At 38.6% G+C, this 59,408-nt stretch overlaps 1 protein-coding gene across 1 annotated transcript; it reads left to right on the top strand.

Moving 5' to 3' along the window:
• The first annotated feature begins 2,591 nt into the window (after nucleotides 1–2,591).
• On the top strand, nucleotides 2,592–59,090 carry LOC139731465 (uncharacterized). The gene is made up of 25 exons (XM_071642349.1): nucleotides 2,592–2,943; nucleotides 4,590–4,755; nucleotides 10,402–10,584; nucleotides 11,672–11,790; nucleotides 12,715–12,880; nucleotides 17,879–17,974; nucleotides 18,760–18,908; nucleotides 20,029–20,197; nucleotides 21,095–21,202; nucleotides 22,402–22,553; nucleotides 30,688–30,829; nucleotides 33,006–33,116; nucleotides 35,203–35,315; nucleotides 43,305–43,725; nucleotides 44,220–44,402; nucleotides 45,221–45,339; nucleotides 45,923–46,088; nucleotides 46,961–47,056; nucleotides 49,179–49,327; nucleotides 50,957–51,125; nucleotides 51,926–52,033; nucleotides 52,926–53,077; nucleotides 54,775–54,916; nucleotides 56,088–56,198; nucleotides 57,207–59,090. Exons 1-25 carry the CDS (start codon nucleotides 2,813–2,815, stop codon nucleotides 57,327–57,329), a joined length of 3,744 nt encoding a protein of 1,247 aa, XP_071498450.1. The 5' UTR covers nucleotides 2,592–2,812; the 3' UTR covers nucleotides 57,330–59,090.
• The last annotated feature ends 318 nt before the right edge of the window (nucleotides 59,091–59,408 follow it).

Here is a 59,408-nt window from a genome sequence, read left to right as displayed (position 1 = left end):
GTATATTACCTTGTTTTATAAGCGCTGTTCGCTGCATGAGTAACGTCATGCCATAGTATCTTTTTATCACTGAATTCATTCAACAGATAGGTCGAAGCAACATGTGGTATATTTCCTCATTCGTTAACATTCATTTTACTATTGGAATAAATAAGTATAGTACGTTAAGACATTCATAACTGTTCTCCGTAAAAATTCCACATTTATGAAATTTGAGACCTGCACAGTCGTATACGGCTTATACAAGCTGGCGTTCATTATAGGCCCTACCATGATATTTCTGTTACTTTCTCAGAGACATCTTACCTATGAGGATTTGTGCCACAATGTGACCATTAATATATGTGTTGAGAGTGTTCTTTATTTGCTGCAATCAAAAAACTTGTATACATTTTTAATTCTTACCTGTTGTATCAATGTCAATGAATTTGTTATTTCTTTGAGAAAAATGGAAATATGAAAATATGTTGAATTAAACTGACCTGAACTGATAGAAACATGTCCTGCAGAACTGTCATACTCAGTGACAAACCACGAATGCAAGTCTTCATGTAATGCTTAATGCAATATGACACTTTCATAAAAACTACTCTGCTGTTTTCCTTTATGCTTATTCATTTGTCTTAATAAATGCCACGTATGATTATATTTTTTTTGAAAGCTAAAGAGTAAGGTAGAAAAAAATCATCCAGTGGTAGAAACGTCACATGCCCCCTCCCAAATACAATCCGACTTTCCGCAGCGATAACTTAAAAATAGTGAATCAAGCCAAATGCATTATTTCAGGTTATGAAACTGAAACGTATTACCAACATTTTACAGAAAACTCCATTCAATTTGCCAAGAGGTTAAAGAGAAATGAGGATTTTTTTAGAGCATGTCAGGAATCCCTTCCCTCCAAGTTTGTCCATTGTGTCAGTTCACAGTTCCAAGAGCATCCGAGTGCTGAACTTGGAAGAAACGGACCCATAACATGTTTTAATTACAACAACCACATTTTTCTGTGGCTACTTAACCAAATTGAATAGGGTTTTCTGCAAAATGCAGGTAAGAATTTATAGTTTCATTCTTGAAGTAGCATTCACATTGTTCAATCATTTTGAAAGTTATTAATGCAAAAGTCCGATTGTTTTTTTGACATTTGATTATTATATATGTATACCGATTTCACTTTCATCCTTCCAGCGGAGAAAGACTGAAAAAATGCTAGCGTTTCATTTGTCTCAAGCCCTCAGGTATTTTTAAGTTCATTTGATTGATTTTTACAATTCATCATTGAATTGTCAATCATACAGTCATTTCGTAACACTGGAAGGTCTTGTGGTCAAATATTTGGGAAAACATATCCATGGCTTCTATCTATTGTACCCTATAAATAGATATTCATTCTTTTTCTTCTTTTTTTTTGCAGGGGCCTCGGAATCTAATAAAAACCAAACCAAAACCAATCCAAAACAAAACTGATAAAAAAAAAAAATCACAATAAAACCCACGACTTTTCGAAGGTTCGGTCAGGAGGGGGTGGGGGTAAACAATTAACCCCCGCCCATCCCCCACCCCGTCCCGCAGTCCCTGTTTTGTACAGATTTCTTCAAAAAGGCGCGTGCACACACACACACACACACACACACACACACGCAAAGACAAACTATGATAATGCACATCTTCATGTTTTAGTATCATTCGATTGAACAAAATTCAAATTGGCATGTAAAGCGTTATTATCTATAGCAAATGGTTAAAAAATAATAATGAAATGCCAGAATTGTTTACACAGTTAATATGAATAATAGTAATACCGTACTATCCTAAGTGTAGGAAATCCTAGTTCACAGGATTTCGCCCGAAATGCGATCGCGGTAAAGAAAGACATAAAAAAAAAACAACCAACGGTCCCAAATCAACAATCATCAAAATCAACAATCCTTTTAATATTACGTACTCATGTAAGTGTTAAGTGTATTATTTTGTATTACTTTATATGGAAATAAAATCATTTTGAATTGAATTGAATTGAATTGAATTGAACAATCTAGCGATCAATTAATACAAATCGCGCCATCATTTAACAAAATGATCACATGTGATCAATGACAATGATTCGTCAGTCGTAATATCAATTCGTATTTTCCGTCTTTAATCTTATTGATATCAAGCAAACATTTGGATTCGATATGTTTACTCGTTCACTATATTGATAATTAAAACCAAATATGCCTAGGCCTATTTTAGCTTTGTGTTAGTGGGGAGGCGCACAGAGATCCACTTCTACGAACTATTAACGTTTCACTGGACACGCCCCTTTTAATTAACCCCGGCCCCAGGTGCGTCTGGAGCCTAGATCTCTTCGCATGCCTGTGGTATAATACCGGGTCCGCTACCGGGTAAGCCCCATCCCTGGTTTTAAAGAGGATATAGAATCTCTTTGGGTATACTCATTGTACTGAAGAGCACTACGCCACTATATAAACGTAGCGGTATTAAATCGCAGGGAAGAAACTCGGTCGAGAACTCTTTGTATTTGTACAGCACGTTGGGCCGGCTGCGCAGAATTGAAGCAGGTAGCCATATCGTCTTACCGTGTGGTACTGTACACGACTACTAATGCAAAGGCCAGGGTATCGACTTTGTAAACGGACGTAGGATGTGATCATAACTTTCAAAGTTTGGAATGTAATGTTGTAATGCTGTCTGTTCTAGCCACTTAAACACTGTATGGTGACATGTGTTTGTGAAGCGTTTCATTCTTGGCCCTATTCGAGTGTTCTTTAAGGATTAGCAAGCAACTGGCATTGAAAAACCAGCAAAAGAAATGATCAGATTTCGAACAATCGCACAAGAAGGACGGTGCCTTGCAGCGGCACGCTCCACGTATCCAGCGGTTCGCTCCTCGCTCCGAGCTAGTGGGATCACCGCTGCAAACCGCTACCTCGCTACCACCAGGTAAACTTTATTTGTAACGTGTAACTTGAGAAATGTTGTTGTCTCGGTGACTTGCTGACTGGTAGGCCGCTGTACATAATCAGCTTCAAAAAATTTGGCAGATTTTTGGCCGATTGTTTTTTCATTGTTGCAGTGCAAAACACGGGAATTGCTGCAAAGTAGCACCAGGGTCCATATGGCCATTATGGGCATGGTAGCACTAAGCTAGACTCTGTTGTCCACGCCCACCAAAAAAGAGTTGAGGTAGGCCTAAATGGGGGGGGGGGGGGGGGGGGGGGGGGAAGGAGGCTACCAACTCCTGTTTATAATGTTAAATATTATGCCCCTGAGTAGCTCCTACTAAAACTTTTTTAATAACAAAAGGTGTCGGATCAAATTAAGTCACACAAGATTTCGAAATGAGCATTTTCTTAAGGTTTGTTAGACCCTAATAATCCTTATTACTACTTGTAAAGGCATCTGCAGAACAGTTCTTAGGTAACTGAATGTTACAAAATATGCACTTGTGTATGACTTTACAATTGTATAGGTGAAACAATTTACTTATAGTGCATGATGCATGTAGGCCCTATTCTTTGAGTGATCTGGAATATAAATTTGGATTTTTTGATAACAAACATTGTGTCCCACTCCGAAAGTCATTAACTAATAGCAACTCCTTCAGTCAACATTGTATAGGCCTGTGTATTTTATTCTGTTTTTCTAGCACTTTAGCTGAAATTCAAACTTCCATAAAGCTTACAAATACAGATTAGGCCTAGACAGACAGTCTCAACATCTAAGCAGCTATTGCTGTAATAGGCTACAGAGTGAATATTTCAAGTTTTATTAGACAGAGATTGCATAGGTCCGACAGTGTTATTTTTGGCATTGGTTTGGTTATTTGAATTTTGCCTTTTATCTTATGCTTCCCGTGTGTAGATATTTCGCTGTACAACCAAACAGCAGGATTGTTGTAAAAAGCCATCGTTCCAAAACACTGTCACCCTAGGTCAAGGAGTCATTTATATCCTGCAATATTGTTGTCAGATGTAGATCACCTTAAAAAACCGACATTGATGTAATGGTTTGTGATGTGTGTGATCTAGTTTCATTCATATGCTCAATGCAAAAATTATATATTCACCAGTGAATATTGTAATTCTTTGCACCAGTCCCATCCCTCGTGCACTGAAGGTTAACTCTGTAGGCCCACTGCAAGGCCTGTGGCTCTAAGTGACCACCATTGTTGATATAATGAAAAGCTTGAATAGCTTATGCTTGTTGTAAGCTAGGGTACAATGGGGGGGGGGGGGGAGGGGGGGGGGGGCTAGCTTCTGATGGGTTCGAGCCTTCCCCTCATGGAGGAATCAATGAGCAGAGCCTCAAGAAAATAATTCATTTGGACATTTCCACAGCAGTTTGTAAGGTGTTTGTATATTAGGGCTTACAATGTATGTGTTCATCTGTTCAGAATTTGTTGTTTTTTTTTTTTTTCACATGCATGCAATACAAACCATGTTCTCATATGATGTTGGTGCAGATGAAGGTACTTCAGAAAATTGCTAGAAGGTTGTGTTAATCAATTATGAAAGAAATATGTTTGAAAAGACTACCATTTGGATATCTTATTCTGACATGGGTCATTTTCTGTGCTCGTTTGCTAGTTCCTTGCAGAGTTTGAGCTACCGCCAGGCTGACCCGACTGTCCCACTCCTGGGGAAGACAATCGGACAATTGGTGGAGGAGACTGCAGAGAAGTTTCCGGAACGAGAATATCTGGTCTTCTGCAAAGATGGCGTTAGGAAAACCTTTGCTCAATTCAAGGAGGAGGTGGGGCAAAATTTAAAAGTGTAATAACTCACAGAGACTTCTACCACAAGCTCCTCTTTTTAAGACCTGGGGTACATGTAAAAAACCATGAATAGTTTACAAATATAAACGTGTCGGAGCGTACGCTCATTTGTAATGGTCAATTCCAGTCTAGATTCTTTGGATGCGTGTGTACTTACACAGAGGTCAGTGATAATAAAGCTGTACGGTACACAGTTTATCATATGGTGATTCTTGGAGTTATCCAAGCCTGGCTAGCCATACCAGTTCATGATTTCCCATGCTGCTTGGTCCTTAAACTGGAGATTATCCTGAGGTATCAGGTGATAGTTTTATTTGAAAAAAAAATGCACGTGTACAAAAAATACCAATGTTGTAACTAGTAGAATTTGGGAGTTTGATATCAGGTTGTTTCAAGGATAAAGGTACACTGTGTAGTACCGGTATTTGCAGTATCAGAACATCACTGTATATTGTTGTAAACATCCAGTGGCTAACTTCAAATGCTGAAATTTTAGATTGAAGAATTTGATGGCAGTGATATTGTGATAATCAGAGTGGATGACAGCAACAGTTTAGCTCGGCTCTGTAATTGTATTGTACATGTTATACCTGATAATGATGTCGAGGCGGATATGTTCTTTCATTCCAACAGTTGAGTTTTGTTATTTGCTTCCTTTTCTTTCTTTATTTTCAGCCCAACTTTTTCTATATATATGTCTTTTGCTTTCAGTTTGGATGCCCACCCAGACACCCGTTGTACATGCATCTTCGTTTACTTGTTCTATTTGTTCTGTGTTTGTCTCCCTCGCCATTATTGGTCTCTCTCGTTCAACCCATTCTGCTTTTTCTTACTCCCACTCCACCTTCCTCGAAGCGATCATCCCTACATCAAGACTCCTACGCCAGCATTGCACATTGCTACGTGTATCGAATTGTTCACGTGCTTTGTCACACGTTGCCTGTTGGCCGCTTTCCTTTTCTATCGCACGCTTCCTCTTCACACTTTTGCTGGTAACTCGGAACTCTATTTCAGACCATATCATTATTTACTATGGCTGATTTCGTAAATGCACCCTTTCATTCTATGTCGAATGATGATTTTTTTGAATTATTTAGACGCACAACATCCGAATCTGATTTAGTTGATGGAGTACCAGTTACACATGCAACTCCCTATGATAATTTCGCAGCCGATAATTTGAATTCATCAGCTCCTGAATTTACTTATGATTTTGATGATTCAATTCAGAACCCGCTATGTAATTATATAACTGTTAATGAATGTAAAGATATGTATCATAGTTTTTCTAAAGACACATTTTCTTTGCTGCATCTAAACATAAGGAGTTTAAATAAGCATTTTGATGAGTTACAGTTTTTATTAGAATCTGATCACACTCAATCATGCTCTGTCATTGGTCTGAGTGAAACTTGGCTAACCGCGTCGTCTGAAAACTCTTTTGCTATCGACGGATATAATATGTATGTTAATAACAGATCTGACAGGAGTGGAGGTGGCGTTGCATTTTATGTCTCAAGTTCTTTTAAATGTGTTATTCACAGCGATATCTGCAGAATGGATAGTACCGTTGAATCTCTTTTCATTGAACTTAGTATTCCAGGATGTAAGAATGTGGTAGTTGGAATTATATATAGACCTCCCAATTCAAATATTGTAGATTTTTTTACTTATATTGCAGATTTGGCAAAAAATCCAATAATTCGAAACAAGGACTGTTTTTTACTTGGCGATTATAACATTGATTTGTTGAAATCAGGAAATGATCATTCTTCAAGTGAGTTTCTCGAAACGCTTTTGTCTTCTTCCTTTCTGCCCCTCATTTCCAAACCAACTCGGGTTACAGATCATTCGGCTACTCTCATTGATAATATGTTTTGTAATGTTTTACCCCTCCCTGACTCTTTTATAATTCTTTCAGATATAACGGATCATTTTCCAATAATGACTTCCTTTACTTTGAGAACGCTTGTTAATGACTCCAAATCTTCATTTCCTTTATTTAAACGTAGAGTGTCCCCTGAAAAGTTGGCCAGTCTTGATGCCGCTCTTGATAATGCAGATTGGTCACGAGTATATGACAGTGACGATGTTAATTTGTCTTTTGACAATTTTATGAATATTTGGAATTGTTTTTTGGATGATATAATTCCTAAACAAAAGAAAAGAATGGATTATAAGAAGACTCCTAGGTTACCGTGGATAACTAAATCAATTCTTCGCTCAATTAACAGAAAAAATCGTTTATATTATAAATACAAAATGGAAAATACTGATCAATCGAAAAGGAAATACACATCTTATAAAAATACACTAATCAGAATTTTACGTTTTGAGAAGAAAAATTATTATTCACGACAGTTGTCAAAATTTCAGTTTGATATTAAAAATACCTGGAAAGTTTTAAACCGGGCGATGAATATACAGAGTAAAAAAGTAGAGATTGATCAGATTAAATCGGATGATAATTTGATTAACAATTCTGTTGATATTGCCAATGTTTTTAACTCTTATTTTTCTCAGATAGGTGAATCGCTTGCTCAAGATATCCCGGCCACAAAACAAAATTTTACTGAATTTTTAGGTCAATGTAACCCAAATTCTGTTTTTTTTTATTCCAACGAATAGGTATGAAATTATTGATATTGTTTCTTCTGTCAAAAATAAGCGCAGTTCCGGTTATGATGGTATTGATAATTGTATTCTTAAAGGAGTCATATCTGCAATTGCAGACCCTTTGACTCATATCTTTAATTTATCAATTTCTCATGGTATATTTCCTGATAAAATGAAATTGGCGAAAGTAATACCAATATATAAGAAGGGTGACAAACTGGATATCAGTAATTATCGCCCAATTTCTTTATTATCTTCATTGTCTAAAGTATTAGAAAAAATAATTTATACTAGAATTATTAATTTTTTTAATTTGCATAAAATTTTTACAAAGTCTCAGTTTGGATTTCGAGAAAAACATAGCACTATTCATGCAATTCTTCATTTCGTTGATAACGTGGTTAACGCAATTGACAACCACGCTCATTTAATTAGTATTTTTTTGGACTTCTCCAAGGCCTTCGATACAATCAATCATAACATTTTACTTTATAAGCAGAGACTCCAATCCCAAGCACCTTCTGATCTGGAGATTCTCCCGCCCGAAACCCCTAGCAAACGGGAGACTCCAAGTTGATGTGTGCGAAGCATGAAGTTCCAAGGGTTCTAGATGTTCTCTGGTGCTATATAAGGCTTATTTTTTCAACATACGATAGCAATATGTAAGAAATCCTTTCCACCGGGAGACACAGAGCCAGGGCGGGAGAAATCAAATCTCAAACGGGAGAACGGGAGATTTTGCAAAAATGGGCTTTCGGCGGGAGATCTCCCGTCGAAAACGGGAGAGTTGGAGTCTCTGTATAAGTTATCGCATTATGGAATACGTGGGAAGGCCTTGGAGTGGTTTAAGAGTTACTTAGGTAATAGGAAACAGTTTGTTACTATTAAAGATAATAATTCAGTTATAAGAGATGTCAAGTGTGGTGTTCCTCAGGGAAGTCTTTTAGGACCGTTGTTATTCATAGTATATATCAATGACTTTTCTTCTGTTTCTGAAATACTTTCTTTTATTCATTTTGCAGATGATACCACTGTTATTTTTGCTCACAACGATGTTGATATTTTAGTCCAAAAAGTTAACACAGAACTGTTAAAAGTTACTAATTGGGTCAGGGCTAATAAATTATCATTGAATCTTCAAAAAACAAAATATATGCTTTTCAGTAATACTGCCGAAGTATTAAATTCTAACATAGTTTTAGATGATATTAATTTAGAAAGTGTATTAGATTTTAAATTTCTTGGTATAATTGTTGACAATAAACTGTCTTGGAAAACACATATTGATCATATCTCTAAAATTATTTCACGTAATATAGGTGTTTTGAACAGATTGAAATTTTATATTCCTCAAAAGTCATTACTCATGTTATACTCCACTTTGATACTGCCTTATTTGAATTATGGAATTTTGGCTTGGGGTAATACTCATCAGACCCTCTTGAATAGAGTGTTGTTACTGCAGAAAAAAGCCCTCCGTATTATTTGTCATTCTCCTACACGTTCACATACAAATTTACTGTTTGCTTCTATAAGTTACTAAAAATAAATGAGTTGTTTTTATTCAACTTAGGTCAATTTATGTACATGTTTAATAACAGTTCACTTCCATCTATTTTTGATTCAATGTTCCTTAAAAACCAATCATTTCACTCCTATCCCACCCGACGTTCAAATGAATTTCATTTACCTTTTTTCCGAACAATTTTAGGGAAAAATTCATTTATCTACACTGGTCCAAACTATTGGAATTCTCTGAACCACGATATAAAAACAGCTCCCTCTTTGTATTCATTTAAACGGAAATTAAAAGCCTATCTTTTGCGATTTTACAATAACATTTGTCATGAATCGGATTAGTTTTACACGTTATTCATTTTGATACCCCTTTCATAAAATCCGCATAGTTGTTTACACATTGTCGCTCGTACTAGCTGACCACCGCCAAGTTCATGAATAAAGTTTTGGGTTAAGTTAGTCATGCAGTTGATGGACTTTTCTTCGGGATCTGCACTCTATACGCTTATATAATGAGGGATTTTTTTTTATTTTTTATTTTTTTTTTTCCGTCCGGTCTTGTCTCTGTCTTGTTTTGTTTTCCGTCCGGTCTTGTCTCTGTCTTGTTTTTGTTTTCCATCGTCCAGCCCTCGTGTATCGTTATCTCCGTTGTGCTAGTCTTACTTCCTGTCGTAGTCTGTCTTTTGCGTTTAACTATAGCCTCGTCGATGTCCCAGTGTCGTTTTATGTCCGTTTATATGTTAATTTTGTCATTTTGTATTTTTCTTCCTTTTCTGTCTGACTCTTTATGGGCTTCCATTTCTAATTCTATTTTGTCAATGTTTTTAAACATTTTTTCCTCTCTACTTTTTTTTTTCTCTGCTGTTACAACTATTTTCGCTGTTGTTGCTTCAGACATTTTCGTTGCTGTCCTGATGCCGATAATTATTACCAATATTTTCACTGATTCTTTCTCTCCTGAGGGGCCCACACTCTACAAGCTTCGTCTTTTCAGTGGGTCCCTCCGTTTTTCGCCTTGTGTACGTTGATATTCAACTTTACTTTAATTTACTTCAGGCATTGTAATGTATCTTTACTGCAAGTATACAAGTACTGTTTTACTCTGTTAAACTCACTTTGATTGTTTGTTTGGTTTTTTTTTTTTTTTGGTACGATTCTTATCACTGAAGAAAGAGTGATGTATGTTATGTTATTTTTTACTGTCGAAAAACGGAATAAACTTGAATTTGAATTTGAATTTGAATATCATGAAGTAATAGAAAATGTGGCCAATATGTGGCCCTGGGTCATAATGTACTCATATTTACATGTTATACCATGCTATAAAGTACTGATGTAATACTATTAAAAATGAATATCATAAATCCAGTTATGTTCATGCATAAAACATTTCAAATGGTACACGTTCAGAAGGGTGTATGCTAAGAGTGTTTGAACATTACATAATATATGCTCCAGTAATGACTGCTTCCCGTTAAACCCACCCACAGGCTGACCGGTTAGCTGCGGGCCTGCTGGCCATTGGTATCGAAAAGGATGACCGGGTGGGCATCTGGGGCCCTAGCACTGTAGAATGGGTGCTCACCCAGTTTGCTACGGCCAGAATCGGCGCCATCTTGGTCAACATCAACCCAGCCTACCGACCCGGGGAACTGGAGTACGCCATGAAGAAGGTGAGATCTCTATTGGCCATTAAAGTTGAGTGACGAGCTGGCTTGATCAAATAGCTTGACTACATGTACCTTCTGAAATTTTGCAGTACTTTATACAAGAGCTAATGACGCGATATTATGGAACACACAAATCATACATGACTGCCCAGTTCTAAATCCACAAAAAGTTGCAGATTAGGATTCTCTGTAATGGGCGAAACTGCTGTATAACGAGGAATGTTTGCATGCATTTTAATTTTGCACATTTTGCGAGAGCCAAGATTCGCAAAATTAGAATGCACGCAAAAGTTCTTGTCTACACTACTGTAAAAGTGGAAATTTTCATGGTGTTGGAAATTTTTGGCGCATTTCGCGCAACCAGAAACTTGCGCGAAAATAAAAGCACACAAATATTGTTGCTTGCCATATGCTTTAGTAGTCGATATTTTGATTCTGCGGAATTAAAAACACGCCAAACTCTTCTAAGCGCGCCGAGCGCGAAAAATTAGTCACACGAAAATATCCACTTTTACAGTACCGGTATATGCATTGAATGTTAGAGGCAACTTGCAAAAAATTTCATGCCGCGAAAAAGGCTGTCAGCTTTGATTTGCGAAAATTTTATGCCGCGAAAATATTGTGTTTTACAGAATGTCATTTGGGTTGACCCGACTCAAATTTACCTCACCTTACCTTGGAGGATAAGCTTGTTTCTACCTACAGTCAACATTTTGTGGCTTAAAGACAATATCAGTATGGAGATATTATCATTTTTTTTTCTGGACCATTTTTTTTTGTTGCACAGTTGCTCAGATGACTTTCAATGGGAAAAAAGAATATATTTTCTCTGATATTTCTGCACAGTACACATAAGTGACAATAATGTTCAAATTCTCTTTTCTCCCTTTTCTATTAAACTGTTCCACCTAACTCTTACTTATTTCAATCACTTTTTGAATGAGTTAGTTTAACAAGGTTATATCATATGAAAGCTTAGAGCTTACTTTTTTAAACTATGTAGAAAATTTTTCAGATATAGGCTGGGCTGTCCCATACATTGTATATCTTTTCCATAATTTCTTTCTTTTGCTTTGTGTAATATGTAAAGGTTGGAGTGAAGAGCATTGTATCGGCTCAGACCTTCAAGACACAAAGGTACTACGACATGCTGGTCGAAATTTGTCCCGAGCTTTCTACCTCAACACCTGGGAACATTAAAAGTGAAAAGTAAGTAATGACCAGATCATAGTCGTGCGTAAAAGAAATGGCAAAATAGATGTTTGACATTTGACTATTGTGTATTGGCACAGCATTATCATAACATTTTGTCAATGTTTTTGTTAATGTAGTTTAGCAGTAAAGACTAGTACTGTTATTTGAATGAATTCACAGATAATGCAAATTATACAGGCTTGTGTAGCTCTTTGGAGTTTTGGTGAATGAAATGCAGGGCACTGAGTGTTAGGAAAATTCAAGGAACACTAATGAAAACAGGACACTTGACTATAGATATTTAAGATATTCATTCATTCAATCGTATGGCACAATGTGCCTGGTTGATACCGTTTGCTGACTATTACTAGTCACCTTGGATGAACCGCAAGGGGTCGGCATCATTCGCCCATTTTCTGTGGGTAGGGGGACCACTCAAGTGGGTTGGCACCCTGCTCTTTGCGATGAATGAGTGAAGTGCTTCATCTTTGCCAAGTTCCATGCTGTACCATCTATCCCTTGGATAGGGCATTAACTGGAGGTCCCATGTGTGAGATAGCCATGACTCACTGATCACATGTAGAAGATCCTACTTCATTCATTCATCACGAAGAGGATGATGTTAACCTGGTGAAGTGGTCCCCCTACCAACTCACACGAGTAAAACGGGCAAATGACGCTGACCCTTGTGGTTTGTCCCCAGACTACTAGCAATAATCAGCCAATGGTATCGAAGAGGCACAGTGATTGTGCCATATGCTAGTCGAGAGTGAATGAACTCACATCATCATTATCATCATCAGCTTTTTATTTCTAAACATCACTATCGTCTCCATCATTATCATCATCATTATATTCACTACCGATATTTTCATTTCATATCTTAATAGACTCTGTCATCATCTAATCCATTACCATTTTCCCCTGTATGGTGTCCAGTCTGCCGATGCTGAGATCTGTGGTCATGATGGGGCATGGAGACTTTCCCGGCACGTTCAGCTTTGACTCTGTCATGGACTACGGCAAGGAGGAGCACTTTGCACAAATCGACAAATTCAGATCCCTCCTCCAGTTCGATGACCCCGTCAACATCCAGTTCACTTCGGTAAGCATGATTGGTCCTTCCACAGTAGGTGTAACAACAACTTACTGGAAGCTGTAGAAACTTCTTTTCTTATGCTATTGTAGCATCATTTTTTAACATCATGCGTGACTAAACCAGGGGCGGATCCAGGAATTCCGTAAAGGGGAGGCACCTCTACAAAATTAGAGGGGGGGGGGGGCACACACATCCCCTTATTTTTTCTTTTCATTTCTTTTGTTTTAACAAAAAAGAAAGAGGGAGCGCACGCCCGGTGCGCCCCCCTGTAGATCCGCCGCTGTAAACTAAAGTTGGGCAGGGGAAAGCTAAATCTTGTGTGAGAGAAAATGCATTGTAAGCAGAAGACACTTAGCTAGAGCTGGAGAAATTCGAACTCGAGTGGAAGAACTGATGATTTTGAGCAAGTGGCCACAGAGTTGGAGATCTCTCATAGAAAGCGGAATAGTTGGAGTCTCTGCTGCCACCTGTGGCAACTACGTATACAGACTTCCTATAGACCAGAAATATTCACATATTTTGTGAGGAGCCAATATTTGCAAAAGTCAAATGTACACGAAAGTGTTTGTCTACACAATAATGTACTGAATGCCAGTACAATTGTGTACAACATCATGGTCGGCAATCTGCAAAAGTTTTATGCCGCAAAAGTGGCCATCAACTCCAAATTGTGGTTAAAAGTTTTCTGCTGCTGGTGTTTCTGGCTTTGCATTCAATATCATAAGTCTGAATGCATATGTATTAATGTTTTTCAATGAAATTAAGCAATCTCATAAGATAGAAAAGACATACATTCAGAAAAAAAAAGCCAAGCACCTGAAGAGATGTGTAATATGATTTATCAGCTTTGTGCATTTACAAAGGCACACACTTTTGGGATGCCTTGGCACTCGTATACAATAGCCATAATTGTTCCTCCGTTCCCTGACCTTGGAAGAACCATTCATACATATTGTGTTGAAAGTGCAGTTTGGATTTGGCCGACCTTTGGTCAATGAACTACAGGTTAGTCTTAATTACAGAGATATTGGAGACTGCTAAGTTGATTAATTAAGGCTTTCAGTTGCAGTATTATGACATGATGGAATGAAGGCCAGTCTTGCTATTTCATTCAAAAGTGCATGCAAGTGCTCAGAAACAATCATAATGGGCTAGTCTTGTGTCAGAGACCTTTAATAGTTGATGCAGTTCTTTGTTCAGCCTGAACAGGTAGACTAGGAGTAGCAAGGTGCCTAGTAAACCCAGTTGTTCTTTTTGTCAAACAACTTCTGTATAGAGAGTACAGTATTTCTCAAGGAACAGCTTACAGATGTATGAACAGTTTGAGACAGAATTAGATGAGGTTCTTTTCAGAGCATTTTCTGTTTTGCAAGGCTTACTTACAATGTTTTTCACATCGATTAATCTTATGCCTAAAGAGAAACTCATATTGTAACCTCATGCTGTCAATCACAACATTCTAGAATGGGTCTCATTATGTTGTATGCAGCAGCTCTTGTTCATCATAAATATGATTTTAAGTGCTCACACAAGTTTGTGTTCACATTTAAAGAGAACGGAAGTCAATGACAGACTCTTACAGCACACCATATGTTTATTATAGTATTATGCCATGATCTTTATTGTATTTTATTGTAACATCCCAAAGGTGGTAAAGATGTTTTGTGGAATGCATTTATAATAGTGCATCCACTGTATATTTGTTGACTCTGCTGTCTTGGTGTGTACTGGATTTATGTCACATTTATTTTGTTACAGTTATCAATACTATCATCTTGATTTTTAATACCGGATGCACAGGTCAAATTTTATAGCTATATGCACATTGAAGTGTTTGTTTGATATTGCTCTTCAATAAATATTTGTATGTTTCGGTGATAAGGACATTAAGATTGACTGAATATGGCTCCAAAGTTGTATAGTGAAGAGAAACTGGAGCAGTTGGTGCCACCACGATCCAGCCTTTGAACACATCGTTAACATTTGATGACACTATCTCTGTATATTTCTAAGGCCTTCACAGGCATGATTATGTATTCTAGTTGATCCGAATCTTATGTGTTTATATGTTACAATAAGTTAGTAATCCCTTAAAACACCAGCTGAGTTCTGTAAAAATTCTTTGTTCAGTGTGCATTACTGTGCATCTCCTAAAATTGTTATTCCCTCCCCCTCCATCTCTAATCTCTTTATTTCCAAAGCATGCTTCCACAGAATGTTCGAGTTCACCTTTTTAAGTCTCAAAATCAGCTGTAAAGAATGTGAGGTTGCCACTAATTATTACATTTGGTGAAAACATATGTGAGATATCAAAGGTCCATATATATTTTCTTATTTGAGGCCAGATTTTGAATGATCCTTCACCACTTCATTTTGTATGATTTTATTCTCTGTATCAAAGCCAATTTAAAGTTATAGTTCTCAGAAGTGCTCAAAATTTATCTTCCACCATTTAGAATTTCTTGCAATACATTGAAAGTGTCTGCAAGAAACTTGTCTGGCTGACACGATTTAAAAGGATATTGAGTTGTTTTGCAGGATTTTGATATCAAGCCTATGTATAGTCATTTTTATCATAGTACACTACATGACTTACATGTTTTTCCCTGAAGTGCCCTTCCCATTCAGTAGTAAGTAGGTAGAAGGTTATGTGATGATCAATTGTGCCCTAGCAATTGTATTTAGTATTTTCCAACAAGCTGCATTCCAGTCACTTTAGCGTAGAAAATTGTTACAGTAATACAAACTGCTGTGGCCCTATTTGTTGATTATTGAATTGTTGGTAATGGATTATACAGATGAACATGGCTACCTGGACCATGATCAGGTGTGTTCTGAAATTGTAGTACCGTAAAAGTGGAAATTTTTGTGCATTTTGCGCAACCAGAAACTAGCGTGAAAACAAAAGCACGCTAATATTTTTGCTTGCCATTGTTCCAGTGGTTGATGCCTTGATTCCGTGTAATTCAAAACTATTAGTGGAAAAGTGAGCAAAGAAAATGGGATTCCATCGGGATTCGAACCCGAGACCTCCGGATTGCTAGACCGGTGCTCTACCGACTGAGCTATAGAAAGCCCTAGTGCAGTGTTCGTCCCAGAAACTATTCTTTCTGGTCAGTTTATTCTGTCTTTATTTGTTACAAACTCAAAAAGCTGCATCACTTCGGTGATCCCTCGCATTTATCCCCAAGTTGAATTATCCTTCGGGTTTATGCCAGGTTCAAGTGTGTGCGTGTGTGTCACACACAAACACACTGCTATAGCTTCTGACCACCCGAGCATTGAGAATTAAGGGTTTCTGGGACGAACACTGCACTAGGGCTTTCTATAGCTCAGTCGGTAGAGCACCGGTCTAGCAATCCGGAGGTCTCGGGTTCGAATCCCGATGGAATCCCATTTTCTTTGCTCACTTTTCCACTAATAATTTATATTCTTTCTGGTCAGTTTATTCTGTCTTTATTTGTTTAATTCAAAACTCACGAAACTTTTCTTATGCTTCCGAGCGCGAAAAATTAGTTGCGCGAAAATATCTCTTTTTATGTCAGTCCTTTCAGCAATTTTTTGTTGGCAGTGCATTTTCATTGTTCCCCAACTGAAATTGTATTGTTACAGTGTTATTTCACCCAAAAAAAAAAGTTCTTATGCATATGTGTCTATTTTAGAGCAAAAATTAACAGTTGTGGAGGCATTTGAGAACAATGATTTCACTTTAACCATGACATAGAATTGCATTTCTTAAGAATGTGGAATTGTGCATGAATGGCATAATTGTGTGCCCTGAAACAAAAAACAAAGAAAAGAAGAAAAAGTGCTGATTCACAATGCTGGTGGAATTTAATATGCACACTATCAGGCTACTAGAAATACCTTTTCTTTTTTTTCTTTTTTTAAGTTCTCTTCGTGAATGCTGACAATGGTAGCTAAAATTATATCCACTGTACCATTTTTAGCTTCCCCCATCCCCCTATCTTGAGTAAACACCTGCATGTGTGGTGGCTATATCACTGTACTCCTGGCCAGAAAAAAAAAAAAAAATTGCAGTCATAGGGCAAAGTCTGATATGGCTGGAGTTTGAATCAGTATTTTTAAAGAGTGTACAGACTGATGACCAAAGTTCACATCAACTTTAGTGATCCTGCTTCTTTTACAGTGATTGTCTCCAAGTTTTACGAAACGTAGATATATCATCATGCCACAGAGGAAGCAAAGTTATTGCAGATCAAGACAAGTGTAATCATTGATTGATCTTCAAAACAAAACAAAAAACATGATAAGGGTTACTCATGCATTTGAAGGGAAGTTAGGTAATCTAATACAGAAAATTGTCAATTTTAGGGATATCTAAAGCAAATATTAAAGGTACAGTTTACCTTTGGGAGCAGTGATTTTAAAGATTTTTGAGTTACGTCATTTGATGCATATATGTGTAGGTCAGTTGTATCACAAAGCATCCTGTCGTGAAAAAAAATTGCAATAAAACCTAAAATATAGGGAGATATCACTGTGTTTCTCACTAAACCATCTGTAGACAGTTTTGTCTAGAAACAATTTTATTATTGTTCACATTTTGTATATCTTACAATACTTAACATTGGCTATCCTGATTAAATTTTTTACAATGGTTGTTTCTATGGCTTACTCACAACATTTTAGAACTATTTTTAAGCACTAAAGCTGGATTTTTGTTTCATCTGCAAAAATAAATGGTAAATAATGTCTTAAGGAAGATAATAACAAAAGACAAAAAAAAGACAATGAATTATTCAACCCATGTAAACTCATGTAGGTTTTGGTGAAGCTTGGGTGCAATGGTTTTAGCATGTCCTGAAATCATAGACTTGGGCTTGGGTCTGTGTGTTGAGATACATTCAAAGGGTATTCAGTGGGTTAACCCGTTGGGGACGGACTGATTTTGCTACAACACGCATTTCCCATAGACCCCTGCCCGAGTATACTCGAGACTCGTCCTTAACGGGTTAATATAATATTCTGTGTTCACCTCAGGGGACAACAGGCAACCCCAAAGGAGCAACTCTGACCCACCACAACATCGTAAACAACAGCTACTTCATCGGGAAGAACCTGAAATATGATGAGAAGGTATGAAGTAGAGAATTCTTAAACTAATACATGAATAGGAGATATTTATTTGATAAGATTGTACGCTTTGTGTAGAATGGCTGTACAGAGTCAGTAATGTTTGATTGTCCCTTAGAAAGGAGATGATCAGCTAATGATGAGAATAGGGAGGAGGACCATGATTGCTGTCGGCATCAGAATTCAAACATACAGAGCACCATGATTGATAGATAGGTAAATAGATAGATAGATTAGATAGGTAGATAGATAGATAGATAGGTAAATGGATGAATAGATAGATAGATATATAAATAGATTGATACATAGATACAAAATGTAGGTAAATAGATCTATAGGTAAATGGATAGATAAATACAATTAGATAAATAGATAGAAAGATAGGTAAATAGATAGATAGATAGGTACATAGATAGATAGATAGGTAAATAGATAGATAGATAGGAAAATAGATAGGTAGATAGAATAGATAGATCGGTAAATAGATAGATAAGATCATAGATAGATAGATAGATAGATAGATAGATATATAGATAGATAATAGGTACACTGTAGGTATATAGACAGACAGACAGATATATAGAATGATTGATTGGTAGACTGATTGGTTGATTGATTGATGAGCATGTGGGGATTCATTAGGTAGATGTTATGCTGTGTTTCAAGTGTTTCAGTTAAACACAAACAATGCAGAGAGAGAGAGAGAGAGAGAGAGAAACTTGCCACATGGAGTAATCATGAGTGGGTCTGTCTGTCTGTCTGTCTGTCTGTTACCCTTCTTTCTCTAGGCTCATCGAATTTCTATACCAGTTCCTCTCTACCACTGTTTCGGCATGGTTGGAGGGTCTCTTGCTGCTATGGTGCATGGGGCCACCTGTGTGTTTCCTACTCCCAGCTTTGAGCCAGAGGCCAGTCTCAAAGCCATTCAGGATGAAAAGTGAGACATGAGCATAACTCCATTAACCCATTTAGGACCGACTGATTTTATCATAACACACGTTTCCCATAGACACCTGCCCGAGAATACTCAGGACTAGTCTTCAGTGGGTTAAAAAAAGAACAAAAACAACCCACCCACACACACCTAGACATCTTTTTTACATTTAGAAATATTCCTTTGGTTGCCTGCTCAAAAGTATTTGTTGCTTCCATATTAGCCCCAGAAAACAAATCAATTAAATTCAATTCATGTTTTATTACCAGAATTCTTCCATTTATTTTTACTTGCATATTGAAGCTCAAGACATGTATCAGCTATAGTCATTCCTAGTATACTGTCTTTAATGACACAAATGTATATACTTTCTACTTTGCCCCCATGTTTTACCCTTCTCTTGTTTTTTTGCCTCACACTAGATTAAAACAAACAAATAATGTGTAATTGCAGTCACTCACCATGTTCTTTTCTTCAAAATAATAATTCAAAGTGGAAGAGTGATATTACATGGAATTTTTATCTCGTGTAAATTATGCATGTACACATATCTCCCAAACTTCACAATTCTTAGGATGTCTCTATATAGGCTAAAACATTGAGACAATAAATTATACATTAAAAGACAAGTACATTGAAAAATTGTCCCCGAATGATACATTTCATAGATTTTTTTTTTGTGTTCTTTCCCATTCTGCCATGGTTTTGATATGACTTTGAAGGATTTAACTCTTTCATGTTTCAAAAATGTATCCATTATAAAATTGTTATAAATCAGGTGATGTATTGATGATCACCATGGTTATTGTTTGTCAGATAGTAATGAAAGTATTTGCAGTCTTAGACATCTCCTGTAAATATTCCAGGGCACTGAACTTTCTGTGGATTTTGCACTTTACTGAACTAGCGTGAAAAGAACCACACACAAATGTTCTTGAAGGTATGAAAATATGCACAGAAATACTCTAGTCTGCAAAGTTATAGTATTTTATAGTTAAGTTTACTGAATATGCCTAGTGCCCCAAAAATTGCAAAAACAAATGAAATTTCCCAATTTGACAGTAGTAATTGTGCATTATTCATGATTGATCATCTCAAAAACAAAAATCTGTGATCTTCTCAGAGTTACATCCCAGTATGGCACACCCACGATGTTCATCGACATGTTGAACCACGCCAACTTCAGTCAGTACGACATGAGCAGTCTTTCTACCGGTATCATGGCGGGTTCACCCTGCCCCATCGAAACCATGAAACAGACCATATCAGAGATGAACATGAAGGACGTTGTCGTAAGTCTGAATTGACTTTAAAGGGAAATGAAACCCAAATCAAACATATTTATGTCTTCATATTTCTAGCGTAAATGAATTTGGCTTACCTGTTTCAGAAGAAAAGGGGAATGGTTTTGACCTAGTCATAAGTGTCAGGAACAAGTGGAACAAATATATTCTTTTTGTCAGAGATGAAATTTTATGGAATTCCATTTATGCATTGTTTGTATTGTTGACCTACTGTGACATCACAAATTGTTGTATTCTTCTCATCCTGTGATGGCAGGTACAGAATTTTTGAAAATTCATAACTTTTGAACGGATTATCCTTTTTTCCCCACACTTCACTGATGCATTCTAGCATAATGAATCTTGACTTAACTACTTTCAGAGAGCAGGGGAGAATAATGTTACCCTTAACATATGTCAGTGACAAGTCAAAGCAATGTACACTTCTCATGAAGAAAGAAATGTGGAGGAATTCTCTTTGTATTTCTTTATAGCGTTTTCCATAAGTGACGTCACAAATTGTAATAGCATTCTCACAGAAATTTTTTAAAATGCATATAACTTTTAGGCGGATTGCCTGATTGTTGTCAAACTTTCACTCATGTGTTCTACAGTATTGCTGCATTCACTCAATGCACATAATTATATATTTGAGGCTTCCTTCCCTTAACCCGGTGAGGATGGGCTGATTTTGCTACAACACACATTTCCCATAGACACTTGACCGAGTAACTGTATACTCGGGACTCGTCCTCAACAGGGTAAAGAATGATGATTAGAAGTACACTTGGTGCAGAAAACGTTCTGAATCATCAGTATATTGATATTGCAGCAAATGCCTCAGAGAAATTATGTTTGTATGTGAATGCCAAAGGTGTGAGGAGTTTGGACTGTCTTCTGTTTCAGATCTGCTATGGCTTGACGGAAGTGAGTCCAGTTATCTGTCAGACAGGGATGACGGACCCCATAGACATCAGAGTGTCAACCGTGGGAAAGCCTGGACCTCACAATGAAGTAAGTGATCTGTCATATAGCTTTAATGGGTACTGCCAGGCAAGGATTTTGTTTTTTGCTATATGACAAGACACACCTTTCATAAATGTACGATATCACTACTACTTTCATCTAAAAAATGGCTACTGCAAAATGTGCCTTCACAAAAGGGCAACATTTTTGGAATCTTTTGCTGGGTTGCTGCTCTTCAATGATACATCAATGGATGCAATCCATGTAACATAGAGCAATATATTGCTGGCCCCTGCATGCACCCAGTTGCAACCACTGTTTGTGCATGTGTAATAATATAGCTAGTCCATATTCATTTATGTGCGCACGGTCAATGTGTAACAATCATCATTACAGTAGACCTGGTAATTTAGCAGCAATAAGCATTGTAAGTCAAATATCATTCAAGTGCAAACACAGGCAAAAGTCACGCACAGAATATGTATGCTCCATAAATTCTGTAGACCATTTCCTGGATTTTACCTCACAGAAATCATAACCTTGCCATGGATTATCATTATTATTTTCTTTTAATTGGCGTGTGTTTTGAAAGCAAAAACAGATATCGTCTGTTGAGAATGAGAAGGGCGTTGAGTTGTCTCTAACACTATGAGTTTAGTGGCAACTTAACGCCCTTATCATTCTCACCCGACGATATACTCAAGTTTTCCTTTCATAGCCTGGTGGTCCCCTGTAATGAAGACTGTAGCAGTCAAATGCTTGTCATTCTCTTTCTCAAAATGTTTGTCTGAAAGGCAAGTTGCTTTTCGAAGCCAGTCCACATGTGTGGAAATTGGGTAGACTAGCATACATCAGTGGCCTTTTTAATTGTTCATTCACAACATTCTTTGAGGGGGAAACTTTAATGTGATTAATTTGCTGCAATGGACTAATTTGTGTTATGTATGATTTCCTGTGTTAGTGATATCCAAGTGTACCTGGTACACTAGTTATCCTTTTATGTATAGGCCAGTATATTTAGCTTGTGGAAGTACATGTATAGGAATGACTCAATGTCTGCCCTCTTTTAATCAGAACAAAGGTCATACCCCCAGTTCATCCCAGTTAAAATGATGTGATCTGTATTTTATGTTAACAGTACAAGTAGCAAAAAAAGAAAATCTTATAATTGTGTGACTCGCTTTGAACCGTTTGCCTTTTTTGAACAATAAGACTTTTTTTTTGCTGAATTCCCGTCTTGTGTGTAGATCAAGCTCATCGATCCCCAGTCCGGTGCCCTAGTTCCGAATGACACACCAGGCGAACTGTGTAGCCGTGGTTACACCACCATGATTGGCTACTGGGAAGATGAAAAGAAAACTGCCGAGGCCATTGATGAGACCAGGTGGTTCCACACCGGGTAAGCTCCTGATAAAAATGTCGTCGTGGGATTCAAAAGCCACTAATTGTGGAGGGAAGCATTTTGGATGGAATGAAGAGAAAACTAGTAGTGGAATGGATTTCTCAACCCATCATGAATATAAATGGGAATGGAGGGTTTTTGTGCACCATCTTCACCTGATCACTATTCTATATTCTGGACTATTTTTTGTTACCTTTTTTTTTAGCTGCTAAACCTGTACATGCATCAAGTCGAGTGATGGCAATCCTGAGTCCCAGAGAAAAAGAGTCCGCACCGAATACTGTCAGCTATGGACTTTCCCTCAGAATTTTGCGGGATAATTACAAGTGCATGAACTTGTTACATCGGGCCATCTCTTGACTTAATGGCCCGAATTCACGAAGGTGGTACAAATGAAACCATGGTTTAAACCATGGACAAAAACCATGGAGCGCCAAGTGTCGCATGGAATATTTCGTTACGAAATCAGTCATTTCGTCGATGAAATGATTATTTTGTAACGAAATGACAACATTTTGTAACTAAATGAACATTTTGTCCACGAAATGATAATTTCGTATCGAAACGGTCATTTTGTCGACAAAATGACCAATTTCATAACGAAATATTCCGTGCGACACTTGGCGCTCCATGGTTTTTGTCCATGGTTTAAACCATGGTTTCATTTGTACCACCTTCGTGAATTCGGGCCAATGTGTAAAGATTTAGCAGCTTGTATATAGATCTCATTAAAAGAGTCTAGAATCCAGACTAGCTGAACTCTTGATATGTGATGACTTTGATAGGGTCACCCATAGTCATGTGAACAAAATGTGTAGGAGACAGATGTTAGAGTCATGACAAAGATGTATTTGAATCACTTTTGCTCTATCCAAAGTGGTTGGAGTCTCAATGCTTGTCTGCACATACATGTTGTATCATACTGTGAAGTTACGGCGCAATTAAGGAGAAACACAACGTTAGTTTGTTGATACTTGGAGGAGCATTTATTCAACGAACCATGGCAGTGGTACAAGTCACAGTTATACTGCTTATTATCATAGATGGCGCTATTGCATATCAATTCAACAACACCTTAACTGGCGTAATCACTTCTTTCCTCCTTGCACTGAGCAATTATACAAAAATTAACAGTTTTACATACCGCAACACTTACCTAACTTCACAGTACAAACTTATAGTGACATGAGAGCAAACACAATATGAAAATCCTATAAAATATATGTTTAAGTCACCTAACAAATAAACAAAACTTTTACACTATACTTTCTCCAATTAACATCATAAATCAACATACATATACATGTACCTATGTCCATAAATGACTTACGTGTAGGGTAACAAAAAACCAATATCACACCTTGTATCTTAAAAAATAACTGCTTACAATCTTCAACATGGGAACAATATGTTTTGCAAGCATCACACTGCACAAATAGCCATTTCTCGGTATCATAAAAACTACATTGTATCAACTTTCATATACAAATATACCTTACTACTGCTGCTCAAACAATTATTATAAACAAAATCTCAAAACAAAGCAAATCATTGTTCTTATTTTTGTTGTCTGTGACATCACCTACTAGTGCAACCAAAAAAAATTCCAAACCTTGAAAATATTGATAAGACATCTGATCGCATCGGGCAAACATGAATATAAAGTGGATTAATCATAATTGAAAGAGAAATAAAGCTGGCACCATAGGAATGGGAGAAACTGAGGTGACAGACTAAAAATATACCGACATACGTGTATCTAATAAAGAAGGCATGTGATTAGAAAAAGGGGGATGCATGAACAATTATAAAAGACATGTGTGAAACATTATATTCTGTATAAGATACAATATAAACTGACTGTTAAAATCGTACTTTACAGCACTTGGGAACAATAGCACAATTCGCCTTGACTAGCATTGTACAATATCGGATAACAAACAAAACAGCTTGGTCCCAAGGACCTTATCATAAAGATTTCCCCTGCATAACAAAAACATGCCAGTAGCTAACACACATAATCTGCATGATGTCAGACAACCTAATAAAACAAATAAAAAGAAGTCTCCTTCCTTGGAGGACCTTGATATAAAGAGTTTCCCCATAGAACAAAAATAAGCCTGTAGCTAGCACATATCATCAGGATGACCTATTAAACAACAAAAGAATGAATGTACATTGTATATAGTACATGTGAAACATAACATCAAATGTTTTATCAAAAATCACAGTCCTTGAAAAAAAATTACTAGCTGGGGGATCGAATGAGCACTAGGCACTAGTTACTACGCAAACTGTACATGGGTTGTCACATGATAGTGTAAAACAACAAAGTTCAGACTACATTGTATGTCATTGACGAACAAAACCGGGGGGGGGGGGGGGGGCCTCGAGGCACTGATCTATTCGAGAACATAATCAGAGAGGTAAGGCGGGGCATGTCGGCTGCGATGGGGATATCGTCGGCTAGGTGAGGGCACACCAGGTGTCTGACAATTGTCTGGAGGAGCTGGTGGGGGTATAGGTTCATCGTGTGGGGTAGACAGTTCATGTGGGATATCAGGGGGCTCCGGTGGCCGGAGGTCAGGTTGCACCGAAGTGATAGCACTGGGATGCAGAGGGGGCATGTGATTATCCGCTACTGTAGAAACCTCAGGAGGATGTGGCGGGGGCCTCGCTTGATCTGTTGCATCAACACTGGGTAGGTCGCTCACATCATCACCATCAGATTCAGGGGACCGAGAAGGTAAAGTGGGGACATCGGACGGAACCTTCAGACAGTCAGAACGGCGCACACGGTAAGATGTGGACCGAAGTTGGTTACCGACGAACCTGCGAACGTTGCACCACTCATCCTCAACACTACAAACGAGGTAGCGGGGTCGGGAATGCATCTTGGAGCGATCCGTGCGGAGATAGACAAGATCACCAACGTGAATGGTGATGTCAGGTGAAGGGGGCGGTCGTGTGGGTGCCTTTGACTTGACACTTGGAGCATGATTAGCACGACGTCGGTTGTGTTGAGTCATGATGATATCTTGGTCTTTGATAGGGATCTGTTCACTTGTGAACTGATCACGTTGAGTCCAAAGCTCCCGAGCAGATAGGCCATTACCACGGAGCCGACTGTTGAGGCGATTTGTAGCAAAAGCAAGGGCAAGGGGGGTAACTGGGCCACCATGTGAATCATCACGGAGTAGTTCGTCTTCCAGTTCCCGTACTGCTTTTTCAGCGACAGGGTTCTTGTTGACGTTTGTGGGTTGACCAAGTTCGAGGGTAATCCCCTGTCTACGAAGCAACTCATCATTCCGGAGGGCTGCAAAGCCCGGGGCTGGATCTGTGCGCACTACAGCAAGAGGGCCCTCTAGCGGTCGTAAAGGTGGGCACAAATGGAGTAGAGCATTGCGGAGGGAGCCAGCACGTTCATCCGGGATCAGCATGCATGAGGTATACGATGTCACTGTCTCTCTGATGACGAATATGAGCTGTCGTGCACGCTTGATGACATCTGCCGCAAATGATACACCCACCACACATGGCGGATCACTTGTGGATTGGGGTGTGGCAGCATGAGGCACATTCCGAAGTGAGAGACAGCAGTGGCAACCTAGGCTTACCTGCTGAATGGCAGCATCAAGGTCCAAGGCGTAGAAATACCGAGACACCACTTGTTTGAGCTGGTGTGGGGTAGGGTGACTCAGTTGGAGATGGAGGGCAGTGAGGATGCCAGGAAGCACCCTGCGGGGAACTACAATACGCTCTTGCCGTGGCTGGAACGCGCGTTCTTGCCGGACAACAAGGAGGCCGTCACTAGCAATGGTAGCGACCTGTAGGTAACGCTTCACATCGCGAATATCCGTCAATTTCTTTGAAGGGCGGGTACCCTGCTTGAGATGGGCATGTGTACGACGGAGGTCTGCGCATTCAGATTGAATCCGTGCCCACGCATTGCGGGATGTGAATGGCATGCGTGTACGTCCAGACAGAACTTCGTCTATGGTATTGCGGTGAACAGCGGCGCCCTCCAACTGAGCAATGAAAGAGCAAATCTGACACTTGGGCTCTTGACATGGAGGAGCATTCCTACTGGCAAAATCAGCTGGTACATTCGCAGAGCCAGCTAGATGGCGAATGGATACCTGGTACCTACTCACAGTTGTTAGGAATGTGGAGACTCTGGGACTAGCTGAAAATTCTCCACGGCACAGCTTTTCATAGGCCTGAACACATGGTTTGCTGTCAGTAAGGATACAGACAGGGTGATGTGACTGAATAATGAACGGGCTGAAATGCTTGGTGGCAGTGGCGATTGACAATGCCTCCACCTCACAGGGGAGCCAGGTGACTTGGCGGCCATGCAGCTTAGCACTAAAAAAACCAGCCACAAGGGGTTTCTTATCTCTTGTCACATACATGGTGGCACCGAGGCCATGTTTCTTGACTGACCCATCTGTGACAATCCACAACTGGTCGGAGGGGCGTGGCAGAGTGATAGTCCGTGAAGACTGAATGGCGGACTGAGCCTTGGTGAATGCACCATGCAACTCATCTGTCCAGTGGATGCGGTCTTGAGACTTTAGGCCAGCAATAGAATCGTCAAGGGGGCTCACGTACGAAGCACAGCTGGGGAGCACACGAGCAAGCATCTTGTACGCGCCAATAAACGATCTCATGCCCTTCACCGTAGTAGGAGGGGAGCAGGTTGACAATGTTGTCATCCTGTGTGGACTTGCACGGAGGGTTCCTTCAGACCAGATCCACCCTAGGATAGTTGTAGTCCTGGGACAGACAGTAGTCTTGGTCGGGGACAGGTGAAGGCCATTGGCAGCTAGGGCCTGCAGTATCCGCGACCAGTTCTGCAGCAAGGATTGTGGTGTGTCGGCACCACAGTACAGATCATCTGCCAACTTGACAACAACGCCTTCAACCAACAAGTCTCCAAGCACGCGACACATCATTTCCTCCAAGGCAGTCTCAGAGCCTGGCATACCCATGGCACAACGGGTGTATACCCGGATACCTCGGAAGGGTGTAGCAACACCACAGTATTTCATGGACTCCTTTGAAAGGGGTATCTGATAGAATGCACTGGCAAGGTCTGATGCAACAATGTACTTCCACTGACCAACTTTACGCAATGTAGAATCAACATCAGGGAGCACCGAGGGCTGAGGCTTGGAATAACGACCTACATCAGCAAAGGCTGTGACTAGCCGGTGACCGCCATTGGGTTTCTTGACCAAGAAGGATGGGTTGACATATTCAACAGTGACACCAATATCCTCTGGACGAGCAAAAACACCAAGTTTCTCCAGGTCATCAAATTTATCCTGCAACTCGACAAGCTTGTCATGGGAATACAAGGGGAGCCGCCCTTTGCGTTGAGGTGGTTGGACTGGGCCCATGTTCACAACAGCCTGGAATGGTCCAGAAGCACCGTTATAACCCTTGTAAGAGGAGCTAAACACACTGTCACACTTGGCATGAAGTGCCTGGAAAGCATGCCTAGTCTGTGCTGGGAGAATCCCATCTGGATCGAGAATCACTGATTCAGCAGACTGGGCAGAGGAGCCTTCCCCACGGGGCGGGGTGGGGGGCGCTGCAAGCCGACCTGTGATGGGTGGGGTAGACAGACCTGTATCCTCCATACACATGGGGCTGACCTGACACAAATGCGAATTGCGCCGAATAATACAGGGCGCCTCAGACAGATTGGGAATGCGGATCTTACCAGCGATACTCGGGACCACCTGGGGAACCGGGAAAAATTCTGGCAGGGAGGGAGTAGGAGGAGAGTCTGTGCGAGGCTCTAACACAAAGGTCTCCTCATCTGCAAACTGGGGAGGCAAGGCAAGCTCAAGGAATTCTCCTGGCCAGAGAGTCATGGTTTTAGAAGGAGCTCGGAGAACGTGGGCACGCCTAACAGCATGGCCAACTTTTGACTTCCCAGTGGAACCATAGGAGTACACAGTGCCATCATCCAATGATATCTGCCGCTTAGCTGGTCGAATAGCCACATCATTGCGCTCCATAAATGGGGTCCCAGCAAGGACCTCAACATCCAAATTCTCCACAACCAAGCCCTCAAAATGGAAAACATGACTATCACGAGACAACGTGAGACGGGTTTCACCAACGACCTCCAAGGGGGATGATCCATCGGCTTGGTGGCAGACTGGGATGTGGGAGCCACAATACATCCTAGTGCATGTGCTGTAGAGGCCCGCATCATGTTCCCAGTTGCACCGCTGTCAACAGTGACACGAACAACATGATGATTGTAAAAAGCGTCAAAGTAGGGAGACTGACGCACCTGAACACGGAGTGTAGCAGGGGAGTCTCTGGAGTCTGGCCCAGACACCGCATCTGGGTCAACCTGAGTGTCCTGGGGTTCAATGTCATCCGCAAGCATCTCATCACTATCAAAAATCTTAGCAACCTGGCGGGCTTTAGCCATGTACTGCCTATCAGATTCTGGGAGGTAGGGGCATACACTAAGAAAGTGATTGCTGGGGCGGCCAGCCTGGAGACAGAGGGGGCATGACCTAGCAGGCTTAGCGCGAGGTCGAACACGAGATTGTGGTTGAGCGCGCCTAGGGTTAGATTGATTGCGATTGCGCGGAGGAAGGGCAGCGGCACGCATGGCCCTAGAACACTCAACTGACTCAAGGAGACTAGTGAGGGCCTGAGATATTTCAGGCTTAAGAGAAGCAAGGGTACGTGAGCGGAGCTCTGTGCCGTACCGCTGTTTGACTAGCTGGGGGAGATCAGGATGAAGCAATTGGAGCCAATGCAACACTATGAAATTTTCGATAGTTGGAGTGAGTTCTTCGTCTTCTGTAATGGTATCGCCATGGTGAGTAATACCTCCACCTGAGGTCAGCAGGTTATCCTCTACAAAGGCAAGTATCCTTTGGTACAAGTCCTCTGGCCGTTCATCACTTTCCAACTTGATGTTAGAAAAATCAAGAAAATGGGCACCGGTAGACTGAAAACCGTAATGGAGACGAATTTTCGACCAAATGTCATTGAGTGAAGTGGAACTGCGGACTATACAGTTCCTCGCAATCATAGGACAGAAATTGGCAATCTGTCCTAGCATTAAATCAAGCATGACAGCCTTTTGCTGAGCTGTTTTGCGAGAATCTGTGGGGACAGAGCTAGTGTCATCAACAAAGCCCCGATTAGGATTTGTCTTGGTCTTTTTGGACCATGTCACTGACTCGCCTAGGAAGGGTGCAAAGTGCTGGTCGAGATTTAGGGTGTACAGGAGATTCTGTCTCCAACTCTCAAACGAGGTGATGGTTTCTATTTTACCCAAGCACCATTGCTTTGGCACTTTGGCCGTAGCACACGCCATTGTGGGTGTGTGGGACTGTACCGTACAAACAAACTAGTTGCTATTGAAGTCCTAAGTAAAAACTTACGTTTACGGTGGACTTGGCTGTTTTATTTCAGCAGAATTTCTTCCTGTGATGGGCAAGATTTAACTTAGGCTGTGGGTAGTATTCCAGCGCTGCCACCACGCAATTAAGGAGAAACACAACGTTAGTTTGTTGATACTTGGAGGAGCATTTATTCAACGAACCATGGCAGTGGTACAAGTCACAGTTATACTGCTTATTATCATAGATGGCGCTATTGCATATCAATTCAACAACACCTTAACTGGCGCGGGGTGAAGCGGTTGCAAGCAATGTCTTGTCTGGGTTTGACAAAGCTTATCAAATGCTGGTACCTGACGATGGTGGAGGACTACTTATTACCCCTTTTGATGCCAGGGACTTCAGACAGTGTGTACAGTGCTATGAGGTTTTCTATGTCAGTTGGCACTCAAAGCTTACAGAAGGTTAAGAAGTGGCCATGTCATTATGTTAAGCTCATAGTCGTAAATTACTCTGCTTGTACTTTTGTCCTTATGTCATATAGTCTGCAATATTCCTGAAGAGCCTCTTTTCGATGTAGCTCATTCTGCAAAATTATAGAAGTGGGATGGCGGAGATAATATAATAAAATAAGCCATCAAAGCCCTAGAATTTAAAGATATTAGTAAAAGTAAGTCTATTGTTTTGTGTCATTGGATGTGTGTATTCTTTCTAAGTTGCCCTGTTCCCTTTTTTTTCTGCTCAAGTGACCTGGCTACCATGGACAAGGATGGTTACATTACGATTGCCGGAAGAATTAAGGATCTGGTCATCCGAGGAGGGGAGAACATTTACCCAACTGAGATTGAGCAGTTCCTCTACAAGCACCCCAAGATTGAAGACGTTCAGGTTGGCATCAGGGCTGTAATGTAGAAACGATTCCTGCCCCCTTTTTTTCTTCTTCATTTGACAAAAAGATTGACAGGTTTATTGACAGGTTTATTGACAAGAGGAATATCGTATAGATATGAATGAACAATTCAGTGGCTAAGTGAATAAGATGAATAAGAAGAGAAAGATTTTGAAGAGTGAATCAGATGAAGCATAGCTGAATCATAAATAATTAGATTTACAGATGTGTTGAATTTGGTAATTGATAAATCAATAAAATAATCTGTTTTATATGCTGCAAGCCACATTTGATAAAGGTAAATCCCCATGGACACATATGAAAAAGATTATGCTGGCTGATTTTTTAGCAGACCTGGGCCCCGTTTTATCAAAAGATAAAATCGACTTTAAACTTCCTTACTACACAGTCTGCCATAGACTTACAGTTGAAATCAATTTTATAATCAATTTTAACTCTTCATAAAACAGGGCCCAGACTATAGTCAAATGCCAAAGCAGGATCTCACAAACAGTAGCACCAGGTATCCTTCAAAGCATATCAAACCAATCTGTTATGTAAACATCTTTCACATATATCAGTATATATTTGAGTGATACTTTACTCTCTTGGGTTTGACAGTGAAATGTACTGGTACTCATTAGAGAATATAATTAGTAGAAGTTATGTACATGCATACTGTGTGTATTATGATATGTATTATGTTGTGTATTATGCTCAAAGGCGAAGTTTGAAGTTTGATTTGATAGAATGAACACAAGAGTTGATGTTTGTGTGATACTGCCGATTCATTACATCCTTGGCTGAACGTCAATCTGTAAGAGGCCTCAAGTCTCCCTCAACTTTCCCTCAACTCTCCCTCAAGTCTCACTAAATTCCCATCACATCTCCCTGTATTCTATCTCAGGTCTCCCTCAAATCTCCCTTTAGTCTTCATTAAGTCTTACTCAAGTGTCAGTCTGGGGGGCGTTTCATCAATGAGTTCGTAGGAGGTTTTCACCGACAAATTTGCTATCAGCCAATCAGACGCAAGGATTTCAGTAGCTTTTAACAGTTGTTGGTGTAAATCACCGACAAAAAGTTTCATGAAACGGTCCCCAGGTCTCCCTCTTCTGTCAAGAACCCCTCAAATCTCCTTTAACCTGTTGAAGACCAGTCCTGAGTATACTCAGACAGGTGCCTATGGGAATTGCGTGTTATAGCAAAATCAGTCTGTCCTCAGTGGGTTTAGTCTCCATCAAGTCTCCTTTAATTCTCCCTCAACTCTCCCTCAAGTCTCCACCATAATTTTCCCTCAACCCTTCCTCAAGTCTCTGTTAAGTCTCCACCAAAATTCTCCCTCAAGTCTCCATTAAGTCTCCACCAAAATTTTCCCTCAACTCTCCCTCGAGTCTCCATTAAGTCTCCACCAAAATTCTCCCTCAACTCTCCCTCGAGTCTCCATTATGTCTCCACCAAAATTTTCCCTAAACTCTCACTTGAGTCTCCATTAAGTCTCCACCAAAATTCTCCTCAAATCTCCCTCAAGTCTCCGTTAAGTCTCCACCAAAATTCTCCTCAAATCTATCTCGAGTCTCCATTAAGTCTCCACCAAAATTCTCCCTCAACTCTCCCTCGAGTCTCCATTAAGTCTCCACCATAATTCTCCCTCAACTTTCTCTCAAGTCTCCATTAAGTCTCCACCATAATTATCCCTCAATTTTCCCTCAAGTCTCCATTGAGTCTCCACCAAAATTCTCCTCAACTCTCCCTTGAGTCTCTATTAAGTCTCCACCAAAATTCTCCCTCAACTCTCCCTCGAGTCTCCATTATGTCTCCACCAAAATTTTCCCTAAACTCTCACTTGAGTCTCCATTAAGTCTCCACCAAAATTCTCCTCAAATCTCCCTCAAGTCTCCGTTAAGTCTCCACCAAAATTCTCCTCAAATCTATCTCGAGTCTCCATTAAGTCTCCACCAAAATTCTCCCTCAACTCTCCCTCGAGTTTCCATTAAGTCTCCACCATAATTCTCCCTCAACTTTCCCTCAAGTCTCCATTGAGTCTCCACCAAAATTCTCCCTCAACTCTTCCTTGAGTCTCCATTAAGTTTCCACTTCAACAGTCTCTTTGAAAATGCCTTAGATTTTACAAGCTACATATCAAATATTTGAAGCCCTCTCTGGAATCTTTGCCAGGTGATTGGCGTACCTGATGACAGGATGGGGGAGGAGCTGTGTGCCTGGATCAAACTAAAGGCTGGACAAGAGGCTTCACCCGAGGAGATCAAAGAGTTCTGCAAAGGACAGGTGTGACATTATTGTTATTGTTGTTATTATTATTATTATTATTTTGATTATGATTATGATGATGATGATGATGATGATGATGATTATTCTTATTCTTATTGTTGTTATTATTGTTATTATTATTATTATTATTATTATTATTATGATGATGATGATGATTATTATTCTTATTCTTATTGTTGTTGTTATTATTATTATTATTATTATTATCATCATCATTATTATTATTATTATTATTATTATTATTGTTATCATTATTATCATTATTCTTATTCTTATTAATATTATCATTATTGTTATTTACTCAGTCAAATGAAGATGACAGTAACAGTAACATAACGTACAATCACATAGAAACAGTCCATGTGTACAGTTGACATATGACAGTTGACATATGACACAAAGAATGGACAGGGAAGCAATAAACGGGTGCATATTTCTGATATTTGCCAGGGTGACAAAGTACTGTGTCTGCTGTGGATTCTGATTCCATGGTTTCTGTGTAATATTTGGCTAATCAGGACTTGTCAAGCAATTTTTTTTTTTTTTTTTTTTTTTTTTTTTGGGGGGGGGGGGGGTGGGTGGATGGGGAGGGGGGAGGGGAGTGAATTTATGATTGAGAACCAGAGATGATAGGAATGTGTTATGAGTATCATCCCCGCCCCCTCAGGCAGTTATCCATACGTATGTACAGTTGTATGTTTGTTCCAGATTCTTAGAGATACCCCCTTTAAGGATGGAAATGGGTTAGGATTATGTTAGGATTTTGACCCCCCATCACAGGCTTTTGGAAGGGAAGCGATCAAAACTACTCCCCTATCATGAGCTTTTGGAAGGGATGCCTGCTAGCGTACCTATCTGTACAAGCAGCTTGATGTTTGCGCAGTGTATGTGGCTGAAAGAAAGCCAGCTCGGCATGCTTTGCAGCAAATAATGCACAGTAAACACATTCAGGAGAATCGTAGCAAACACCTAGAAGCCACAATAACCCTATTTCAGAAGTTTTGGGGGTTTGAAACTAATCCTATTGTGAACCATATTTTAGGGCTCTTCGGGAAAGATTTGAAAACTACCCTTATTAAAAATGTTTTGGAAAAAAATAGTGAAAGTCCCCCCTATTTAAACAGTTTTGGGGGATTTAAAAAAAAAAAAGAATTGAGTCCCAAAATATACTAGGTTTCCCCAAAACACTGGGAACGTGCATGCAGCCTGAGTGGGGGGATGGGGGTATCTTCCCTTTTCAGGAAGTAAAGTTAGTGATTTTTCAGCCTGGTGGAGACAGTTAATACATTGCATTTGTGTTGTAGAAGGTAACATTTTGGAGTGTCATTAGTTTCACAAGTATCGTTTGATTTGAGCAATATATGATCATACGGAATATAATGTCATCATGAATTGTATGTGGCATGCTTTGGTGCAGATATTAAGCGAATAATCATCGACTGTGAGGGCGATGGTTACAATCTAACATCGTGGAGGTGATCCACGAGGTGTCTATCAGGCCGAGCCGAAGGCGAGAGCTGATAGACACCTCAAGGATTACCAAGGTGATGTTAGATTGTATCCATTGCCCGAGAAAGAGGAGATGATTATTTGCTTATATCCCACATCAATTGACGAACTTGAGACTTGATAAAAATGTATTCCCTCAACCACGCAGATTTTTATTTTATAATCGTGCTGAATGTTTAAAACACATTTAGTTGTACCTTAAAACCACGGTCCGTGGCACGGCAGCAGTCGAATGAAGCAGAGTAACGTAGAGCTAAGACGATAACGGGCAATACTGATGTATCAATAATTGTGCGATGTGCACAACTGTGTGCCGCTAGAACTTGCTAGCTATCTGCATGGCCGACAGTTGCAAGCGATACCTTTATCGATTCCAATAATGGATATGTAAATGTGCCAAGGAAAAAGACTATCACATATGTGATAGTCCCACGGCATGGATGTTGGAGAAAAACATCTCTCGATCACATGTTCCAAATTAAGCAATCCCATTGGTCAAACATAGTTACGTGGGATATAATTAACTTTATTCATTACTCTTGGTGTATTCACTTCCTTCCGTCCACGATCTCAGATATCTCATTTCAAGATTCCGCGCTACATCGAGTTCGTGAGCGAGTTTCCGCTGACGGTGACGGGGAAGGTGCAGAAATTCAAGATGAGGGAGACGATGATCGCCAAGATGAAGTAGGAACGAGACGCTTTTTTTCTTGAAAAATCCACTTCGATGCCAACTCATCCCTCTCTGTCCATCATTTGCTATGCATCTCCAAAAAAACAAATTAACATGAAACCGCTCTACAAGATGCCATATGTGTGAATGCCCTGCATGTGTTGTAAAAAAACAGTACAGTATGTCCCAAAAAAAATTACAATCAGATTTTCGCATCGATAACACCCAATGTGATTGAATTGTCTAAATGCTACTTCAGGGTCTTGAAATATAATATTTTAGCTCTATTTTGCAGAAAACCCCATTCGATTTGGTTAAGCGGTCACAGAGAAATGTGGATTGTTGTAAAGCATGTCATGAGTCTGATTCTTCCAAGTTTAGCACTTCGATGATCTTGCGTGTGAATACAATAGACAGAACTTGGAGGGAAGAGATTCCTGACATCCTGTACAAAATTCCTAATTTCTCTTTGACCACTGAAGCAAATCGAATGGGGCTTTCTGTAAGATGTGGGCAATGAGTTGTAGTTTCATACCCTGAATTTGTATTTAGATTGATTCAATATTTTCAAAGATATCATTGCGGAGGGTCCCGTTATGATTTTTTTTGGGGACATACGGTACATCACAGTCATACCTTTAGAAACTAGCCGTAGTGATGCAACTGTAGTAATTTTTCATCTTGTGCTGCAAGAGATGAGAACACTGTCTTATACTGAGTCCAGCTTTTGTCTTCCTCAAAATTGCTAGAATGAAATGTAAATTATGTTTTGATATATCAGTGAAAAATGAGGGAATTTTCTCCAAAGAATATATCTGATTTTTTGAGTGAAATCAGACAATTATGAGGCATATTTAGAGTATTTGTACATAAGCTGGGATATTCTTTTTTTTATTTCATACTGCTCCGCATTTATGTCGTATTTAAAGTGTCACTTATTTGTGGCATCGCAAAGGAGACGTTTTCTCCGCATTCTTGCTCTGAAGGCAAGGGGATTCAATGCCTCCATCAGAATTTATGAAAATTATTATTTTTGGTCAATGTCTGTACTATGTAGTTTTAAGGAGTGCAATTCAAGAGATGTCACAAATGGTAACAGCAAATTAGCAGCTCTGAAATTGGACAAAATGTTATCAATGGAAAATCATGTATGGAATTCAAGCAGATGTGAATTTCTTATGTATCCAAATTTCATCTGGATTTTTGATATTTTTAGATTCTGCTTCTGTGATCATGATGATTGTGCAACTTCTTGAAATTCCCTTTTTAATCTATCCAATTTTGCAGATATTTTAGTGCACTTTGGTTTTCTTTCTCTCTAAGTCGACAAATGCTGACTGAAAATTTTGCATATGTGCCACAAATACCAGTAATTCAGAAATAGTGACAAAGATAGCATCTACTTATTGCCTTATCCAATTTGATATCCTTCCCCTCTGTTACTGTCCATTATGTTGAGAGAACACACTTTGCTTGTGTAATGCATCCTTGTGCTTGTCCTGTTTGCTAACAGCATTTCATATACAGTCAAACCTGTTGTAGTGATCACCTGTCTATAGCAGCCACCTGTTGCCTTCAAAAAGTTACCGAAAAGGGAAATCGTGTGTCCTTTTGTGTAGTGACCACCTGTTTGATATGGCCAGTAGCCAAATAATTTGTGTTCTTTAGGTAATATTTTACTGTCTAAAGTTCCCTCAAGCTGAACCTGATCAGCTAGCATTGAGAGTTCTCAATTGTCATACCTTTCATAGGGTCAAGCAAATGTCAACCATGAAAAAAAAAGCAAATCAGAATATGTAAAAATCAGTTATATCTTGAATTCAAGCTTTACAGAGATACAAAAAATCAGTAATGTGATAAAAACCATTTTGTTTTCCTTTTCAGTCATGTGTGTACTATCACTGATTATCAGATTATGTGAAAACATCTAATCAGCCATCAGATAATATGTGAAATGACAATTCTGTCCGCAAAGACCACTCACTTTCCTTCACTTGAAAGGTTGCTATAAACAGGTTTTAGTGAACATTGAAAGCTTCTGCTTGCTAGATGTCTTATTAGCTGCTGTTGCATTGATAGTACTCTCCATACAACAGTTTCTACCTGTTTTTTTTTTTATTTTTTTTAACGAGGACAGTGTACATGTGGTTGTGAATAGACTGTTTTCCAGGAAAGGATGTTACTTCATCAAAACAGTCTTTCTTTGGAAATATGCTCTTATATATCATTGTTTGGAAATATGTACCTCTTATGTATATTTTTCTATCTGAGAAGGGTGCAAAGTAGGGTAAACAGCAGTTCAGTGTATGCCATTTATGCAGGAAGTTTTGCAATGCTGAATTGTGAATACTGCAGATCAGTACTAAAGTCAGATGGAAGAGTAAAATTTCACTGTCTTGGAAGTGACCAAGGAAGCTTCCAAGGCAACACCATCCAACTCGTATCATTTCTGCAGTATGAAAGGGGACTCTTGGATTTATGACAAAAATCTAATTGAAGTCATTGGATATAGGGGTCAAAGTTAAATAAAACAATTCATGCAGTAAGCCGAGAATATTTTTCAGTCATTTTATAAAACACAGCTGCAACAGAGGTAACCTCGAGGCATTACAACCAGTAACAGCGCCCTCATGACTTGCGTGCAGTTTGTTTAAGTGATTGACATGTAAAGCTGTATGATGATAAAAAGTTCACAAGGACTCTATGCTCAGTCAAAATCTTTCACTGGACTCTATAGCAGATTTTATTGGAGATCAATTCTTCCGTATATAATTGTATTAAAGTATCTTATCTAACAGACGGCTACAATTTTTAGTACAAAACACTGTATTTTAGTCTCTGTTCCTGCTAATACTAAGTTATATCAGGAGATACATCTAAAGTGATAGGGTTGCCCTGCGACTTGGACACAAACATGATGGGGTTGCCGATGCGGTTACAGCAAAGGGTGTTTATAATACAGCGATGTTGAATGTTAGGCAAAGGAAAGAAAATTTTGAACTTTGTAATATTTCTAGCTGTGCAAATTTTGTGCCACTTGTGACATTTAGTTTTGCTACTCAGATCGTGCAGCTTCATTATGGATTTGCCAAGTTCAGTTTAAGTCATATTTTGTGCGCTGAAAAGAGTGGCATTCCTAAAATAAATACTTTCCATGCTTTTATATTCTGCCACTGTAATGTTCATGTACAGGAGTGTGTTTAGTGTGGCATGTATGTTGTACCATGATACCTTTGTCATTTTAACATCTATGTACTGAAAAACCATAAATATTTGTGGCATGAACACTGTGAATTGCCTATGGCATTCACTGCATTGTGTAGAAAAAAAATCATACAACTTTTGCATGCATTTTACTTTCACAAATCTTGGCTTTTGCAAAATTTGTGAAAGTTCGTGCATGCAATAATTTCTGATTTTCCAGTAATTGATAGAAAGTTACAAAAAAAAAAACTCTGGGTGACAAGACATTATATCAATTGAATTTTATATAACAAAACATCCTAACTCAATTGCATAAATCAGAATTGCTTATTTCAATTCTAATGTAATCCACAACAGCGTTTCAAAATTTTTTGACATTTGTAGAAATGTCATAAAATTATTAGATGAGATATATATGTGGTCTTGTCACCCCATATGTGGCAGGGACATGTGCCTGACTGCAGCTGAGAGATACAGAATGTTCTTTAATTGTGTATATATTAGTGAGATATATCATGTATGTACGAAATTATGTGATTCTGACTACCAATTCTCAACAAATCTAGCTGGTATTTGAATCATGGAGTAGGTTAAACGTGAGAACAGACTTCTAGACAAGTGCAAATTGTATCATGATAGATAAAATCATCTCAACCAATAAATTAAGTTTTTGAATCATGGAGCAGACTTCCAACAAATGCAAATTGCATGTCGACAGGTAAAATCATCCCAACAAACCAAGCTAGTATTTGAATCATGGAGTGCGATAAACCTGAGAAGAGATTTCTGATGGATGCAGATTGCTTATGGACAGACAAAATTATAAATTAGATATTTTGTAGTTCTGATCTTCTGATTCGAAGAAGAGATGTATTAGAATGAAGTGTGGTCAGCCATATTGTACAGTATAACTTGTTTTGATAGCTTGGATGATGGATATATTGCAATATAGTGCTTCCCCGATTGCCTGGGACAAGTGAAGATCAAAGTTGGGCAAGTGTTTTGGAACAAATGAGAAAAAATTCTTGGCCAAATTGGGCAAGCAAAAAGTTTTAGAGCCACCTTTATCACTCCCCCCCCCCCCCCCCCCCAAACCCACCAAGTCGGCCATACAAAAGCCAAATGATAATGACTGTTTGGTGATGAACAATGCACTTTGATTTCATTCCAGCAACTTTCCAATGCAATGCAACACCAACACTCGATAGAATCAAGGTTGTTACTGTATTGTGTTTAGGTGTGTGAATCAATGTGTGCTCTTTATTCAAATGACTGTGTTTTAACAAGCCCTTGACGTACAAAATGAGTGATTTTCTATATCATTAAAAAAAAAAAAATTTCGACATTCTTTGTGGACAAGTAAAATTCATGTTTGGGCAAATGTTCTGTCACAATTTGAAAATCTGCTTGCCTGACAGGGCAAGTGACTAAAAAAAAAAAAAAAATGATATGTAGCATGCTGCAATATGGCAAGCTTCTGTACTTCATTGTCAATGCTAACACTACTCTATGCTAGACTCACTGATACATTACCTCTCAACAAACTTGAAAGTATTTATGACTTGAATCAAACTTTTTGTGTTGATGAGGAAAACACCAGCGATTATTCATGAGATTTGCCCACTGTGGATAGTGCATGGTGTTCTCATGCATTTTTGATGAGAGAATACCAATTTATTTAGTGGTAATACTATGACAAAGTTTTATCACTGGACTTGTTCCTTTCTCAGTTATTGGCCAAAGAGTACTAATCATGACGTTACTTATATGTAAGTTACGGTAATTCAATTGTTTTTTTAATCAATTTCATAACTCAAAACTGGACATCGCACAAATAGATAAGATGTATGTATTGTTTCTTTTTATTCTAGTTAGTGTAATGATGAAGGCTTTGTAAAAATTTGAGTATAATCATCATACTGGAACAATCATTGGTCTGCCAACTCTGTACATTTTATACACATATATGATGTTCTATTTTGATGAATTCAATAAATCATGTGACTGCTATTTGGCTCTCATCATAATATATCATGTGAAATCTGTTTTAATTCAAATTTTGTCACAGCGGTGTTGTAATTTTTAACCCGTCGAGGACGAGTCCAGAGTATGCTCGGGCAGGTGTCTATGGGAAATGCGTGTTGTAGCAAAATCAAACCATCCTCAATGGGTTAAAGTACATCCCATAAACAGAGGAAGTATGTTGAGGTGGAATAGTGGCAGGATGTTAGTAGCTATGTGGATATTGACAAGAACAACTTGTTTTAGTGCCAGGAAGGAAAGGCAACCTTGTAAAAAACAAATAATCAAACAAATATAAAAAAGTGTATATTACAACAATTGTACGTGCATACTCACACACACACACAAACATAGGGGGAGCAGCTCGCATTGATTAAGGTCAATGAAAAAGTTCTGATTTCTTTCTCATGCTACTTTTTGAATGTTTATTGCCTAGGTAGAGAACAAAACTATAAAAAAAAAAGAATAGGATAAAGCAAATCTATGAACATCACCCAATTAAACATGTTACCACCACTACTTTAATATCACTTAAAACATTCTTGACTAACCTTACCTTTTATATTTCAAATGTCACATTGTGTAGGGACAAACATTCAAAGATCATTAGATTCCTTGATTTCACAGTGGTCAGTAGCAATCGGCTTTTATATTTATCGTCATACTACCACACATGTTTGTCAAAATCCAAAAGGGCACTCAAGTTACTGCTGACTTCATGTGTACATCTGTGAGTATGCATTCACATAAGTCAACACACTTTGTCTGTTTGTATGTGTCTTTGTGTGTGTGTGTATTTGCATAATATGTCTCATGATACTTTGAATTTCTGATATTACAATGTCACAGTATATTACAACCATTATATATGACTTTGTATATTATGATCATTCTATTCTTTAATCATTATAAAATATTTCATATTCATTATCATATAATTTTCAGAACTAGAAGTAGACAATTATGATAAGACAAAGATATCAGTTGAACAGAAAAGTGGAAATGCTATTACTTCCATCACTGAGTTTAGGTAGTCACTGCTTACTGCAAAAATCTATTTATATATCTTCAATGTCCTTGAAATAGTGCAAGACATGGATTTTGATAAAGCAATAGACATCATGATAATGAAATACTGACAACCAAGCTTTGAAGTGTCACACTCACTGATATGTGTTTTCAATCATGCAGCAACATAGACTATTCTTCTACAGAATGATCATGCCCCCCAAAAAGAAAGAAAAAAAAGTATCATGCTAACTTGCTATTCAACTGCTCAATCAAAAGCTTATAACTGCATGGATGAGTGATGCATGTTATAGGCCAAGCTTTCACTGATCATCAACTTTTCTTCTATACTCCTGCTACTTTGCGTCCAAAGGTAGCCATCTATAAGGTAAGTAATGCTTTTAGCTCTAACCACATTAACAAAATTGACACATTTTTGGAGTTAATCAGCAGAACACACACACACACACACAAAAAAAAAAACAAAGCCCAACAGCAATGGCCCAGCAAATGTGATGTTAGTAGGAGTATGAAGTAACGCAGAAACTTCAAGCATTTGATTTACTTAAGCTTTCATTCTTAAAGCACTGCTCACTTTCTTTTGAGATTGCCTTCACAGCATTTTGCATTATTTAATCCAAAGATTTTTACACAAATCTGTATTTAAATCATCCCCTGTTACGCATCCCACTATCTGTTTACAACTGCATGAGTAACACTTTAGGTAATGACCAATCTAAGTTATGAAGCCATTATACAGTAATATTATAACAATGTTTTATATCATGTGCTGGAGTTTTAATCTCCAAAATCATCCTGCATACTTTTATTACTCCAATCATGGCATCAGAGATTTTCATGTGATGCAAAACACTGAATTATGATTATTTATTGTAACTGTTCATTTACGGCATCATTTTTTATATTGATTATGTGTTGCAGACTCTACATTTTTTAGGCTGAAATGGATCTTGTACACGATTAGATATCTAAACTGAAATTATGTTAGCATGTTATTTTGAGCAATATGGCTCTATTTAGGCTGAGCACTTTTGCAGTATATATATATTTATATATATTTATATATATATTTCTTTGCTCAAAGTTTTCGCTATATATATATATATATATATATATATATATATATATATATATATATATATATATAATTGCAATAATTACATGAAACAATACTTGACAGACACTATCAAACCATATGATGGAGAATTATGGTATTGCTGCTTCCTGCAAATTGCACCTGACATGTTGAAGTCTTGCACTGTATTCCTTTGAGTGGTCTTGTGTGGCATACAGTTGGTGTATCAGACCACATCATGCATTAAAGCACAATTGCATAATATAGAATATGTTGAAAAACTCTCTTTTTTGTTAAGCACTCTAATCAATACCTAACTAGAACATGGGCTTGAAGATGCATTAAAATTGATTTGAGTGTGTCAGTAAAGAAATAAAAAGATCAATTTTGGTAGATCTATAATGATGAAAAGTGATTTTGTATGAAATTATTGAACCATTGTTAATTGATTACTTATACTGTCAGTTTGTTTTATATACTTATAAGTCTTTCTTGACAGGGAGCCATAAATCAAAGTCATATCAACACTTCAACTGCCTTTTTTAACCTTCATTTGTAAGTGGGTAAAATGTTAGTTGCTTTAGATTTTTGCACTCCTAAAAAGATTATGGCAAGCATGATTACCACGGGTTTCTCTAATTTTTGTTTAATGTGTCTGTATTTTGTGTGTCAGATCATCATCGTCAACAGCCTCTGCCAGCAAGACAGGCCAGACTGCTAATTCTCGAAGCCTTCATACAAGCTGTTTCCCGGAAGCCAAGAATTTTGTCCCCCAGAGGCACTTCTCAACAAGGACATCATCCTTTGCTCTTGGACTAAAGCGACCCTGCCCAACTTCGGCCTGGGATGCACATGCATCACCACAACACTCCATCTCACGAGGGGTGTCTTCTTCCCCCTCCTCTTCCTCCTCCTCCAGTGGTAGTGCCCCACTCCCAACCATCAGCTATTTTCAGGGATCTCCCATCCCACCGCTGATCGGGAAGACTCTGGGGCAGTGCCTTGATGAAGTCACAGAAGAGAAAGGAGACGAGGAAGCTTTTGTCTTCCTTGAGGAAGGCGTCAGGTTGACGTACGGCCAGTTCAGGGAAAAGGTATGCTGAGCATGTGTTTTTTTTTTTTTGCCCTAGTCAGTGTAATCAAGAGTATGTGTGCTAGACTAAGCCAGCCTGATTGGCTAAATCACTTTGTAGAAATTGGAGGTTGTTTTCAATATAACTTTGGTTACTTCCAGTGACCAGTACAGTAATGATCAGGGTACTACTGTTGCATAAAAACATGCCATCAAACATAAGTCAGATATCCACCAATCAGAATTGAGTACCGGTACTCAAAGACTCAGGTTTGATTTTCTGACTTATGTTTGATCTCAAGCTTTATGCAACAGAGTCATGACCATGTGAAGAGCTTTTGGTGCCATGTAACAACAGAAAGGTGCCTCTTTGTCTAGGTGGGTTACCATCATCACTGATAACTTGGTGCACATAAATCCCATACCTCTGCTTGAGTCTTTGGGATAAATGTATGCTGTGATCTATGTTAATCTCTTCTTTTTTTTTCTGCCAATGGCTATCACCCACCCATGCAGGTTGATAATTTTGCAGCTGGACTCCTCTCCATTGGTGTCAAGAAGGGGGACCGAGTGGGCGTGTGGGGCTCCAACACATCAGAGTGGGTCATCACCCAGTTTGCTGCAGCCAGGATCGGAGCCATACTGGTCACCATCAACATGGCCTACACTGCCCCTGAGCTCCAGTATGCTCTGCACAAGGTGAACTTTGACCTCTGACCTCTTTGGCTAGAGCATCTTTTTTTTTCCCTTTTTTTTTTTTTAAATGGCTCAAAATTAATACAGGCAGAATTCAAAAACTCAGAAGATTTCAGTGTACCCATTTTTCAGTGTATGCATGCCTTTGCTGATTTGCCTGTGCGCATGCTATACAAGAGATATATCTGAATACCCACAAGTCAAACTGCGAAGTGCAGGAGGGGGTTGGGGGAAATGTAGTAATTAATGCACATAGACCTCTTTTGAGAGAGAAATTGTGATTATTATAATCCTACAGCAAACCTAGCAACTTAATTAGTGGAAAATATACTTGCAGCTGATCAGCTGTTGTATCAATACATTTGGGGCTTGGTATATATCTAAGAAGAATTAACCTGTTGAGGACGAGTCGCGAGCACTGTAAAACATGATATATTCGCGGCATGAATTTTTCGCGAATTGGAGCCGACGGCCTTTTTTGCGGCATGAAATTTTCGCGAACTGCCACTGGCATTCAATGCACATAGTGTAGACAAGAACTTTCGCGTGCATTTTAATTTCGCGAATCTTGGCGCTTGCGAAATTCGCGAAATTAAAATGCACGCGAACATTCCTCATTTTACAGTATACTCAGGCAGGTGTCTATGGGAATGCGTGTTATAGCAAAATCAGTCCATTCGCAACGGTTTACTAGGCCTACTGCAGGCAAAAGACAATGTTTGAATTAAGGTTATGGTTGTTCAGTTGTGTCCCCATCTGGTTAAACTACATTTTGAGAAGCTTTAAAGTCACTTCTATGTATTGAATTATTTACCTTTTAGGCTGGTGTAAAGGCAATTGTGTCCTCTCAAGAGTTTGCCAAAAGGAGCTACTATGAAATTCTGTCGACAGTCTGTCCCGAGCTTCCAACCTCGGACCCAGGAAGGTTGAAAAGTGCCAAGTAAGTTTTATAACACAAACATGCAACATACAACTGTGTAGACAAGACTGAGTACTGGTATGTAACATAAATCTTTGCTGTCTTTTCATCCATCATGAACTCTGCTGGGGGAATGTATGATTTTGACAGTCATTTTGGCAAACGGCAAACAAATTCTATCCCATCTTGTTTGCTCTTCGTATGTTTGTTTGTTTTTCAAATACAGTCAACCTTTCCTATGTTGAATCTATTTGGACTGAAGAAATAGCTTCGTCTTTGAAAAAAATTCGACTTACAATGTAGGAGGGATTAAAATCAATAGAATATAGAGTAAAGATGACTTGGAAAGACCTTCGACTTAGACGATTATTCGACTTATGCAAGGTCGACTTAAGCAAGGTTGACTATACATTAATGAAGACTTCGATATTGAAGCTTGAAAATTCAGGCCAAGCCTAAAGGTAGGCATACATTTTGTACAGACTCAATGAAAATGAGAGTAAAATGAGAGTAAAACTGAGACCCATTGTGGAATGGCACCTGTTTTTGAAGGTGTGGAGTCGGGAGCTGTTGGTTTAGAAAACATTTCTCTCCATCATGGCAGATTGCCAATGATGGAATCTATCATCATGATGGGGGAAGGGGATTTCCCTGGAACTTTCAGATTTGATGATGTCATCACCATGGGAACCAGCGAGCAGCAGGTGTCTGTGGAGAGGTTGGCCAAGACTGTGCAGTTTGATGACCCCATTGCTATCCTCTTCACGTCTGTAAGTACCTGGTAGACAAAATACTCTTCAATATTAAACTATTGTAAAAGTTACCGTAAAAGTGGAATTTTTTTTGGTGGTTTTGGAATTTTCGCACATTTCATGCAACCAGAAACTAGCGCGAAAATAAAAGCATGCAATATTTTTGGGTTGCCATATGATCCTGCTTTTACTGTCTTGATTCGGCGGAATTAAAAACATGCGAAACTTTTCTTACCGGGCCCAGCACAAAAAAATTAGTCGCATGAAAGTATCCACTTTTACAATAGTATGAGCTATTCATATTGACACAGTGGGAAACATGTCCATCATGAGGGCTTTTGTGAAGTAAAATAGATCGGTATGTGTAAATTTTGCTTGTATTTTCTATTGGTAAAGATCATTTACAGAATGATGTTAATGCAATTTATGAGTGTGCGCTGTTCCACATGTCAATTCGCAGCTGAACATGAAAAAAATCAATCTTATTTTTAGTCTCACTGAGACCCAGTGGGGTGATTGAGTTAATAAACTATCAACCTAAATGTCAAACTGAATTTACACTTCTCAATTACATATTGAGCTTTTGAGTATTTTCCCCGTTTGTATTAGCCCACATCCTTCACTTCTGAAGATTACTGTAATACACGATATATTGGCGGTATGAAAATTTCGCGAATTGGAGCTGATGGCCTTTTTCGCAGCATGAAATTTTTGCGACTTGCCACTATTTAATTTCATGAATGTTGCCGCTCGCAAAATTCGTGAAATTAAAATGCACGCGAACATTCCTCGTTTTACAGTATTATAAGCATTTGCAGATTATCATAGACATCAATGATCTGATTCCGTCGATTTGATTTCTATTGTAAATCTTATTTCATGCCATGTAGGGGACAACAGGGAACCCCAAGGGAGCACTGATGACTCACCACCGATTGGTCAACCAGGGAATCCATGTCGGAGGAAGGCTGAATTACCATGAAGGGGTGAAGGAACTTTTATCCCCAGGCCTTCTATCTCTTCAGTGTCGAATGCTGGATTAACCCACTTTAACCCATTGAGGACGGTTTGATTTTGCTACGATACGCATTTCCCATAGACACCTGCCCAAGTATACTCAGGACTCGTCCTCAACGGGTTAATAGTCCAGGGGGAGTTTTTGCTGCAGCAGGTGTCACATTGCCCTTACCGAATAGACACCTCAAGTTTGCTGCATGTCTTATACTAGAGAATGATTAGATGTAAATGCTGGATAAATTCCATAAATTGGCACAAAATTAAAAAACAGAATCACAAGAATTTGCCAATTCAAGAGAGAAACATGAATTTATGTAAATAGATTATGTTGCCAACTAGAAAATCAGCTGTATGTTTGGTGGAATTTTGATAAAATTGAAATTGAAACCAATATAATTACATTTACTATGAAGGTCTTTCATTAAAAAAAAAAAAAAAAAATCATTTTTTTTTCTCTCCCCTACGAAATACTGATGATAAACAGTAAAAGCTTATATGATAAGATTTAATACTCAAGCGATAGAAATCTGGTTTTTAGGACTCAGTGGGATAGTTTTCAACATCTTTTAACTCTTTCAACCATCAAATATTTTTGCATATTTGATTAACAGCATCAAGTATAATAATCAGTCTTGCTGCTCTTCTAAAGCACACACGGGACTTGTCATCAAGACACCCTGAGAAAGTTGCATAATAATTATGTTACAACCAAGGAAACTGAAAAATCAAGTTGTTTTAATAGTGGGATAGTTTTCAACATCTTTTAACTCTTTCAACCATCAAATATTTTTGCATATTTGATTAACAGCATCAAGTATAATTATCAGTCTTGCTGCTCTTCTAAAGCACACACGGGACTTGTCATCAAGACACCCTGAGAAAGTTGCATAATAATTATGTTACAACCAAGGAAACTGAAAAATCAAGTTGTTTTAATAGCTGAAGAATGGTAATAACTTTCATTTGCATAAAAATCAAATGTTTTATATTTTAGATACCTTCTGTCCAAATTTCAAAGTTGAATGCCGCTTTGATATTCGAACCTCTTTGGTTTTTGTGAAGCATGTAATATGAAATGATTATATACATGTATATACATACAGATAGATAGATAGAAAGATGGAGAAATAGATAGATAGATAGATAGATAGATAGATAGATAGATGGATTAGATAGACAGATAGATAGATAGATAGATTAGATAGACAGATAGATAGATAGATAGATAGATAGATAGATAGATAGATAGATAGATTATATAGATAGATAGATAGATAGAGAGAGGCGGGGGGGGGGGGAGAAAGATGGGAGAGAGCAGTATAAAGATATATCAATATAATGATATGTACTGTATGTATATATACCCTATTATATTTTGGATCAAAAATTTGTCTTCCATTGATTGGTTAAAAGAGCTTCACGTGATTATAGGTATTTTGAACTATTTTAGAGTGTTGGTGTGTTTGACACTCCATGAAGTACTATTTGCAAAATGACGTCACTTTTATGACGACATTTTGCAAATAGTATATACTATTTGCAAAATGATGTCACAATCACCCTTCTTTACAATCAAGTGTACGTGGTCCGTCCACGTCTGGTCCCGAATTCTAGTGTTCAGGTTTGCAGCGGCCATACGAGCGCTTGGATACATGCGACGGGCAACTCTGGCGGTGCCACGGCTGCTACGTTTTTCAATTTCCGGTCTCTCGCACTGTTGCGTATTGCAGGCGCTGCGCTGCCGCCGCAGTGCGGCTAAGCCTAACTGCGACCAGCCCCAACACGCAGTGTTGCAGTGTAACTGTGTACACGGAGCGTCCCGGGGTTAGGCTAAGCCTATATTGATTTTCACTTTTTAGTTATTCAAATTTTTGATCCAAAATATAAAACAAATATACTTTGCCTAGTTTCGAGTTTCTTGTTAAAACTATGGGCCTCGGTGACTCCAAACTAGTACTATTCACTTCGGGGCTGCGCCCCTCAGTGAATAGTACTAGTTTGGAGTCACCTCTGCCCATAGTTTTAACAAGAAACTCTCAAGGCCAAGTATATTTGTATAATACCCTGCTTTTTCCCAACATCTCTCACCAGGGCCACAAGGCCTGCCTTCCGGTACCCCTCTATCACATATTTGGCCTGGCAGCTGGACCAATCGTGGGCTTACTGTATGGGGTGCCCAATGTCTACCCCACAGCATCCTACAACCCTAGCGCTGCACTCAAGGCCGTCCAGGATGAGAAGTGAGTGAAGACAGTTAAAAATTAAAGAATCTCAGTTCAGGTTTTAGAAAGGGTTCCATGACATATGTGACCGTGCACCTCAAAACGAACATAAAGTCGCACACACTGATTTTGTGTGAGGACTGAAAATAAGTGAAATGGGTCAACCTAGCCGAACTTGACTTTTTCATATTTTCTGAAAGAGCGGGTCTTCTTTTACATTATGCTAAAATTTGGTATCATAAAACGGGCAGGAAAGTGTGTTTTTTAGTAGTTTATCTCGAACATTTTAGGTAGAATAGTGTGATTAGGTGTGTCTTTAGAATCCCTTTTTCATTTCTGAAAAACCTTGTCCCCACTCTTCACTTTCAACTCTAATAACTTTTGAAAGGATAGTGCTACTGCTTTGAAAGTTGGCATTAATTATGGACAGAATGTGTTAATGAGGCATGTTTAATTTCAGTGTAATCTAATAATCCCTTCATTGTTGTTACTCTGGTGGTTTACTTCCTGTTTTTTGTCCCATTCATCGCATAGCCAGCACGGTTTGGTAAAGATTAAGCGCTTGAATAGACACTGTACTTCAGAGCCTCTTTTCTCAGTTCACACTTTTCCTGAGTTTGTGCTTTCTTTCCAATATTTAGATAGGTTAGGAGAGTCCATTTGATTTGAGTAATACATCATTTTAAAGCTTAAAGTCTGCTCTTTCAGAATATGGTCTTAACTAAAAGTTCATGTCTGGCGACTTTTTGTTTGTTTTGAGGAGCAGGGTCACATATGCTCCACCAACAAATGCTCTAAAAATTGCAACAAATGCTCCATGACAATGTTCCATGACATTTGCTCCGTCGACATTTGCTCCACCAATATATCAAAATTTTAATTTTCCTCGTATTTGACAGCTCTTTCTTTTCTGCCACCATGGAGATTATGATCTGAAAGAAATTCCCAAGTCTCCAGAATTTTCCAGGAATGGCAATATTTTGATGTGTATCGGAAAATAACCTGGAAAGGACTTTACTGTAGCGAAAAATTGATGGCAGTTTGCATGATTGTTTAAAAAGGTCTTGCGATCAAAAAATTATAGACTTGTTTTTGTGAAATGGGCAAGTAAGAGCAGACAAAATTTTGACAGGGCCAAGATGGCAGGCCATTTTTTTTTTATTAAAGAAGATTTGTTTGTGCACTAAAATTTTGTAGTTTGTGCATCTGTACTTTTGAAATCCAGCAAAATGGTAGTTGGGAATTAAGTCTTATTCTACATCCAACCGTGACACATTTGCTCCTGTGACAATTGCCCCGGTCTATTTTCTCCAAGGACTTAGGGGTAGGATTAGGGTTGTGATAGGGTTTTAGGTTTATTTTGATGTGAGGATTAGGATTAGGGTTAGAGTTATGTTTGTAATTAGAATGTATGTTTGGTTGTCTTAGCGTGCAGATACTTAGTGGGAGCAATTGTTGCAGGAGCAAACGTCATGGAGCAATATCCATCAACTCACAACCAATGCCAAATTTTGCAAGGCATATTGTCAATGGAATTCACTGAAGTTGTGTGGAGCAAGTATCACAAGTTGTCGTGTACACAGAATCTTGTAATCAGTGCCTGTAATCTTTGTATGTTATGTTTTTGTCTGTTTGTAATTGTACAAGATGTACTGCGCTGTATGGCACACCTACTATGTTCATCGATATGATAAACCAGCCGAGCTTCAAGGACACTGATCTCAGCTCACTATCCTTCGGGGTTGTAGGAGGATCACCCTGTCCCTCGGATCTGGCCCAGCAGGTGGTGAAAGAAATGGGGATGGATTACTTGGCTGTAAGTTTATGTCATCCAGATCATTATCTTTTATCTCTCTTGCTCATTTATCCCTCCCCCTCCCACAGATTTCCTCCTCTTCTTCCTCCTCCTCCTCCTCCTCTTCATCCTCCTCCTCCTCTTCATCCTCTTCCTCCTCCTCTTCCTCCCCTCCTCCTCCTCTTCCTCCTCCACCACCCATTTCCCTTCTATATCTTACCCCATCTTCTTATCTTAAACCTCCACTCGCTCTACATCCCTGCTTCCAAAACTTTTCAGCCCTCCATTATTACTCATTTTCAATAGTATATTAGTTTTAATGAGATTCCTTGCATGCATGGAAAGTTCTCTTTGTTGAAAAAGTTTTTGAAAGTAGTGATTAATCATTATGATCATGGTGATAGTGATAGTGGTCCCAACGACAAAGTTGTTGATGAAACTAAAATGAATATGATGATGAAAAGATGATGAAAATATTAGTATAAGTTGCCATTTTCTTAGTATTCTTATTTTCATAGACATCATTTTATAACTTTCTTCATCTGCAGCATTCACTTTGAGCCGTTTCCATACGTTTTCAAAGAGCTCTGTCTGGAGTGAAAGGGCTACCTCATACTCTGTAAAGAATTCAGTGCATGGTGGACCGGAAATCACCAAAGATGTTTGAATGAAATATAATGACAGTTTCAAACAGTAGAAAAGGAATAATATGAGATGCATGCATTATGGTTATCTAAATGACTGTATGATTCTTATGGGCTGCTGAGGGGTTGCTTTGGGAACTTCGCCCCAATTAGTGAGTTCCACCATATGTCCTACAGATTGGATTTGGACTGACCGAAGCTGGACCAATGGTCAGTATAGTGGACCGAGAGATGCCAGAGGATAAAAGAGTGACCACCGTTGGAAAGCTGTGTCAGCACACGGAGGTGAGTTAGGTTCATATGAATGTTGTCTATCTATGTTTAACCCTTTACTTGCCCAGGCACTTAGCTGTAATTTTTGATGCTCTCTCATCAGTATTCAGATAAAATTCTTCCTATAAACTTAACCTACAGTAATTGTAAGTTAGCCATCCTACACAGGCATGATAATGTACCTCAGTCCACCAGGAAGGGTGTATGGTGACTCTAAAGATATTATTAAGAAGGTATAGGTAATCCCATTTCATTGACAGTTAGTGTCCAGACTTCTGTGCCAATAAACTGTTTTTCTAAGATACCGGTATTCAAAGTTATGGATGTTTCTTTTGTCGTCCTGACGTAGTAACAGGGCTTTAGCTATTTTATTGACCTGCACTTCAAGAACACATTTAAATACTTGGAATCCAGTTTGCATACATTAGTTGTTGCTGCATTGGGCTAACCTCAGGGCAAGCCGTCAGTATGTCAAGAAGAAGCTTTGCCAGAAAGGCATGTATAAAGTTCGAATATGTCGGTAAACTAGTCTGTTAGTGAAGAAAGCACTCAGCGGACGTACCTGTTGGTGAACAAAGTACATGGAAGGTTAACCCGTCATTTTTATAGAATATCAAAATGTGACATCACAGCCATTCATTGCCATGGTAACTGGTTCTAAACAACCTCACGTAATTCTAATATCTGTGAACACAACAGTTGCTAACGTGCTCGTACCCACTTCTAACCCAGTGCCTGAAACCTTGTGCAAGCTGTTATTTTGTGGTATTCCATTATTGTAGTCTAATGTTATCCTTTGTTATCTGTACAGATGTTGTAAACATTAAGTTACATCACTTCTACTTATGTCATCATATATCAGGATGTATCTCAATCTAATTGAACTTGTTCACATGCATCCAAGGCAAAGGTCATAGATCCTCAAACTGGCAACATGGTGCCAGTCAACACCGCGGGTGAGCTGTGCATACGTGGTTATCAATTAATGGTGTCTTATTGGGAGAACGAGGAGGCCACACGTGAGTGCATGGACAAGACCAGATGGTTCCACACAGGGTAAATCAGATTGTATTGCATCTCTCATTTTAATGATAGCTTTTCCATTTGGCTTTCCATAGTAAAGAATCCATTATCTCTAGAAATTTTAATAAGGGTTTCGATTCAACTCAGGAAAATCTTTGGAAACATTATTGAGTGGTTTAATCTCATTGTGAAGATATGTTGAAACTTTTTAGTTCATGATTATTGTAGAAACAAGTCATAATCACACAAAAATGACATACTGGTAGACCTACCTGGCATTTCCACTTTAAAGGACAAGTTCACCTTCATAGACATGTGGGTTGAGTGAATGCAGCAATATTAATAGAACACATCAGCAAGAGTTTGACAAAAATTGGACAATCCGTTTAAAAGTTATGCATTTTTGAAGTTTCTGCTTTAATAGTCACTGCTGGATGCGAAGACTACTACAGCTTGTGATGTCACATGTGTACAACGATATAAAGAAAGTATAAGGAAAATTCAAGATATTTTCATTTTTCTTGCATACTAAAAGAACACTTGACTTCCCTCTTTCAGAAGACAAGGGGAATAATATTACCCTTAACATACGTCAGTGACAAGTCGAGGAAATGTGCACCTTTTTCAAAAAGTTAAATTTTGTGAAATTCTCTTTATATTTTCCTTATATCGTTGTACGCATGTGACATCATACACTCTAGTAGTCTTCTCATCCAGCAGTGACTATGCAGATACTTTAGAAATTCATAACTTTTAAACGGATTATCCGATTTTCCCCAAACTTTCACTGATGTTTTCTACAAATATTGCTGCATTCACTCAATCCACTTGTATATTATGATGGTGGAATTGTCCTGTAAATATGATCTGCAGGAGGACAACCTTTTGTACTCATGAAAACAGGGAGTAAATTGAAATTTACTTACATTTACTTCATGTAACTACACTGGATTAAAGACAAAATTAATAATTCCTGTTGTGATAATCATTTCTATGTGTGGATGAAACTGAGTTGAAACTTTTGCAGGTGGGTTTTGATCAATGGTTGTTTTGTTCTCAACTGGTTCATGAAAGTTCTGACCTATCTTAATCCCTTTGGAATCAGCAGCAATATATAGGGCAGACTTTAAACTATTGAAGACAACATGGTATCTTCTTACTGTAGGAAATGATGAAATGCTGATCACAAGAACAGGAATGTTCTTTTTTTAAAAATGTATTTTGAAAAGTCCAAGCTCATGTGAGCCAAATCTTTGTGTGAAAGCAGAATGACTCAAATGAATATAATCATTCCATAATGACCCTCCTCTAGTCATTAATGAATAAAGGAGTCTACTTTAAATCGTTTGTTCTAATATTGATTACATACATCCATCCATCCATCTTCCATGTTTTTGGAGCAACAATGAAATTTTGTTAATTTGTGTTTCCTTTTTGCTTGCTTGTTAAGCAATCTTTCCAAATTTGAAGATTGTTTTGTGTATGTGCGTGCGTGCGTGTGTGTGTGTGTGTGTGTGTGTGTGTGTGTGTGTTTGCAACCAATTTACCTCATTTGATGATTGTTAACGGATTGTTTTGTTTTATTTCCTTTGTGTATGTGCTTGAATGTGAAGAGATCTTGCCATGTTTGAAGATTGTTTTGTAATTTGTCTTTTTTGCAACCATCTTGGTGATTATAGTTGAAGGATTGTTTTGTTTTATTTCCTTTGTGTTTGTGCTTGAATGTGCAGAGATCTGGCCATGTTTGATGAGGACGGTCACTGTAGCATTGTGGGTCGCATCAAAGACCTCATCATCCGAGGGGGTAGGAACATCCAGCCAGTTGAGGTGGAGGAATTTATCCACACACACCCAAGTGTGGCAGACGTCCAGGTGAGTATAGAAGAGAAAGATAATGGGAGAAATCTTTGAGGAGTTTTGTAGTACAGTGCACTCCCATTACAACGAACACAATGATACATTGTCCGTTCTATGTATTTTTATTGTTTATTTGTTCAGTTATAACGAAATTCCGATATAACGAAAGAAAACTGCCCATCCTGAGGACTTCGTTATAACGGGAGTCCACTGATGTATATTAGATTTCGTTATAGTGCAGTGGTGTTTGTTTTGCGTTGTGATGTGGGCCATCTCAGTTCAATTCAATTCAATTAAAACTGTATTTTCATTTTTTTTCCCAACAGAATATGCAAGTAGTGATATGCGCTGGTAGCGTATCACCGAATGATTGAAATTGGACTTGCATTTGAGTAATACACAGGATGCAAAAGTGACAGACTTTGGTTATGTTCATATCTATGATCAAGACAAGAAAAGACATTCTACAGACACACTTCAAAAAATATATTCTGAAAAAAAATGGAGGTATCTACTAAAAAAAGTAGATGGTTGTAATATGTGGGTACCTCAGAAGGAAGGGGTAAAGAGGGGTAAAAAGCTAACAACTACAAAAAGTGCAGAAGAAAATAGGAAAGAGAGGACAAAAATAGAAAGAAAAAGAAAGTGCCAAAAAAAAAAGATATCAGAGGAAACAGAAAATAAGAGAGGAAATAGGTGAGCTTTGCTGCCATGTTATAATGTCACATTGTGCAGAATCGTGATGCACCTGAGTATGTTGTTGCCAGGATACAGAAACAATTTGAAGAAGATAAAAGATCATATCCTATTATGCCTTGCAGTTTATTCCTCTTTTCCTGCAGTTCTAACAAGCTTTAGTATGTTTTTTTTTTATGACAGTAGATGCAATGAGACAGTAAATGACTGAAATGATTGAAATTATATAATATATAAGATAGATAAATGAATAAATAAATATATATATATATATATATATATATATATATATATATATATACATATAATATATACATATATATTTGTGTGTATGTGTGTGTGTGTGTGTGTGTATGTGTATGTGTGTGAATCACAATTTTCTCCTGAAAGATAACTGTAAAAATGGAAAAAGAAACTGCCCCACATTGCATTGCAAACAGAAACTGTTATGGCAATCTTTGCACCAATATCTCCTTGTTATATCCTACAGGTGATTGGTATTCCAGATGCCAGGCTAGGGGAGGAAGTGTTGGCTTGCATCAGGGTCAAACCAGGTCAGGAGCTGACCCAACAGGAAGTAATTGACTTCTGCAAGGACCAGGTCAGTGTCACTCTATCAAAACCACATTGCACCTCCATGTCATTGTCACACTCACACATAATCATTATGGATTGAGTTTTCATGAAAGTGAACAAATATCAGCAGAGACTCCAACCCCAAGCACCTTCTGATCTGGAGATTCTCCCGCCCGAAACCCCTAGCAAACGGGAGACTCCAAGTTGATGTGTGCGAAGCACGAAGTTCCTAGGGTTCTAGATGTTCTCTGGTGCGTGGTGCTATCTAAGGCTTATTTTTTCAACATACGATAGCAATAAGTAAGAAATCCTTTCCACCGGGAGACACAGAGCCAGGGCGGGAGAAATCAAATCCTCCAGTGGGAGAACGGGAGATTTTGCAAAAATGGGAGAGTTGGAGTCTCTGTATCAGAAATATAAAGAGGCTTAGCATGGAAGTGAACATATACCAGAAATATAAACAGATTTGGCATGAAAGTGAATATATACCAGAAATATAAAGAGGCTTATCATAGAAAAGACTTGCTGTTTTACAGAAATGTGTGTTAGGTCTTGTGCTGCAATGGAAAAGTTATTTGAGAAGTGTAGATATTTGTGTATGATACAAACACATTCTGATATATGTCTCTTTTTTTTCCAAGTCTTTTTAGAGCAGGGGCAGATCCAGGAATTCTGTAAAGGGGGAGTGCGTGACTAATATTTCTGGTGCCACTTCCGGGTTTTATTTCATTGTTTTTCTTTTTATTTCTTCTGTTTTTACGAAAAATAAAGGGGGGCGTGCGCCGGTTGCGCCCCCCTCTGGATCCGCCACTGTAGAGTAATCGGGATATTATATGGAACTTAAAAAAAAGATATGCTTGAAAGACAAAATAATTGTGGTAAAACTTTGGAAAAGAAAGTCTGAAATTCCATACTGAAAAAAAGGAGTATTATATTCATTTTCCTCTGACTAAATGCACCAGAGGCTCTCTAGAATTGAACTTAAGTGATATCAGAGAATACACCTAAGAATTTGTTTGCTGCCCTCACACAGATCTCCCACTACAAGGTGCCACGCCATGTCGTCTTCATGGAGACATTCCCTATGACTGTTACCGGCAAGGTGCAGAAGTTCAAGTTGCGAGAAATTGTTTGCAAGGACTTGAAGAAAGACTAATCATTATTACCTCCGCCAAGGGAGGAGGTTATATTTTTGTTACCGTTGGTTTGTTCGTTAGTTTGTTAGTTAGTTCGTTCGTTTGTCCGTGTGCAAAATAACTCAAAAAGTAGGTAACGGATTGAGATGAAACTTGCAGAAAAGGTTGAGAATGACACAAGTAACAAACGATTAACTTTTGGTAGTGATTTGACAATTTTGGGGGAATTTATGAAGGATTTTTGATATTTTGGCAGGTAGGGTCAATGAACTTGGGAGTTCAGGCTGCGCATATTTGAGGTTTGCCTGCGCGCACTAAAGTGCGTGCTCTAGTTTCTGCTAGGGCGAGGCGCGCCGTGCAGCTGAGGGTTTATGACGTAACAAAGGCTTCTATGTTGGGAAATCGGGCGACTTTCAGCACACAATGCTATATATACGTAAGGGTGGAAGAACAAGATCAGTGGTGGAAATGAGCTGCATATGCTTGGCGGAGGTCTGCGCCCTCAGAGTGCTTTTCTAGTTAATATCAGTTTTCATAATAGCTTATTAAATCAGTGACAGTCAAAATCAAATAAAGTTCTGATCAATTTTATAATGCAACCTTCTTTGTGACTTTAAGCTAATGCATGTGATCTATAGGAGTTTGGAAGTGGCAGAAATTAAATCTTGAACTCTAATGCAGTTTAGAATTTAATAGCCTCACTTGGTTTCATAGCTGTATTTTTTTTGTGGAGAATTTGCTTTATAGATGTATCATTTTTCATTTTTTTTCAAAAAAATACAGGAAGTGAAAAATAAGGGAATTGGTGTCCAGACGATATTAAAATCTATGCACAGTATGTACAGTATGTACCAAACATACTGGTATGTGGCACTGCAATAGTAGCAATTACGGAAATGACATCAAAAACAACACTGGTACCTCCATTCTCCGTTCCATAGTGTACAATGTGTATTATATACCTGAAAGGAAGTGAAAAATCTTAGCAGTCATCTATGACATTCATAGTCTGAAGGCTTATCTGTTCTCAATGGGTAAATTGCAGTTGTGACTAGGCTCATAGGCCCGAATTCACGAAGGTGGTCTAAATTTAAACCATGATTTATGTATATTTCTTCTGCGTAGATATGATTGACAGATTGCGTACGCTAACAGCCATCCAGTAAAAAAGCATGCATTGATGCGCGCATGTATTGGTACGCCTATTTAACGCTTATTTTAGACCATGGTCTAAGTTTAAACCACCTTCGTGAATTCGGGCCTTAGTGTATATCCAAAACCACCTCTGAAAACACTGGCCAGGAACTCTGTGGTGGGAACACCAGTCACAATTTTCATTTTTACATCATAACACACAACACTACCATACAAATAGATTGATACAAACAATGTTGACATCATACTGGTATAATTCTGGAGGAAGAAGAAGAAGATGAAAAAGAAGAAGGAGAAGAAGATTATGTTTGGAAGTAAAGCAAACTAGAGCACAGCAAAATCATTAATGACAAAGTACACAATGAATCTGTCTCTGCGTGTTCTGTATTACAACGTGGATTATACGTTTTATTAAGTTTGGCAACAGGCAGTAAATGTCCAGTTCATTTCATACATGTATGCAGCAATTAATGAATCTAAAAACAAACAAACAAAGTACATATCAATAACATCACATTCCATGTACAGTATCACTGAAGATGCAATGATGAAATACATACCTGCCAGCTTACAGTGTTTGAAACAAACATACAGCTGTATACAGTGCACTCCCGTTATAACGAAATGCTCGGGACCGGCAATTTTCTTTCGTTATAACGAAATTTCGTTATAACCGAACAAATACAATATATAACAAAAACAAGGAACCACTTATAAATATCATATTATGTTTGCTTAATACTCATCAAATACTGGAAAGCTAAAAATGTGAAATGTGATGGGATAACTGTATTACAATGATAAACGCAAGTTCCCCTCAGAAATTGCGTGACACAAGGAGCGAACACACAGTGGTGTGAAGCGTTCACCCATGCAGAGACGCTATAAATGCATGTTCCGCTATACGTATTTTCGAAAGCAATTCGCATTTTGTTATAACAGAG

This window comes from Diadema antillarum, unplaced genomic scaffold (assembly GCF_040938485.1).
Source record: "Diadema antillarum isolate AM-2024a unplaced genomic scaffold, OU_Dant_1.0 seq00000375_RagTag, whole genome shotgun sequence".
NCBI classification, from domain to species: Eukaryota; Metazoa; Echinodermata; class Echinoidea; order Diadematoida; family Diadematidae; genus Diadema; species Diadema antillarum.
This window is presented reverse-complemented; position numbering and strand designations above follow the sequence as displayed.

Excerpts from the sequence above, each read along its gene's own strand:
- LOC139731465 (XM_071642349.1), top strand. The coding sequence starts at position 2,813 with ATGATCAGATTTCGAACAATCGCACAAGAAGGACGGTGCCTTGCAGCG. Across the intron at positions 20,198-21,094 it reads TGAACATGAAGGACGTTGTC|ATCTGCTATGGCTTGACGGA; the intron begins GTAAGTCTGAAT and ends CTTCTGTTTCAG. Across the intron at positions 44,403-45,220 it reads TCCAGTATGCTCTGCACAAG|GCTGGTGTAAAGGCAATTGT; the intron begins GTGAACTTTGAC and ends TTTACCTTTTAG.